General features: G+C 43.0%; 3 protein-coding genes across 4 annotated transcripts in view; 1 reads left to right on the plus strand and 2 right to left on the minus strand.

Moving 5' to 3' along the window:
• LOC310856589 (lipid scramblase CLPTM1L-like) overlaps nucleotides 1–1,044 on the minus strand; it is a gene marked incomplete at both ends in the record, with an annotated part of 17,662 nt that extends 16,618 nt beyond the window's left edge. The window contains 2 exons of the mRNA XM_083762060.1: nucleotides 388–479; nucleotides 832–1,044. Of these exons, the coding sequence (XP_083618186.1) occupies nucleotides 388–479; nucleotides 832–1,044 (305 nt within the window). The remainder of the gene's footprint in view (nucleotides 1–387; nucleotides 480–831) is intronic.
• A 7,167-nt stretch (nucleotides 1,045–8,211) lies between these two features.
• Nucleotides 8,212–10,398, minus strand: LOC310855883 (E3 ubiquitin-protein ligase TRIM47-like). Its single transcript, XM_083761051.1, has 2 exons — nucleotides 10,375–10,398; nucleotides 8,212–9,675 (listed from the first exon to the last, which is right to left on the minus strand). The coding sequence occupies exon 2, from the start codon at nucleotides 9,663–9,665 to the stop codon at nucleotides 8,586–8,588; it is 1,080 nt and encodes a 359-aa protein (XP_083617177.1). The 5' UTR covers nucleotides 9,666–9,675; nucleotides 10,375–10,398; the 3' UTR covers nucleotides 8,212–8,585.
• A 1,849-nt stretch (nucleotides 10,399–12,247) lies between these two features.
• mrs2 (magnesium transporter MRS2) lies at nucleotides 12,248–55,502 on the plus strand. 2 transcript variants are annotated; one of them, XR_014569028.1, is made up of 13 exons: nucleotides 12,248–13,037; nucleotides 13,821–13,885; nucleotides 15,313–15,349; nucleotides 15,672–15,784; nucleotides 37,098–37,262; nucleotides 37,549–37,679; nucleotides 46,077–46,193; nucleotides 47,029–47,098; nucleotides 49,738–49,820; nucleotides 50,985–51,102; nucleotides 52,445–52,558; nucleotides 52,711–52,856; nucleotides 52,887–55,502. XR_014569028.1 is itself a non-coding variant. In XM_083760981.1 (12 exons), the coding sequence occupies exons 1-12, from the start codon at nucleotides 12,647–12,649 to the stop codon at nucleotides 52,768–52,770; spliced, it is 1,464 nt and encodes a 487-aa protein (XP_083617107.1). In that variant the 5' UTR covers nucleotides 12,248–12,646; the 3' UTR covers nucleotides 52,771–55,502. The 2 variants fall into 2 exon arrangements, 1 of the variants encoding a protein (XP_083617107.1); XM_083760981.1 differs by having other exon boundaries at nucleotides 52,711–55,502.
• Nucleotides 55,503–57,060: the final 1,558 nt, after the last annotated feature.

The raw sequence follows: 57,060 nt of genomic DNA on the forward strand, positions 1-57,060 counted from the left end.
ACAGAGGACCCAGGGGTTTAGATGGGTTCCAGGGACATTTTATGAGTCTTACTTCAATGACGTTATAGAGTAGGCTACAGTACTGAATCCCAGGACCCCCGGAGGGTGACATGATTGTGTCCTTTTTAGTGAGTCTAAGGATGCAGGCTGCACTGCACTGTGTGCATCACTGCACACAGTCACACACACGCACACGCGCTCGCACAGCCACGCACGCACGCACGTGCACAGCCACGCGCGCACAGCCACGCGCACACAGCCACGCACGCATGCACGCACACAGACACACACAAATAAACATAATTGTTTTTGCTTATCTTTTGCTAATGATGATGATCAGCTACTTCGTTGATATGCAGGGGGAAAACAATGATATAATCAAGTTACCGTTCAAATGAAGAGTGAATGTCAAACGGGTCCAGTTTCACGATGAGGTTTAGCTGGCTCTCATCTGGCTCCAAGCACGTGAAAACAGACAGACAGACAGACAGACAGACAGACAGACAGACAGACAGACAGACAGACAGACAGACAGACAGACAGACAGACAGACAGACAGACAGACAGACAGACAGACAGACAGACAGACAGGCTATGTGTTTTTTCTGTTTTTATATAGTGTATATTTGTACGACTCTAAATGCTCTGATGAATTGAAAAAGGTACGTGGCCCCTGTTGTAAACAAGAAGTGTAATGCTTTATCAGTGTGTCGTCTACAGTAACAGTCTTTGTATTGAGTTGTGTGAAATGTGCCCATTCTGCAGGCTGTTAATAAAGACAGACAGACAGACAGACAGACAGACAGACAGACATCATCAATTCAAACCAACCTGCAGCCTGGGTCTCTGCGCCAGGTAGGAGGTGACACAGGTCTCTCCTCTGGTCCTGTCGCAGGGCTTGTTGTTCAGGAAGCCGTGCACCACCCACGCGGTGTGCACCATGTACACAACGAACACACCCAAGAACACCCGGGCCGTGGTGCTGTTCTTCTCTCCTCCTGCTGCTCCTCCTGCGGGCTTGGAATAACAACACGACGGAAACATGGTAGACTATAACACAGACAGCAACTAAAGAACAGCTATAACCGCTCCACTATTTTTCATTAAATTAAATTAAAATAAACATAGAAATAACACAAAGACCACTTAATGAAATGCTGCTTCCTCTAGCAGCTATAGTCTAGCTTGTATAGCATCCTTCAGGACCGTGAGATGCAGGGATTACACCGAAATTGGTGACCTATCGAGATTACGTTGATGGCTCAGCAGCGACATCTGGTGGTCATTCATGGGAATACGGTATATTTATGAGTGTGCGACGTTAATAGTTAATGCCGTGTCAAATCCGATTTAAAAAATGTAATAATTTGCATCAGAATATCAAATCACGCTGTGTAGCTACAGTAAACAATTTCTCGAACATCGCAGCCAGTTAAATCTTTCTTTCACACAGGCACAGCTAGCCAACAACACTGTGGCCACAATGTTCGATGGGGTGACCAATTATGGTGTGACAGCTGTGCTGTGCCTGTGCTGCATCCATCCGGGGACCGGTCCTCCGGGAGGGACGGTGCTGATGCTGAACAACATGGCATTGAAGATAAATACATGGACGGCTGCGTTTACACCAGTGGTTCCCAAAGTGGGGTCCTTGAGGGAGTTCCAGGGTGACCCCCTAACTAACGGGTCCATTTGGTTCCATAAATTAACATTTATTTTACAAAATAATTGGGGGTGTCGTTAAATGGGGTCTGTAGACTAATATGCATGTCAAACTGAGGGGGTCCTGAACGGGTTGAGAATCACTGCTAGAGCTGGGGGTCCTTGATGCGTTCGGAAATGCGCCCTGAACGCACTGGTATGCTCTCTTGTCGTTCGTTTATTCAGTGCACTCCACTCAGTGCGTTGCCGTTCGAAAATCCAGTGCGCTGCGCACCGGGTGTGCCGAGTGCACGCAATTCAATTCAATTCAAAGGGCTTTATTGGCATGAGAAAACATACGTTTACATTGCCAAAGCAGAAAGAACAGTACAACAATACTGTTGTACTGTACAGCACGCACTGAGCAACCCTACCCTCAGGGTAGGGTTGCTCAGTGTGAATGGTGTGTTGTAACTGGTCGTTCGTAAATAAGGCACACTGAACGCACTCTGTGACGTCACCGCCCACCACACTCAACAAACTGACCACATTCCCGGTGCGCATAGCCGAACGCGCCCCAAAAGGTTTGGGAACCACATGGTTTACACTGACTGAATGATGATGTTGCAGTTGTTTTTTTCTTTCCCCAATCTCACAATGCAATTAAGTCGTCTTTGTGTTATTTCTTTGTGTTTATTTTTATTTTATTTTATAAAAAATAGTGGAGCGGTTATAGCTGTTCTTTAACCATACATTTAGTCGCTGTCTGTATAGTGACCACCACCACCGCCACAGAAGATTAAGGTTCATTTTAACAGGGTTACATTTTAGCATTTTAGTTTAGGCTTCTGTTTGGCCACTCCTATAAAACTAGGACCAGCAGGACCCCAGCCGAGAGGCGTTATTTTTAAAGTCATGCCAGTACAGTTCACAGTTTCACACACAGACAATCACATTCACAACCTAGTACATTCAGCCAGAATGTGATCTATCCTGACAAAGTGAGTTGAATACTAAATAAGATTAATAATATATGTAATACCTATAATCAAGCAAGCCCAAAATGTACAGGTATTAAACCGTCCGTAACAACTTTACCTTCCTCGATCCTTTGCCTTGCAGGCTTGCACACACAGTCAAATCGGGTTTAACTATACTCTATGGGTTAACTTCATTATGTTAGCTTTGTTGTTTTGTTTTTTAGAGGAATACAGATTAATCTGTATGTGTGTCAATGTGTGTTTACTTTGTTGTGGTAATTAACGGATACAAGCCAGTGGATCCTGCCTGGCAAATTACTTGGGGGGCCCTTTTTGTGGGCGTGGCCGAAAGTGGGCGTTACCAAAAGGTGGGCGTGGCCATGGCCGCCAGAAGTATGTCAGATTTTGACAGCTTCAAATTAGTGTTAAACATAATATAACCCAATTGACTCCAGTCCTCTCTGTTTAATATATTTATATAATGAAACTATATAAACTATGCATATACCATGTGCTATGACTACTAGCTCTGGTCCATAGCTCTAATGCGTTTAATTTAGAGCTATGTTACTCTAAACTTCCCCGCTCGCATGAATGCAGACCAGCCTCTACTCTTTTGCGTAAATAAAAAGAACGTTTTTGCTACACATCAAAACAAAGGTGAGTTGTGTCATTAGAAAGCCTACTTTGGTAATTGGTTCTAGTTCTAGTGAACAGAAATAATAAATAAATAGACTTGGTAACCTAACTGTAGGGAGTGCAAACACATTAAAGAACCTAGGGGTTATCATCTATGAAAAGGCAACACAATGAGCAGAAAATAAAAATGAACCATGTAAATACAACAAATTGAGCAGAGCACTGCAGGGAGTCGAACCCCATTCCGGTAAACCAGAAGTACCACAACCAGTGCCTTGGTTTTTGTTTGTTTTATGAGGTCCATTCGTTGAAATGTAAATTTTGCATTTTAACGGTAAAGTTATTTCACAATTGACATTGTAGGCAATAATTAATAACGGTATGGCACCAGGCCAAAGCCATGGGGAGAGAGTATGTTTTGCACTCTGAGTCTGTGTGTGTGTGTGTGTGTGTTAACAGTTTGTTAACAGCTAATCTCCAGCACCATTAACCCGGTCGATGCCAAATTTTGCACACACACTCCCTGGATGCCAACGATGAACCTCTGTCCCGAATTTTCCAGAACGGCCTGTATAGCACCACACATTTTTGTATGCCCTCCGAGACTATGGACTATAGTCTTTAGCTTTTCCGTGATTTTCACCTTTTTTTCAAATCCTCCGAAATCGTGAAAAACAACATACTATAGTATGGGCCCTCCGTGACCATGGACTTCACTATAGCCTTTCGCTTTTCCGCGATTTCACCTTTTTTCAATTCCTAAACAATGATGAAGAATCGCGCACTATAGCATGCCACTTAATGACCTTGACCAATATCAATGACCTTGAGCAGTATAAATGACCTTCAATAAGACTAGTAAATGACCTTGACCAGTATAAATGACCTTGACAAGTACAAATGACCTTGACCAGTATAAATGACCTTCACCAGTATAAATGACCGTGACCAGTATATGACTGACCAGTATAAATTACCTTCATGACTAGTAAATGACCTTGACCAGTATAAATGACCTTCAATAAGACTAGTAAATGACCTTGACCAGTATAAATGACCTTGACAAGTACAAATGACCTTGACCAGTATAAATGACCGTCACCAGTATAAATGACCGTGACCAGTATATGACTGACCAGTATAAATTACCTTCATGACTAGTAAATGACCTTGACCAGTATAAATGACCTTCATAAGACTAGTAAATGATCTTCACCAGTATAAATGACCTTGACCAGTATGCGGTCCGTGACCATGGGCTATAGCCTTTCGCTTTTCCTTGATTTTCACCTTTTTTTTTAATCCTCAACAATGATGAAGAATCGCGCACTATAGCGCGCTGCTCAATGACCTGAGACCATGGACCAATGAACCATGTAAATACAACACATTGAGCAGGGCACTGCAGGGAGTTGAACCCCGTTCCGGTAAACCAGAAGTCAGACACCAGTGCCTTAGTTTTTGTGTTGTTGTTCATTTAAAGGTCCAGGTGTGCATACGCATGTGTGCCTGTGCGTGTGTAGGTGCATGTGTGTGCACGCTTCAATGACCACTGTTGGACCCCATGGGGAACAAGGACCTCAGGGAGCCACCCATAATTCACAACGGTCACAGCGAACTCTGTTGCATCACAACTGGTGGCCAACAGTCGTAACCAACACCGCCGCCGACCCACATAGAATACCATAGCACAGTGGTGGTAACAGACCAACCACAATCAGCCAGCCCTCAAACGAAACCCTTCGACCTAGAAGAATTCGAAACTGCAATGGGAAAGTTGAAACCCGGAAAAGCAGCTGCAGATTGATGACATACTGGCAGAAATTATACAGCACCTGGGACCTAACGCAAAGACCTGGCTCGTGGGGATGCATGGCACAGAAAACCATCCCTTCTGTCTGGAGAACGGCCAAAGTGGTTGCAATCCCCAAACCTGGCAAAGACCCATCATCCCCAAAGAGCTACCGACCCATTTCCCTCCTCTGCATCACCTACAAGAGAGGCTGCTACTCCAACGCCTCATGCCACTCATAGACACCAAGCTGATTAAAGACCAAGCTGATTTCCGTCCCGGCCGCTCCTGTGCTGGACAGAGCTCAACCTCACCCAACACATTGAGGATGGGTTTGAGGGAAAACAAATAACTGGAGCAGCAACTGGAGGGCGAAGCAAGCACGCAGACAGCTTGTGCCTGCCTGCCTGCGTGCGTGCCTGCCTCATGTGGAAGCTGCATAGTTGAGTTTGTGTGTGTCTTTCTTTTTCTGTCTTTCTTTCTTAGGATGAAGATCAAGGTAGACGCCGTTGGAAGGCTCAACACAAGCCGATGCCCCTAGAGATCCATCCCAAAGCTTCCCTCAGGGAGCCCAGCAAGCCAGCTAGCCAGCACGCCCGCCCAGTCAGCCAACGCAGCCAGCCAGCTCCGCCAGTCAGCCAGTGTAGAAAGTCAGGCTGCCCAGCCAGCGCACATCAGCCCTTGCAGTCAACCATTGTAGCCATACCAGCCTTGCTCAGACAGCTCAGCCAGGCCTCTCTCGAGGCCTGGCTCTCTGTCTGCCTGGCCCGGTCTGCCCCGCCCTGCCTTGCAGCAACAGAACCAGCCTTGCTGGCAAGCCATCAGTAGGGGTCCTTGAGGGAGTTCCAGGGTGACCTGGCCTAATGGGTCCATTTGTACACTCTCAAAGTTAAATTAACATTTATTTTACAATATAAATTGGGGGTGTCATTAAATGGGGTCTGTAGACTAATATGCATGTCAAACTGAGGGGGTCCTTGAAATTAAACGGGTTGAGAATCACTGCTAGAGCTGGGGGTCCTTGACATATAAAAAGTTTGGGAACCACATGGTTTACACTGACTGAATGATGATGTTGCACTCGTTTTTCTTTCCCAATCTCACAATGCAATTAATGTTTGACTGATTTCGGGAAATATGTTTCTTACATACTTTCCAAAATTCTTGTGCAAAGTTCTGCTATATGAGCGTTTTAGACACTCAAACACACGTACAATAATCAGACAAACTTATTTACTGCACAGTAGCAAAACTAATGCTGAAAATAACAAAATATTTAAATGTACCCGAGGGGGCTTTGGAATAGTGGCACTGCTTGGAACGTTGAACCAGTTTTTTTCTCTCGCTTTATGTTATTGAAGTAACCGTGTGTGGATGATGGCGAAGATGAACTGGAGGACCTTTTGTCATGTCATGTTAAAATATGTCTGACTGCTACTTGTTTGTACACAACGACATTTAGGTGCTTATACAATGATTGTCACCAGACAGTCATCACTCTGACCTAATCAGAAAATACTGCCATTGTCTGTGTGTGTGTGTGTGTGTGTGTGTGTACGGGCTTGTGGAAAAACTGTCAGGACTTACATGAACCACATGATGGCGCCATTGTCAAAGGTACAGGTCAAGAAGGTGCGTGTGTGCGTGGAAATAAAGGCCTAGTGAACCATATTTCAAACCAATTTTTAAAGAGTTGACAATCACAAAACCATTTCAGTTGTGCAGTAGTCCAGATGGACACATCAGTACTTGGTGGACCCTGGCTATAACCAAGTGTGTTAGTGCCAAGTTATCATGGTTCGTCCACAAAGTAACAGATTTTGAAATAACTTGTGCTTTTATTTGATATTTACCCATTCTACATACTGTGAAAAAAAGAAGAATCAATCAATGTTTCGATGCTCTAATCTGTTCTTGAGAGATTAACGAACCTCAAACTAGACCATGACATGGTGTCATGTTCTCAGCTGTTTAGCCAGGTGTAAAAAATGTTTTACAAGATGATAAAATTATTTTGTATAAATCTGTGCCACCATGCCATTTTTTTGGGCAAGCTCTTAAAGTATTCAATTAATCTAACACAAGTGTCCAACTAAAAGGATGGAAATGAGGATATTCTTGCTAAATCCTACAGTATTTTAAACGTATAAATGAAAGAAAATCGAATCAAAACATACAACCTAGATTTAAAAAAACAATTGACTTGCATTTATTAGTCTTCATTTCATTTATTTAGTCAAAATGGCATTTGCACACACTTACAATTGGTGATTTCTATTAAAATAATCACATTTTCATCTTGTATAATTGGCATGTATAAAAGAACCAGTCATTAACATCAGAATCATTGCATTTTCCATTAAGTTAAGTACAATAAATGCTGTCGTTATTCCTATTAATCATTATTCCTGCTCATTCATTTAAATGTTTAGTTAAATTAAAACGTGAATGGAAATAAAACAAATATGCAATCGAGTTATTGTATCAAGAAATACATGTAGACTAGATTCCAACAGTCTCTCAGTCAGGAAATACATTTTAACTGGTGTTGCTCTTTTGGTTTGGAATGCGTTGCAATGTGTTGTGCAATTGCTATTTTTGGAATAGGTGAATTTAAAAGAAATAGGGATTACGTGAATAATCTACTGTAATAATGTACTATATTAGTATCTGGTTGTACTTTCAATAGAAAAATACAGTTACATGTTTTATTTGAGTTATCCCATTCAGGACGGGCACCCCTTTTGGTGTTTTAAGCATTATGCTATACTTTAGCTATTGAAAAATAGCAGATCTACAAACTCATAGCGTGACACCGAGTGCCACGCTACGAGCTTGTAGATCTGCTATTTTTTTTTTAATCATGAAAATGTGGTGCGAATCTTTCGATATTCTTTCAGAGCGAACATTTTTAACTCAAATCTTTGCTTCTGGGGGCATCCCTGGAACAACATATTTTCAGATGGCATCTGAACATATTTTGGGGGTCCTTGACATGAAGACGTTTGAGAACCACGAAACATAGGTTTTTCAGAAAACTGTCGGGATTTAGAAGGCATTTGCAAAATCTTCGATTGGGCTGATGGTCAGTTTGTTTTTACGACTACAACGACCACAACCACTACAACCGTAAACCACCACCTTCCTCCTTGTAGCTATGACCATGGGGACTAAAGAATGGATAGAGCTCGTCGGTGAAGAGGCAGTGAGTGAAAGAGTACAGATGAACTTTGTGCCGCACATCGTAGAAGGAGACCAGACCCTCCTCATAATCTACAAACACTCCCACTGTGAAGAGCGTTTCTCTTACAGGGATGTGAAAATAGTCAATCTCACAATTAGGCTGGTATCCATGAACATTCAACATAATGACAATATTTTCCAGTAGTCATTGTTGGGACACCATAGGAATGATTTCTTCCTGTGTCTTGCCGGCCACTCCAATAGTCCAGTCAGTCCCAAAAACCTCAACCTCATAGTAAAACCTTCCTGAGGAGAAGCTTCGATTTCCTATGACTGTGCTCGGATCCTCCTCAGTGTAACACTACATCGCTCAAACATCGCTCAAACATCGCTAATGTCTTCTCCAGCTGAGCCTCAGCTCTCCTCACAGTCCCCACATATGAAGACTGACGGATATTGACCGTTGTCCAGTCCTTGGTGGGTGGAGGGCTGTTGATGGATGTGAAGTTCTGGAGTAGGTGGAGGTGGTCTTCAGTCTGCGAGAGCTGCTTCAGCTCAGAGCTTCTCTTCTTTAACTCCTTGATTTCTTGTTTCAACTCTTTAATAAAGCCTTCAGCCCGTTCCTCTGTTGTTTTCTGCTTTTGTTCAATCGTATCAATGAGCTCAGCCCTGCTTCTTTCAATACAGCTGATCAGAGAATTGAAGACCTGCACACATGTGTCTGCTATCTCTCTGTCTGCAACTTTCTTGCTGAGCTCTACCTCCCGAATCTTCTCTTGTCTCTCCTGGATCATCTGCTGAACTTCGGCAACTGTCTTTCCCAGCTCAGCCTTCTTTCCATCACATTCCTCTTTCAGTGATACAACTTCATGGGACTTGTGGTCTGACTCAGTGCAGAACTGACAAACACACGTGCGGTCAGTCTTACAGAACAGCACCAGAGGTTTGTCATGTTTCGTACACATGTAGTCTTCCAGGTTCTTTACCGGGGCGATGAGTTTGTGTCGTTTTAACGCCTTGCGACTCCGATGAGGCTTCAGGTGAGTCACGCAGTAGGAGGTCTGACACACCAGGCAGGACTTAAGGGCCTTGCTTTTGGTCTCGGTACAGACGTCACAGGAGACTTCACATCGTTTAGCAGCTGGTCCTTGGTTTGAGCTGGAAGTTTGATTCAGCTGCTTTGACTTCCTGAACTGTTCAGCCATCTCTGAGAGAACTTTATTAACAGAAAATTCTGGTCTCCTGTGGTAGTTTTTGTTACATAGTGGACACTTACACACTACTGTCCCATCAGTGCGGTCCCAGTGATTTTTGATACAGGCCTCGCAGAAGTTGTGTCCACATGGAGTGGTGATTGGATCCGTGAAAACATCCAGACAGATAGAGCACATGAACTCCTCTTCAGACAGGGCAATGCTGGCGGACGCCATATCTAAAACACTGGGAATAAAATGGATAAAGTTTTAAACATCAAAATGCCGTTCTTTTCTTGAATGATTACATTTAAACCTACAACCTTAAAAGTATTACATATTGCATGTACAGTACTTAGGCCTACTGAGATTAGTGAGAAACTTGTAAAGTGTAAATTTGTTGTTGTATTTTAAAAGTTCTACTTCTAACTTCTGTGGGGAGGGGTAAAACAAATACACACAAGAATATTAGGAAAATTAATAGATGAGATTAAAAACACTATACAGCCGTTTTATAGGCTGCTATTGGGATATAATTTGACTTGGGCAATAGACCAGTTTAGGTTTACCACGGTATCTTAAAAATAATACCAGTGACATACTGCCTGAGTCATTCATTATAATAAACGCCTAAATTACTTTCTTTTGTAAAGCACTACTGGAAACGCATATTTAAACTTTAGCTCTGATATGAGTTAAAGCGTAGATATCGAGGTTCCAAACGGTTAGCCCTATTTATTAATAGAATTGCAGTACATTTCAAGCACAACTGATTAACAAACTGTTAACTGTGGACCAGGACGACACATTACACTTGTTTACAATAAGGTCCACCATTTTCAATTAATCAGAACATTTAGAGACGTACAAATATACACTTCTATATAACCAAAAACAGGAATGTGTGACTATGTGGTAAATTCTACGACTTTATTTCAGTTTTTACCTCTTAAAACTCCTCCGATTGGTAATGTATCCTTTGTCTTGTTGTCGTCGCACCGTTCAGGGTTGCCACCCGTCCCTTAAAATACAGAATCGTCCCTTATTTGAGAATTAAATGATGCGTCCCTTATTGAACCAATAAGGAACGCAGTTTGTTCCTTATTTTCCTAAATAGCCCCTACACGTCAACACTGAATTTAACAATAATGAACAAAACAAAACACAGGAAATATTAAAGTCAGCACAATTGTTCTAGCGGGAGGCACACACTACCTAAAGTAGCCTAAACCAGTGGTTCCCAAAGTGAGGTCCGGGGACCCCCAGGGGTCCTTGAGGGAGTTCCAGGGGGTCCCCAGCTAAATTATAGTTTGTAACCAAATGGACCCTTATGGGTCTGTAACTCTGAGAGTGTACAAATGGAACCAAATGGACCATCAGAGTTAAATTAACATTGATTTTACAAGATGAATTGGGGGTCCCAGAGATAGAAATGCCATTAAATGGGGTTCTGTAATATCTGTATACTAATGCATGTCAAACTGGTACTTGAAATTAAATGGGTTGAGAATCACTGTGTAAAAATCTTCTCTTATGGGGGTCGCTGGCATATATTTTATAATGGAATGCTGATGTTATGCTCATTTGGAAAATAAAATTCTACTTCAAAAGTTGTGGATAGCATACCATAAACAATAAGTTGAAGGGAAACTTCAACTTATTGCTTCGACTTATTGCTTCAACGTATTGCTTCAACTTATTGCTTCAACGTATTGCTTCAATTTATTGCTTCAACGTATTGCTTCAACTTATTGCCGCACACGCCAAGGCCGCGGCAGGCGTAAAGAGTGTACCTTATTTCAAGATCTCAAAGGTGGCAACCCTACCGTTCACGTGTCCCGCGGTTCCTGTGGAAAGTGAAACTTCTTGTTTACTTTCTGTGTGGAAAGGCTGGTGATGTGAGCTTGCCATTTATTCACTGCTCTGTGTTCAGAATCCCGGTTTAAAGCCCGCCTCTGTATCCGGGTAATTACCACAACAAAGTAAACACACATTCACACACACAGACAGATTAATCTGTATTCCTCTCAAAAACAACAAAGCTAACCTATGAAGTTAGTTAACCCCGATTTGACTGTGTGTGCAAGGCAAAGGATCGAGGAAGGTAAAGTTGTTACGGACGGTTTAATACCTGTACATTTTGGCCTTTGATTGATTGATTGAAATATTTATTAACAGTTTGTAGAATTTACAGTACATTTTAAGCACAAACTCAATACAAAGACTGTTAACTGTGAGTGGACGACCCAATTAAGCATTACACTTGTTTACAACAGGGTCCACATTGTTCAATTCATCAAAACATTTAGAGACATACAAACATTTAGAGACATACAAATAGACATTTCTATGTAGCTAAAGAACAGAAACAGGAATTCATCATATAGGAAGCAAAAATGGAAAAGATACATCGCTTGATTATAGGTATTATATTATTCATCTTATTTAGTATTATTAAAAACTCACTTTGTCAGGATAGATCACATTCTGGCTGAATGTACTAGGTTGTGAATGTGATTGTCTCTGTGTGTGTGAACTGTACTGGCATGACTTTAAAAATAACGCCTCTCGGCTGGGGTCCTGCTGGTCCTAGTTTTATAGGAGTGGCCAAACAGAAGCCTAAACTAAAATGCTAAAATGTAACCCTGTTAAAATTAAGCGTAATCTTTTGTGGCCATATGCAATTTGTCCTGGGGGTCTCGGGTAGGACTATAATAATAGTAAAGAATTTGCCGTAAGATGTAGTGCAAGGACATACACACACACACGCACACACACACACACACACACACACACGGACACGGAGTCACGGACACACACACACGGATGGAAAACAACGCAAACAAAGTAACGACACATATAGCCGACATGACACTGACAGCGGGTGTCACAACAACACAAGGAATATGCCTGGAGAACAGCTTCAACATTTAGCTTCCTGATGCTAACAACAAGTTGCACTGCAAGGAAGTTCATCTTGGATAATCTACTGTCAAGGGTGATGTTGACACACACAGCGTTTCTATATTGCTGACCTGTGTGAACATTAGCTATAGTACTGTTACTGTACATGGGTACACAATTCATGGGTACACAGTTGCAATTTGCTTGCCAATATGGAGCATGCAAGCTCGTACCAAATTATGTCTCCCAGCTTGTTGGGGTCATTTTCGTGACATTTGTTGTGTATTAGTAGTGCTGTACACTCCAGACCAAGCATGGCAGCCTGCAGCAGCAGTGTGAACTCTCTGCGTTGTGCCAGGGTGCTGCTGCCCATGGCGAAGATGAGCAGGGCACTGCCAGCAGGCTGGATGAACTGCAAGAGAATAATGTATCAGCTGTCATGTTGTGGGACACAGACACACCTCTGCTCACAGCGCCATGCAAGTAGCAACACCACATACATTTCATCAAGTTTGGGGGGTCAGAAAGTGTCCCCTGGCCCCTTCTACGCGTTCGGCTACTACATAAAACCAGACAGCTGTTTTGGGGAGGTTGGAAGGAGCAGCTATTCAATGTTGGGCTCCTGCACCAGTCAGACACCTCTGTTTAGATGTCAACAAGCAAGTCCACAGACGCTGCTGCAAGGAGGAGGAACCAGCTGGAATGGTGAGAAGAATTCACACTGTTGTTGGTGGATATGTTCTGGTCTGTTCTCATACTGTTGTGCAGTACAGATGGATGTTTTTGAAGTTATTGTGATACCTGTATTTGCCTTCAATGCATTCATGATATAATGTAAATTTTATGGCAACTGCCTGAGCTAGCAACGGGCAAAAAATATAACGTGCACCTTATATTTGAGGACAAGATGATCTGAGGCATTCACTTCAATTTAATAGAGATCTCTAGAGGCTGAGCACAACCACCTTCCAGCATGTCCGATGATTGAACTCCAGATCAATATACATTTGTGCCAGTTTTATACAGTTTTACTCAGAGGAGGAGGAGTAAAAGTCTGTCACATGACCAGTTAGCCTCCACACCAGACAAGGGGACAGTCTAATTAGAATGACAACAAAATGTTGAATTCTAAAATAGTTGAGTGGGTGAAACTGTGATGGGTAAACATGACCATACAAAACACAAGGCTGGGCTGGTGTTGCTTCTCAGCTGGAGAGGTAGTACAGTCCCGCCGACACCCTGGTCATAACAAATGCCTATTGACGTGCAAAATGGTTGATTAATAATAAGTCAAGACAGGCCTATTACTCAGTTAAAACCACACCCAGTTAGACCCCAGACATCAGGATAAACAATATGCAGTTTAAACAGAAAATGATGTAAATGTACAATTTCATATTTCCCATTACATAACATTTAAAGGTGGGGTGTGTGTGTGTGTGTGTGTGTGTTTGTGTGTAAACATGTTAACACTTCTTTTTTTTACAGAGGCCTTCATCCGCCAGCAAGTGACAGAGACCTCCCCCTCCAGCGTGGCTCCTGTGTTTGTCGTGGTAAGGAACCAAAGTCCACCATGTCAAAAAGTATCTGGGGATAGAGTGCGCTCAGTGTCAGTCTCACAAACACAGAGTGGCTAGAAAAAAGCGCTTTGTGGGTTCTTTATGTAGAAAAAATGCAGACAGGTGCTCTTTGGAGAGGGTTTCAAATAATACAGCACACAAGTTCTTTAAAAGTTCTATACCTTGTATGAGTCAAATTCAATGTGGAAGGAGGTAAGGAGGTGGCGAACTTTAAAGAGGGTCCAAGGCAGCTCTGTGCAGTTGAAGTAGAAAATCCTTTATTTCATGAAGTTTAAAACAAGAGTAGTTAGAGTTCTCAACGGCCTTGAAAACTAGCCCAGCCCTAACTGGGCCATACCATACTTTTAGGCCCGGAAACCCGAAAAGGTGTCATTATGCAATTTATTGTCCTCAAAGTCACTCATCCAACAAGCTTTGAGCTGAGCAGATTGGACCTTCGGCGACAAACGAGATAACGTAAAGTTATGAAGAGTAAAGTTCACTTTGCCTTACTGCTATAGGGGCAGTTGAAATTTATTTTTAGGGGGTAGTAGTTTTTTTCCCCTTTTTTACAGAACCCGAGGATCGGCCCAGAATTTGTGCAGAATTTGAGAACTCTTAACAGTGGTGGCAGCATCAAAGTTTTATAATATAATATAATAATAATATCGCTGCTGGTGTGAAATGTTCAGACAGCAGCAAATCACATTTCCTTTCTCAAGTGCAATCTTTAAGATTAAACAAATTGTCGCTGTCGGGCAGAAACCTCGTATCTTTGTATTGTAATTTGTAATATATATATATATACTGTATATATATATATTTTTTTTTTAATTATTATTAAACCCTACTTCTTCACGTTGCACAAAAGTAGCTTGCGAGATTGTAGATTCCGCTACTTTCGAAATAATTTGAAAGTAAAAGTGACTTTGGGTTTTATAATTTATTTAACCAATGAAAAGCATTAACAAGAGCTTGTGACTATTAACTACATTGGAACACATCTATCCACACACCTTTTTATTCGCTTCCTGAAATGCTTTGGACATAAATTGTTAAATGGTGCATTTATATAGCGCCTTGGACTAGCGCTTTACATAGATTGTGCATTACATTCACACACACACATTCACACACCAATGGCGGAGGAAGCCATGCAAGGCACCAACCTGCACATCGGGGGCAATTAGGGGTTCAGAGTCTTGCTCAAGGACATTAACTCTGTAGGATCGAACTGGGAAGTGGGACACTCACAGTTCCCATACAGCTGTTGCCACTGCCGCCCCGGGTTCCATTTGACAGCAACGAAATGTTGACTAATGTGCATATGGTTTACAGTATATATTGTGGGACAGCAGAACTGTCACCAGCATCACTGATTGTTTTTCAACCACCACTTTATTGTTTTTCTCGTTTTACAGATGAAGTTTGACAAAGAAGGGAACGTGACATCATTTGGTAAGTGTTCCATTGGACTGGTTGCTGAAGAATGTATATTTCTTTTTTGTAAAAAAAAGAAAGAATCACATGAACCCTAGTGTCTTTATTCTGGTTCAAAAATGGAATTGTGGATGCAATTTAACGATGACACAATTATTTAGTTTTGGGTCACCAAGGCTACATCTCATCATAATGGTGGCCCGGGGCTCAAAATGCTGAAAAAAAAGAATCGGCCTTGATATGAAAAGGGTTGAAAACCACTGCACTACAGTAGCTTGTTTTGTGTCCCTTCTTTGGTGTGATATGTTGCTTATACTGTGTGGTATGTGACCTCTTGTAGAAAAGAAGAAAACAGAGCTGTGCCAGGAGCTAAGTCTTCAGGCCAGAGACCTTCGCTTCCAACACAGCACCAGTCTCACTACCAGGAACAACTGCATCATCATACGGATGGAGGTACACGTCCTCTCTCTCTCTCTCTCTCTCTGTCTCTCTCTCTCTCTCTCTCTCTCTCTCAGTAATAGTATGGCAGCAGGCCCAATATTATTATTGTGGTGTGTGTGTGTGTGTGTGTGTGTGTGTGTGTGTGTGTGTGTGTGTGTGTGTGTGTGTGTGTGTGTGTGTGTGTGTGTGTGTGTGTGTGTGTGTGTGTGTGTGTGTGTGTGTGTCCGTCCTCCAGTTAAAATGAACATTAATTAATTGAGTGAAATAAACTCGTCCGGTGTTTAAAGTCTTTAAAGGACAACTTTCACCTGGCCACAAAAGAGACATATTGAGCCTATGACACACAGTGTGGCCTCCACCCAGTAGTTTACCTTCACATTCAGTAGATCCTGTGATGTTTTTGTGGCCAGATGTAATTTCCTGGGGTTTATTACTATAGTAAGTCCTAATAAAAAACAGCTAAAATCCCTAAAAAGAAAGAAAGCAGCAAATGGGGAGAAAAAAATAACACTCATCTTTTACTTTCTCTAATAACAACCTAAAACATGAACCTCGGTTGAAAAAACTAAAGTTGTCCTTTAAAAGAGTCAAGTGGTGTAATTATTTGCCCGAGCCGGATGGACTCGCGGGGCATTCCTTGTCCTTGGTCACCCAGGCTTGCTCTCCGGAGGGTGTGAAGGCGTAGTAGTAGACTCAATAAAGTGCTCCACTGTAAGTAAAGGGACGAGAACGACTGCTGGTACTACTCAGCAGTCGTTCTCGTCCCTTTACTTACAGTGGAGCACTTTATTGACTTCAGGCGGTTCCAGATCATCTCTGCTGTCCACCTTTGTCAGGTTGAAGTAGCTGCACTCCTCACAGCTGATTGAGGAGGAACGGGAGAATCGGTTAAAAGAGCATGAAATTCCAATTAAATGTCTGTCTTCTTATAATATGACAGGAGAGTGAAGAGAGACAATGAGGGTAGAGGGGCAGAGATGACATGCATAAGATGGGACAAGTCAGAGCACGTACATTCAGGAAGAAAATAGTTTCCATTGCCCCATTTCTAAGATAGTGAAAATAGTGGATCTACATGCTCTCACGTTGAGAGCTTAATGTAGATCAACTATATCAGGGTTCTCCAATTAATTTTCCTCAAGGGTCATATTTTTATAACTTTTATTTATTTATTCAATCAATGTCAACTTAACTCAGAGAGTACAAATGGAACCAAATGGACCTGGTCCATTTGGTTCCCTTTGTACACTCCATTTGTACACCCTCTTATCGCTCACACCATACCTGCAACTTTCATTAGCCCTAATTATTATTATTATTATTATTATTTAATTCTTCCAGGGGAAAGGAAAGGAAAGGTACTATGTTTACCCAGGGTAACTAGACTAAGCTCAAGAACTTGTTTACAGCCAGGCCCTGCTCATAGAACATTTCATGGTAGAGGTTCAATGCCTTTGGTAGAGGTTCAATGCCTTAAAAGGCCACAAGGGGGCACCTCGTGGGCAGCCTATTGCCGACCCCTGAACTATTATTCACTGTTTGTTTGGGGGCAAAAAGAGGAAATGTTTGCCTGTATAATCTTACTTACTTTGGCCATTCCCATCCTCCCGGGCCCCACATGGGACAAGTGGAACTTGGACAAGGAAGACTGGGACAAGTATAAGTACACCACCGTTGCATTGTATTATACAGGGTTAAGAGAAAAAGGAAGAAGAAAAAAGGATTAGCTTAAATGAGCATACGATTAAAGGATAATTCCATGCTAGAAGGCTTTCTTATACCTTTATTTGTAGTCGTTACGTCCCCACCTTAGAGGTCCAGGTGCTGTTTTGTGCATTATAAGCCCTCAATGGGGGTTGGGTTTTTGTGCTAATTCGCTTATTTACATCAAAATAAGTAGTAAAGTGTGCCGCTTGGGATACTATTTACATTATGAAGAGAAGATATATAAAAAATATATATATTTTTGAGCGATGGAAATAAGCGAATTAGCACAACACCCCAATGCCCCATTCAATTAAATGCAATTCAATTCAATTCATTGAGGGCTTATATTAGGGGAAATAGCCAATAATGTGCTTTTGCACAAAATAACACCTGGACCTCTTTGGTGGGGACGTAACGACTGCAAATAAAGGTAAGAAAGCCTTATAGCATGGAATTCTCCTTTAGGTCTGTTATTTGTTTCTAAATGTCGTTTTCAATATATTTTCGGTTGACTGGCCGGCACTATATCCTCTACTTATATGCCGTGAACCAGCATTTACCTGCTTGTCGTGCTCCTTGGTCCGTACGCCCAACACTCCACACAGTGCCTGCGCTTCTCACACATTCCCGGACCGGGAGGACTGTTCTCGCAGGTCGGTCTTTGGAAGCTACTGTACGAACATCTGCACCGACCACACACACAATACCCGTTCCCAGAGCACACCTGCGTATTGGATGCCATACAGCCAGACGTGTCCATGGAGCATGAGCAATCCTTGCCGGGCCAGTTGCGGTGGCAATGGCACTCCCCACAGACGCAGGCGCCGTGGCCCCCGCATAAACTAGGCAAAAATAATAGGGAATTAAATTAAATGTGTTAATGCCTTATATTATGCCTGTATAAACAGTTCACAGGCATCAAGCGACCATGCTGTGGCTTGCTTGGTCCAGTGTTGATTTCGTCCACTAAAACCATGTTGAGAAAGTTTCGTAGACTACCTTATTTCACTGACAAACGAAGTAAAAAAACGTTACCCAGGTATGATGCGTAAATTACGTCGGACTTGAACAGACAGGAAGAAAACAGCTGAAGGACACTTAGAAACGTGGAACAGTCCTACTACAACTATACTGAACAATACATCAATAACGGCCTTTCTCTGCCCCACCCTTCTCCCATTGTTTATATTGTGTTTAGTTTCCAAGATGGCCGCAGCACCATGAGGGTGTGGGGCGGGGGTGAGTGTGTCGACATAATGCCCTTACAGGGCTGCATTCAAGACACTTGACTTGTGTCTGATACTTGACTTGTGTCTGAAGTTTGAACACAGCTTTGATGGATGCGTTCTGCCCCCCCCCCCCCCCCCCCCCCCCATCAAACAAAATGTTTGGTCAAACCATATGGGCTTCCATTGGAAATGCATTGGAGCAGCCATTAAACAAACACAGACAAAAGACAAACGCAAGACATGAATTTGTGAATGCAGCCCAGTAAGGGCCCCACCCACTCACCTCCGCCCCACCCCCTCCTAGTGCTGCGGCCATCTTGGGAACTAAACACAATATAAACAATGGGAGGAGGGTGGGCAGTGCACAAGCCTTTTTATTCTTCTGTTAATGTTGTTTCTGCGATGTTGTCAGAAGTTGACTGAACCCACTATACCCAGATCCATTAACTATGGCCGCTTCAGGACTTCCCTGTATTCACATATCTATATATATATATATATATATATATATATATATATAATATATACACAGTATATACACCTTTGCGTACCTGTTGTTGCCGCGCGGACAGCCAAAGTTGCTGCACTCGCAGTACCGTCCAGTGTACCGCTCCTGTGGGTTTTCTCGTCTGGTACATTCACAGGTTCCGTCCACACAGTCGCCCCTCCCGCTGCACACGGCGCCGCCTGGGCCGCGTCGGCATCCGCCCTCTTCACTCCGGGAGGACCACTCGAAGTCGCTTGGCTGACTCTCGCAGCGACTTCCGGAGTACGACCAGTCGCATTCGCAACCCCCGCACACCAGAGCCCCGTATCCGACACGCGGGACTGTGCTCCACGCGCTCGCCCGCGCACTCGCACGAACCTGTGATTGCGTCGGAAAAACAATAGCACAATAAAGTATTGAAATGGCGATATTAACAGCAGTTGAAGGCGACGGACCTGAAAGTTGAACCTATATTAAAAAAAATGTACCATTCCCAATTTGGTTCCTCCCATGGTCGCTTCTCCTCGATGTTGGTTCCATCGGAGGCATTATTTTAGTTCCCCCAAAAAAGGCACATTGTTCAATGTTGGTTATAATGTTCCGTGGTTCCTCTAGTCTAGGAAGTAGGAACCGCATTACCTGTGAGGTTCATCAATGAGCACCCACCCTGTATTCCAGTTTTTTTCTTTTTAAGGAACTTTAAAATACATCAATCAGTTCCTCTTTTATCTTTGTCCCACGTGGGGGATCTCATTAGAACCTAGTTCTAATTAGGTTCAATTTGCAACATGTGTGTATACTTTACAGTCCTATACTGACATTGCAGTGCCAGCTGTAGATCCAGAGTCAGCGAGGAGTCTCTGGGTGTCATGTGGACCGTGCTGTTCTGGTTCTTCTCACCGGAACACCGGGTCAGCTCCACGTCCACCTACAGCAATTAGCATTGCTTGATTGATTCTTTGATCAATTATACATTTGATAAATCATAGCGGTAGCAGCCGGCCCCTATACCCCCACAACACCACTACCCTGGCCTGGCCTGTTCTAAGTTCTGACCTGTACAACCAGGGGTTTTTGGGTGGAGAGGGTGGTGTATGTGATGTGGACTCCTTCCGGAATGGGGCTGAAGTCCATGGTCAGTTGTGAGGAGGTCAGCTGATCTTCAGGCCAGAAGACGTTTAGATTGAAGGACTGCGGCGCTCCAGGCATCAGAGTGATGTTTACCTCCTGGGGCTGCAGGGAGACAGGCTGGCCTTCTGTCTGGTCAGCTCTGTGCAGGTTGGACAGAGTGGATGAGATCATGTTGAATGTGATGATAGTTAGCAGTGATGTAAATAGGTTTTCAGTGTAATGAGTCCCGGGATGCAGGGATGGTCTTTTATAGGGGATTCACACTGAGACGGACTGAATCCGTTTCATTGGAACCGTTTCCAAATACGGTTGCCTGGTCCCGATGGCCATGATTCACATTGCCCGAGATTCAACAGCGCACTGGGTACACTTGCATAACACACTTTAATCCTCCAGACGGCGGTTTGTTTGATGGCTGGCGCGCACGGACACTGACCATCAACTCTGCGACATTGTCTCAAATAAATCCAGACACACTGCATTGCATTGCCTCTTTGGCTTTTTGCCGTTATACTACTTCACTGTCAGCCTGCCTGCTATTCACTGTGTCAGTCAGTTCTGTGCTCCAGTGTATTAGTTTGCTATGGATTCTACTTCAGCATTATTATTATTTTGTTTTACTTTGGAAACTGTGCCAAGCAAAGCCCAAGAGCCACGTGTAGTCCGCAGAATAAGATCAGCGCGTACTGCGGTGCTGCGCGTATATGCAGATTCAACAGGAGACGGGCGGTGTTGAGAAATGCGCTGGTGTTACGCGTCGTGCAGCGGCTGTGTTTTTTTTGTTGAGGCTTGGCTCGTCGACTAGAGATTAAGTCACGTTCTTTAAAAAAAAACAGTCCACTTCCTTCTTTAGGTACGCATGCATTCACATTGGAACGATCCGTATCTGAATACACTTCAACGGTCCAGAGACCCGCCCCCCATGCGGTCCCGGGGACGGTTGGGCGATCCGCTCCCGGGAACGGTACGCGTCATTCACACTACCACAACATCTGCCAAGTGGTCCCGAGTGCGCACCCGGGACCATAGTGTGAATCCCCTATTAGAGTCCCAGGGACATTTTATGAGTCCCACTTCAACGATGTTGGGAGTCATATTTTGCCATTTTTACAAAATGCAGCATTTAACTCCCATTTCATTTTATATGGTTATAATGTGGTTATATTCATGTAGAAAACAAGAAGAAATGATTATGATAACTAAAGCTAGCAAAAGAAACTAGAAAAGAAACAGTACAGTAGTACAGAAGTGCATCCCGTGGATGCAGAGGTGGTCGTTTTATTGTTTCCCATAACTATAAACTGCATTTTGGGATGCAAAATGCACCCAATTTTTTTTTATCACTTGCAGGTGGCTGCAATTTCAAATTGGCCCCAGTAAAATGGCATTGTGAAATCCATGATCTCGACCACGGTCGAAACATGATGATGATATCAGAAATTCAGAATTCATGTTTTTAGAATCCTCAAAAAAATTGTTGTTTAGGTTCTAAACACTTATTTGTAACACTTTTTAAAGGAGAATTCCATGCTAGAAGGCCTTTATTTGTAGTTGTTACGTCCCCACCAAAGAGGTCCAGGTGTTATTTTGTGCAAGAACTCGGCAAATTGGCTATTTCCCCTACCATAAGCCCTCAATGAATTGCATTGCATTGAATGGGAATTGAATTGGGCTAGTGTGAATTTTGAGCGATGGAAATAAGCGAATTAGCACAACACCCCATAGCCCCATTCAATTCCCATTCAATTCAATTCATTTAGGGCTTATGGTGGTGGAAATAATGCGCTTTTGCACAAACAACTACAACTACAAATAAAAGTAAGAAAGCCTTCTAGCATGGAATTCTCCTTTAAACGTGTTTGCACTGAGTCATCTGGTACTCCTTAATCCAGGCTAGTCGCTTTGGTGACAGGTTTCGACGGCAGGCTGGCATCGCTGTTGCCAGCCAGGGTGTTCTTGCTGGTGGTGGTTTCATTGTGAACAAGTAGCCTAAGCAGAGTATGGTACTGTATGCATACCATACCTGGCCGGTGAAAACAAGATTAGCATTTGAACGTCTGATCTGCATGTGTACAAGAGGACAGGCAACGTGACGCGGACAGTGAGACGAAAGAGGTGTTAAGGTGCGTTCATACTTGGATGGTTAGAGCGGCGTGATTACATACAAAGTCAATGCAAAGACGAGAATTGCGCTAACGGGCAAACTGAACAGAAGATGTACAGCCGTCAGCCATGTGTCTGCACCAGTTGAAATATTTACTCATCAAAGTTAGCCATGTGGTCCACTTTAAACCAAAGGTTACTGCATGAATACACAGTTACGTCATTTTTTTTAATAAACATTATAAACAAGAGGACTTGACCCAAAGTGCTTTCCCATCGAGGCAGATCATGAAATCACAATAAATTAGAAAAGGTGCCCTTCTGGGCACAGGTCTCCACCAGGAGGGTAGGAGTGTGTGTGATGTTTGGCAAAATGTTTAGGAGTAATATGTTTTTTTGTTTGTTTGTTTGTTTCTTGCAACAATTTTCTTCATTTTGTTGAGGAAATGCAGAGCCAGATCACTCATAGCATCTCTGAGGATATAATTCTGGATGAGCAGGACATGTGCAGTATTTTGTACAAAACGGGCTACTCCTGAAAACTTTGGAAGGCAATCTTAGCTAATCAGTGTAGAATCTGAGAAATCAAACAGGCTCGTCTTGATCACATGACTACAGAGATCATGTGTACCGATTATCGTGAGATTTGGATGACATCTGTGCGACTAACATAAACAATGTGTTTTGCAGAAATCGGCCTCATGGTGGCGCTTTAACCGGCTGATGTGGAGGGATGCAGGGAAAATGTTTTTCTTGGCCTCTAGGGAGTGCACATACATAAGTTGTCGATGCAGTTATAGATAAAAACAGGAATTGGCCTGTTATAGCGGAGCTGTTGGGGGGGGGGGGGGGGGGGCCCTTGAGGATTGATCAAACTCTTCGGCTCTGGCTCCAATGCATTTATATTATTATATTTATGTATATATATATGTATATGTATATGTATATGTATATGTATATATATATATATATATATATATATATATATATATATATATATTTATCATCATCCATCATGGCAACAAAGCCCCAAACATCTAATTTGCTTTAAAGATTGGAGACTTCACATTGGTCAAAAGTGTTCTTGGATATACAGCTCTTGCTTTGGTAAACAAAAGCTGGTTTTGGCTTGTTTGAAACGATTCTATGTCCTCAATGTCTTGACTTCAGCTTTTCATTGATCTGAGCTCTTCCCTCAAATATTTACCGATCAAAGTTAACCACAGTATGTAGCCAACATTCATTCAAATATTTCTACATGAAGTTCACAGTTTAGAATTGTGCTCATAATAATAAACATTGCTTTAAAGGACCTATTTAAACATACATTTTTACTTTTTCAATTTATTTTGTGTTTTTGGGGCTCCCATATGTTTTCTATCCCCACAAATAACCAATTTTGAACAATCAGGCTTTCATATCATATAGGTGCTTTTGTTATGCTAAGGGGATGACTGAACCCAATATGCAAGCCACAAAACAGGAAGGTTCAAAATCCAATGATTTATTTATATCCAAGGCTGTAACAAACAAACAGTAGCATCTCCAAAAACTCAAAAATACAAAATAGAACTAAGGAGTCCAAAAAGGCAAAACTCGAGTACAAGGCAGAAAAACCAAAAGTCCAAAACTCAAACCTTTCAAGAAGACAAAATCAAGAACCAGGAACTTCGGGGTAGAATGACACAGGGACAATGACGAAAGACAATGTTCTGACAGGGAGTGTTTGTAAAGAGTCCAGTTATATAGTGAGCAGGTAAATTGTCAAAGTGTTCACAGGTGGGCTGACGAGGGAGTTGGAGACAGGTGAGTGCAGGGACTGAGTGAGTGGAAGGGAAAAAATGAGAGTTGCCAGGTCTGAGGAGAGGTTGCCAGGTCTGGCAAGGTCTGTGGAGAGACAGATCCTAACAGTACCCCCCCCCCCTCAAGGGACGGATACCAGACGTCCAACAACCTTAATGAGGGACGCGCAGGGTGGGTGGAGGGGGCCTGGAGGAGGGAAACTGAGGCAGAGCTGGAGACTTCAGGGGGACGGCCGGGACGATGGCCAGAGGCGGAGCCTGTGCACTCAGGTGGGCGGCCGGGACGATGGCCAGAGGCGGAGCCTGTGCACTCAGGTGGGCGGCCGGGACGATGGCCAGATGCGGAGCTGCTGAGTTCAGGGGGACGCCCTGGAGGCCGAGACGTGGAGGCTGAGGAGGTGCAGTCAGGAGGGCGGCTTGGAGGCCGAGACGAGGCGGAGGACCGTGGAAGCTGAGCCGGGTATGCTGCAGGATCTGGACGTGATGCTGCAGGTGACGCCAGGGGTGCTGCAGGTGGAGTCACAGGCGATGCTGCAGGCTCTGGGGCTGAAGCTGCAGACTCAGGAGGGAGGGCTGCAGACTCAGGAGACGACGCTGCAGACTCAGGAGACGGGACCTCGGAGGCGAGCTGCAGCGGCGGGGCCTCAGAGGCAAGCTGCAGCGGCGGGGCCTCAGAGGCAAGCTGCAGCGGCGGGGCCACAGAGGCAGGCTGCAGCGGCGGGGCCTCAGAGGCAAGCTGCAGCGGCGGGGCCTCAGAGGCAAGCTGCAGCGGCGGGGCCTCCGAAAATGCTGCAGACGGGACCGCAGAGGATGCTGCAGGCAGAGGCGACGCCGGAGGCTCTGCAGGCGGAGGAGGCAGAGCTGCAGGTGGAACTGCAGGCGGAGGGGGCGGAGCTGCAGGTGGAACTGCAGGCGGAGGGGGCGGAGCTGCAGGTGGAACTGCAGGCGGAGGGGGCGGAGCTGCAGGTGGAACTGCAGGCGGAGGGGGCGGAGCTGCAGGTGGAACTGCAGGCGGAGGGGGCGGTGCTGCAGGTGGAACTGCAGGCGGAGGGGGCAGAGCTGCAGGTGGAACTGCAGGCGGAGGCAGAGCTGCAGGTGGAACTGCAGGCGGAGGAGGCGGAGCTGCAGGCGGGACTGCAGGCGGAGAACAGGAGGAGGATGCTGCAGACTCTGGAGACGGGACCCCAGAGGACGCTGCACACCCAGGAGACGAGGAGGATGTTGGGACCCCAGAGATCACTGCACACCCAGGAGATGAGGAGGGTGCTGCAGACTCTGGAGAAGGAGAGCCGGCAGACAGCAGCTGACGGAAGCAGCCGAACAAAAAACCCAGGGTCAGAGCTTCCATAACGTCAGGCTGACGCCGGTCACCACTGGAGTTGACTGCCAAGGGCTCTGGCAGGTCACCGGCTGAAAGGACTGTTGAGGGTGCAGAGGGCGCAGGCAGGACACCTAGGGAGATGGCCGGCAAGGGCTCTGGCAGGTCAGCAGGAGGTACAGTCGGTGAGGGTGCAGAGGGCGCAGGCAGGTCACCAATGGAGGCCGCCGGCAAGGGCTCATGGATGCCAGGCAGCACGGCACTCAGTGGAGTGCTGGGCAGGCTGGGCGGTGGCGAGCTGGGCGGCAGAAAACAGGACGGCGGAGAGCTGGGCAGGTCTTTCACAAAGACAGGAGACAAAGTCACTGGGAGCGAGGAACAGGAGTCAGGTAGCTGAAAAACACCCCCGGGGTCCCGCTGCCGTAGTGCAGGCCCGTGACGGGGCTGCACCGCTGCAGGCGGGAGTGCATCAGGACGTGAAAGGGCTGCAGGCGGGACTGCAGCTGGACATGACAGGCTGGGTGGCGGTGGTTCCTGGCGGTGTAGGCGGCCATGCCTTTTTCTAGCAGGCCCCCGGTTCCCCACACTGTCAGGACAGGCTGGTCGGGTGGGCTTGGTGACTGGGAGACCCAGTGAGACACCCCCCCGCCTGTTGACACAACGGGGACCCCCCCGAGCCAGACGGGTGCCATAATACGGATTTGTTGCATGAAGTTGCTCTGAATGAACTTCTTCACTGCCTCGAAAACGGGAAAAATAATCCATATCGTGGTTCTTCTGCTCGCTGGGAAAATAGTCCATACACTGGGTCTCCTGCCGGACAGAACCAGGACTAAGGGGATGCAGGCTCATCACTCCAACCCTAATAGAGTGAGGAGCTGGCTGGGAAGCATGTGGTAGTGAGCTGGTCTCAAAATTCTTCAGCCTCCCACAAACCACATCAAAATGGGGGACAAAATGGCTTGTCCATGGCCTCTCTTTAGGGGGAGAGGCCACAAGACGATCCACATCACTTCCAAAACCCAACACCTTCTTTGTCAAAAAGCGTAGCTCTGCTGGGTTCATATTGTTGGTCAGAACATTCTGTTATGCTAAGGGGATGACTGAACCCAATATGCAAGCCACAAAACAGGAAGGTTCAAAATCCAATGATTTATTTATATCCAAGGCTGTAACAAACAAACAGTAGCATCTCCAAAAACTCAAAAATACAAAATAGAACTAAGGAGTCCAAAAAGGCAAAACTCGAGTACAAGGCAGAAAAACCAAAAGTCCAAAACTCAAACCTTTCAAGAAGACAAAATCAAGAACCAGGAACTTCGGGGTAGAATGACACAGGGACAATGACGAAAGACAATGTTCTGACAGGGAGTGTTTGTAAAGAGTCCAGTTATATAGTGAGCAGGTAAATTGTCAAAGTGTTCACAGGTGGGCTGACGAGGGAGTTGGAGACAGGTGAGTGCAGGGACTGAGTGAGTGGAAGGGAAAAAATGAGAGTTGCCAGGTCTGAGGAGAGGTTGCCAGGTCTGGCAAGGTCTGTGGAGAGACGGATCCTAACAGCTTTAATGGAAATTGCTCTCAGGAACAGCTCAACTGATTTTGTCCTCATCGTGATGTCATCAATGTCACCCTACTTTGTATAATTCCTCCTCTTCTTCAGTCTTGAGTTCCAAATTTGTATTTCCACTTTGTTTACAATGTCCACCATTGTTTATTTTCCAAGCTGGCATGGAATGGAAACAAGCCTGGTTTTATCTAGCATCAGTATTATAATGACTAAAATATAAAATCTGCATATCAGCACCCCCACCACCTCAGGCCATTGTGGTATTGCAGCTAAAACTGCTTTCAAAGTCCAGAAAGAAATGACAAGCACTGGTTATATCAGAGTGGTGATTGAGGCTCAAACCATTAGAAATAAGTTTGAGGGACATAGAAAATATGATATTAAATATTAAAGACCGTTTTAAAATGCATGTTATTTCTGCTTTAAACTTTATGATTTAGCATGTACTAAAGTCTGTATCTCACTATCTGTCACAGTATAGGACCCACAATGCAGAACAGACTGGTCAAAGGCAGGAGAGGTCGAATGCAGAGGCATTTATTCACCCAAACTCGGGAAACATAGAATACACACACAGCAGAAGCGAAACACTACTACAGAATAGGGATGCCACCGATTAATCGATTTTCCGATTTTCCGAAATCGATTTGAATATTTCATAATCGAAAATTGAATAGCCAAAATATAGGCTAATAAGTAAGGCTGCATGATATATCGAACATGTACCTTCATCAGAGTGGAGAATATAAGTATAAATCAAGTATAACCTGATCGCTTGTTAAAAGTGCCTGCCTGCCAGACAGACAATCAGATGAAATAAAGGCAGGTGTAGAGTAGATTGTAGACTAGTGAACTGAACATGTTCTCTTTGGTGGATTTCATTTTCCATCCTGAATGGCAGTAACTAGCATACAATGAGAACTGAGAAGATCTCCACAAAGGTTTACTCATCAAAACTGATTATAAAACTGTAACCACTCAGTTTTTGCACTCAACATATAATGGTTATGTGACCATGGCATGTGCATACTATAAAATATTAGTTTTATCTGATATTGATTTATATATATATATATATATATATATATATATATATATATATATATATATATATATATATATACTATACTATTCGATTTGGCTGATGGACACTTTCTGGCATCCCTAGGGCAGAGCCAGGGAGCAAGCTTTTCTCGTCAAACCATGTGACTCCAATTGGAAAGAAAATTTGCTTGCGACACAGGACGTGTACGTGTGTGTGTGTGATGTGTTAAAACATCACACGTCATCAAGTTAAAACAGCAGTTTACATTAACGTGAATTAATTGCGTGAAATAAGCTCTTAGTCCAGTAATAATGTAATTTGACCTCAAACTGGGCCAAATTTAGCCCAGTGAGTGTTTTTATGCAAAACTAATGGAATGGATTCAGCTAAATGGCCATACTGTACAGGCCATTTTCTAAACTTTGCCCTCAGACAATTCCAGGGAACTTTTTTTCGGTCATTCAGGATATATTGAAGATACAACATCAGCTGAGTTTCCTGTACTATCTCTCGTTTGCGGGGCATTCCTTGGCCTTGGTAACCCAGGCCTGCTCTCCAGAGGGTGTGATGGTGTAGGTGTAGCGGCAGTCGTTCTCGTCCCTTTGCCTACACTGGAGCACTCTGACTCCAGGCGGTTCCAGATCATCTCTGCTGTCCACCTTTGTCAGGCTGAGGTAGCTGCACTCCTCACAGCTGATTGAGGAGGACGGGAGAATCGGTTAAAAGAGAATGAAATTCCAATTTGATTTCCGTTTTCTCATATGGACAAGAGAGTGAAGAGAGACAATGAGATTAGAGGGCATGCATGTAGATGACATGCAATTTAACTCATGCATAAGATGGGACAAGTAGAAGTACGCCACCATTGTTCAACAAAGTATAATACAGGGTTAAGAGAAACAAGGACTAAATCACCGTCTTTGGATGTGTTAAGTCCATAGACTGCGGTTAAGTCATGTATTTATTATATGATGTGCACCAGCAATCACCTGCTTTTCCTGCTCCCTGTTCCGTATGCCAGACACTCCACACACTGTCTGTGCTGCTCACACAGTCCCGGACAGGTAGGACAGATCTCACAGGTCGGTCCTTGGAACTTACTGTTGTGGCATCTACATTGACCACACTCGCAACTCCCTCTGCCATTGCACACCTGCCCGTTGGAGGCCAGACAGCCAGTCGAGTCCAGGTTGCACGAACAATCTGAACCGGTGTATTTGCGATCGCAGATACACATCCCACACTCGCAGCGGCCGTGGCCCGCGCATAACCTAGGCAAAGATAATAATTAGGCAGTTACATTAAATGTGTTAATGTCTGTAAACGGAACGGTTCACAGGCATCAATCGAACAGGCAGTGTGTTGGTCCATTGTTAATTTTGTCCACTACAACTATGATGAAATAATTTCGTAGACTGCCTTTTTTCACTAAATAAAAGCTAAGCTATGACGACTAAAACTAAGACTAAAATATATAGCCAATTTCGTCAACAAATAAAAGCTAGATTAAAATCTTAGAGAGGGACTAGTGGAACCGTTAGTCCAAAAAGAGAGTTGAGCCAGAAGGCAAAGCTCTTTGTCTACCGAGCAATCTTCGTTCCTACTCTCACCTATGGTCATGAAGTGTGGGTCATTCACGCGAATACAAGCGGCCGAAATGAGTTCTCTCTGACGGGTGGCTGGCATCTCTCTTAGAGATAGTGTGAGAAGTTCAGTCACGCAGGAGATATTCAGAGTAGAGCCGCTGCTCCTTTGCCTGGAAAAGAGCCAGCTTAGGTGGTGCGGGCATCTGGTTAGGATGCCTCTCGGGCGTCTCCCTACTAGGGAGGTCCTCGATGCACATCCCACTGGGAGGAGAACCCGGGGCAGACCAAGGCGCAGATGGAGGGATTACATCAACTCACTGGCCTTGGAATGTCTCTGGATCCCCCAGGAGGAGGTCAATAATGTTGCTCTGGAGAGGGAAGTCTGGAGCTATCTGGTGGAGCTGTTGCCCCAGCGACCTGACTACGGATAAGCAGTTGGGGGATGGATGGATGGATAGTGGAACTCATTTTATGTTTGGTTGTGCTCGGGTGATCTTGTAGCTTGTAGATCGGCTTTTTTCAGAGCTTTTTTCCCATTGTAAATCAGACATTACGATGCCATCAAGGCCTGCCAAAATACATTTCAGTTGACAAAATCAACTGTAGATTTAGTCAACTAAAATCCTATGGTATTTTGTCGACTAGAACTAGACAAAAAAATTCAGCTGACAAAAACTAAATTAAACTTTAATTTAAAAGACTATGACTAAAACTAAATCAAAATTCCCTGTCAAAATCAACACTGTGGTTGGTCAGTCAAAAAGCAGCTTATACCGATAATTATTCAGGTAATAGGAGAAAACAAAGGTGATAATACACCTTTGATGATAGTGACCCAGGTATTACGTCACACTTCGCTGCTCTTATTACCAAAAGGGCAGGTGGTGACTCTGGTGAGCCCAAGATGAACAGACTGTAGACAGGAAGAAAACTGCTGAAGGAACAGTTACAGTCATACTACAACCATGCGGTGCAATAAAAACAAAACTGGAGCCCGGCAGTGCGCAAGGTACAAGCCTCATTCTTCTTCTGTTAATGTTGTGTTCAGTTTCTGCGATGTTGTCAGAGGTTGCCATGAGCCCAGGCTTTTCGGCAATAACACCTTTGCGACTTTGCGTACCTGTTGTTGGCGCGCATACAGCCAAAGTTGCTGCACTCGCAGTACTGTCCAGTGTACCGCTCCTGTGGGTTTTCTCGTCTGGTACATTCACAGTTTCCGTCCACACAGTCGCCCCTCCCCCTGCACACGTCGCCACCTGGATAGGGTCGACATCCGTCGTCTGGGTGCGTCTCGCAGTGACGTCCGCGATACGGCCAGTCGCATTCGCAACCCCCGCACACCAGAGCCCCGTGTCCGTTACACACGGGACTGTTCTTCACGCGCGCGCACTCGCATGAACCTGCGATTGCATCGGAAGAACAATAGCACAAGAAATGATTAAAGTAGAAACGCTAACAATAGTTTGAAGGCAACGCAACTGAAAGTTAATATTCAAAAATATTCCCAATTTGGTTCCTCCCATGGTCGCTTAAAATAACCATTTCTCCTCAATTTTGGTTCCTTCGGGTGCATTATTTTAGTTCCCCCCCCAAAAAGGCACATTGTTCAATGTTAGTTATAATGGCCCATAATTCCTCCAACCCCAATTAATTGGGAACCTAGTTCTAATAAGATCAACATTTGCAACATGTGTATACTTTACAGTCCTATACTGACATTGCAGTGCCAGCTGTATATCCAGAGTCAGCGAGGAGTCTCTGGGTGTCATGTGGACCGTGCTCGTGCTGGTCTGGTTCTTCTCACCGGAACACCGGGTCAGCTCCACGTCCACCTACAGCAATTAGCATTTAGGGCTGTCACGGTTGCAAATTTAAGTAAGACGTCACACAAGTAAGACGCGTGGACGCGGGAAGCGAACGCAGCTGTTGTGGCAGTCACACACATACACACACAGAGCATTTTTTTCTTTTTTGTTAAGATTCTTTTTTTAAGTTTAATTTTTTAGTTCTTTTTTTTGTAGGTTTTTTTAAGTACTTTAAAAAAAAAAAGATTTTCTTTTGCGTGCGTGCATGTTTTTGTGTGTGATACAGCTGCGACCTCTGGTGGTGGGCGGGCGGTGTTACAGCGTGACACACAGACAGACAGACAGAAATGTTCTGCTAGGTAAAGGCTCACTGGCGTTCGCAACAAGCAATTGCGATTAACAATTTAATTGTGTTTTTTGTTTTTTTGTACATTGAAACTTTACAATTTGGGTTTCTGTTTGGCATTTTTGGCAGATATGACAAATAACATAAATGTACAAAATATATATTTTTTTAGTGATGCACCAAATATATATAAATATTCGGCAGAAAATGCATTTTCGCCTTTTCGGTTTCGGCCAAAATAGGCAGAAAATATATCACCGAATAGTGTATGCAATTAATTCATTCAAAAGAGCTGAATAAATGTTTTATGGACCCATAATAGTGATTATTATTTAAGTTAAGTTTTGCCATAACCATTTTCTTTTGCCATAAATCAGGTACCTTTATGGTACGGTCATGACGGCAACGGATATTCGCTTTTCGGCCAACTGTTTCCTATATTCGGTATTCGGTTTCGGCCAAGAATTTCCCTTTCGGTGCATCCCTAATTTCTTTTTACAATATTTTCTTTTTGAAAAATGTACAAAATAGCATATACGGTAAATTGTTGATCTACAAGCGTGATGTTTGTAGATCTGCTTGTAGATCTGCTATTTTGAAGAAAATAAATTGTGATTATCTGAAATAATCAGAAGGAGCAAGTGCATTCTCCGGCAGAGATCACTTCCGGTTTAGTAGTTTGACCCTGAGTCGCTAGCTTAGCTGTCCGGGATGCTAAGCTATCATCGTCTTTTTAAGTCAAATTAAGCTCTAATCAAGCCCAAAGTATCCCAAAATATCGCTTTTTTTTTCAACTCAGTCCGTGTCTCATAGGAGGGTTGTGGGCAGTTTAGAAACAGTATTCCAGTGACATCATCATTAGGCAGATTCTTTTTTAAACACGTTTTTTTTACAAAAATGTTTAGATTTTCATTATCGTGAGAACGCTGGCTTCCATTTTCGCATTGCAACTTTTCAGGACTAGAAAGCCTGCAGTTTCTATTAGCTTGTATTCCCCATCGATGATGTCACTGGAAGACGGTTTCTAAACTGCCCACAGCCCTCTTATGAGACACAGACTGAGTAGAATTTTTTTTTTGGCATTTTATCATGATTATTAGTGAGGACCTATTATATGACGATAGGTTGAAAAGTGGTGAAGTGGTCCTTTAATTTACTACGCTGATCTCCTTATTGATTGTATGATACATTATACATTTGATAAATCATAGCGGTAGCAGCCCACCCCTACACCCCACAACACCACTGCCCTGGCCTGGCCTGTTCTAAGCAATGACCTGTACAACCAGGGGGTTTTGGGTGGAGAGGGTGGTGTACGTGATGTTGACTCCTTCCGGAATGGGGCTGAAGTCCATGGTCAGTTGTGAGGATGTCGGCTGATCTTCAGGCCAGAAGACGTTTAGATTGAAGGACTGCGGCGCTCCAGGCATCAGAGTGATGTTTACCTCCTGGGGCTGCAAGAAGTGCAGGTCGTCCAGTGGATGCCTGATGGGATCATGTTGAGTTGAGGGTTGAACAAGTTAAAATACCTTCCAAAGTTGAAATCCAACAAACAGTTCCGATCATGTTAATTATGTCTTTTCAGCGCATACGCTTATTTTGAAGGTGAAATATCCCTGGGCCGCGAACCGGAAGTAACCAACGGCTAATGTAACGGTCCGCACAATCTTATTTTAATGCACCCAAAACATAGATTTTGTAACCGCGATCAGCAACGCTTTAGTTGTGGGCTGTGAATAAAGCTTGTTTAGAATAAAAACGCAATCTGGTAAAAGAATCTGAGATAAATGCATTTAATACTGTTTGAAATTATACAATGTGGCTTCCCAAGTTGTGGCTCAAGTTAAAAAGTTAAATTCCTCTTGATTTAGCTCTTTTAATTATTGAGATTCCTCATTGAAAGCAATGGTATACTACTGTATATGCAGTACATGTTACCTATTTTTTTTTTTTAATAGCCAAAACATAGGCTAATAAGTAAGGCTGCATGCTATATCGAACATGTACCTTCATCAGAGTGGAGAATATAAGTATAAATCAAGTTGAGCAAAGCCACTCTTCTCTGCCCATCTCTCTAACAGACACAGTTAACGATCGCTTGTTAAGTGCCTGCCAGACAGACAATCAGATGAAATGAAGGCAGTTGTAGAGTAGAGTGTAGACTAGTGAACTGAACATGTTCTCTTTATATCAAGTACTTCATAGTTCATACCAGCCCCTTATGAAACTACTTCTCCCCAAATCCAAATGGTTTTAATTTTCCATCCTGAATGGCAGTAACTATAGCATACAATGAGAACTGAGAAGATCTCCACAAATGTTTACTCATCAAAACTGATTATAAAACTGTAACCATCAAAGCATGTACTCAACATATAATGGTTATGTGACCATGGCATGTGCATAATATAAAATCTTAAAAGTTTTATCTGATATATATAACTCTTTCAGCGCCACCTGGTGGTCACCAGTTTAGGCTCTGAGTAGCCTCGGTACCAGGCTTTCATTTTTGTTGGTGCAAAAATTGAAAGCCTGGAGGAACGCATTGGCCGCTCTGGTCTAAAAGTGGGAGTCAACCCTTCCGGGTGGGCGTCGCTCCAAATGATGTGACGTAGCGCTGCACTGGGGGGAGAGGAGGGGCCGGGGGTGACGGACAGATCGATGAGATCCAATAAGGGCGTGCGCAAATCTCAGCCGCGACCCGCCCCTCTAGACCAGAAACCTAACACGTTAGCTCAGGCTAGGCTCTGAGTGCCAATTCTCCCATTATAAAGAAAGAAAGAATTTGTAATTCTATTATTCATGTCATGTGCATGTCATCACCTGTACACCAGATTAGAGGAATTTTCAAAATATGGATGAAAATTTAAATTAAAAAAAAGAATTCCCAAGGGAGAGACTTATTGACGTCCGTGGCATCCATTACTTAATAGGCAATTAGACGTCTTGACGTTTATGGCTACTAAACAAAAATAAAAAAAACTTTATATCAATTAATCGATTATTAATCGGCAGAGCTGTCGACTATTCGATTTGGCTGACTTTGGCTGATTTTCCCTAACTTGAAGTCAGTCTGCTTTACCTCAGGTGATTTTTGACCACCCTGAGACTGCTCTCAGGGCGGTAGATGTGTGCTTCAGCACAGCCAGTCTCTAGCAGCCTAGTGTCACGGCAACGGATCATGTTTTCAGGGCCAGGGCCGGTGCACCAAGCACACCGTGGTCCTTGCTGGATGCACTCTGTGCAGGACGAGATGTCGCTGCCGTGGCATGTGTCCGCTTTACCCCAGGCGGAGTGGAACGAACCCAGCAGTAGACAGAGCGACAGCAGCTTCATGGTCATCCTGCAATTACACATTTATGTTTGTCCCATTTTTAGACCCGAGGACGATTCTACAAAATGTCTTCTAAATCCTGACAGTTTTCTGGAAAAAAAAATCATGTTTCTATGTTTAGTTTAGTTTATTTAGGATCCCCAAAGCTTCTTCCTGGGGTCCTCACAGAATAATATACATACAGAAATTGAAATAAAAACAACAATTACAGATATCACAAAAGAAATACATTAAAGCATAACAACTACGGTTAGTGCATTCACTCTAGATTACATTAACTGGTATATTGACATAAACAGAATTACAATTTCGCCATATATATTTAAAAGATCTTTCAGTCTTTTCTTAATATGCCTTTTACCCTTAATTTCTGTAATGCATACTGGTAGAGAGTTCCAGAAAGTCATTGCCCTGTACATAACTGTATTCTTCATTGCATCAGTTCTTGGCTTAGGCACTGTAAATCGACCCATTGCAACATGTTATTGGTATTATGTATGTGTCTATCACTGGTATAATGAATAAGTGATACTCAAACAATTCCATGTCCCCCACGATTATATGTAATTTGCTGCCGTGTTTTTTTTCTTGACAGAAAAACAAATGAATGCTACAGTATAATGAAACACAACTAGAAAAACGTCTGTTCTGTACATACCAGAGGATGTCTGTGGTCTTGTGTTTCTGTTGCTAAAGTCCTGTCTAAACTCTGAACAGAACATGTACAGCCGTCAGCCGTGTGTCTGCACCTGTTGAAATATTTACTGGTCAAAGTTAGCTGCCTATGTGGTCCACTTTAAGCCAAAGGTTACTGCATGAATACACAGTTAAGCCATCTTTATTTAAATAGCACTTTTTGGGGGGAGTTGATTCAAAGTGCTTTCCTAGCAAGGCAGATGATGCAATGAAAACCATAATAAATCATCGGTCAAGGTGGGTCTTTAAATTTTATGTCAATTATATTATCAGTGGTAGGGCAGGGCTTATTGTAGGACTGATTATTTCAGAGTCTCTGTGGCAACAGCAAGACAAGACTTCAGCTTTTCATTGATCTGAGCTCTTCCCTCAAATATTTACTGATCAAAGTTAGCCACGGTATGTGGCCCACATTTCATTCAAAGCTTTCCACATTTCTTTTCCACAATTCACAGTTTAGAATTACAGGTCCTAATACTAAACATTGCTTTAAACCGTGTATGATTTAGCATGTACTAAAGTCTGTATGGAAGCTAGAATAATTTAGTTTATACACTCTCTAAGGAACTACAATTTATGTCTGTAATAAAGCTAGTACATGTATGATATGCAGCATGTACTCCTGTTTCTAAGGAAGCTAATACGACTTAAGAATAAGTAATAGTACTACAGTACCTGTAAATTACCTTGTACTCTTGTTGTTTGCATTTTCCACTATGTTCATAGACACATGGATATGTTGCATGATATTCCTATTTGCACCATGAGCTGGTTCTCAGCGTGGAGTCTGGGGACCCCTAGTGGTCCTCGAGGAGGTTACAGGGGATTCCCATGCTAAGTGATTGATAGTTAGGGTCCAGGACCAAATTGATCCATACGGGCCTCCTCTGTAACCCAGAGAGTGTACAAAAGATAACCAAATGGACCCTCCCCGGGAGTCCATTTGGTTTGATTTGTACACTGTCAGACTAGTTAACGTATTAGTGTAGATTGGGATCCCAGAGAAACAGAGATTGAATCAATTGGGGGGGGGGGGGGGGGTTAATGTTAAAATGGGGGTCCTTGAAACATAAAAGGTTGGATATTACTGCTTTTAATTTCACCTCCTTTCTTGTACGTTTCTCTCCACCTCTCCTCCCACCCCGTCCGTCTCCCATCTCTGCCTCCAGTCTCTGAAGGCGGTGGTGACCCCTCACAGTCTGCTGGTGTTTGATTTCCGCGGGGTGGCGGTTCTGGAGCGCTGGTTGGTCCGGGAACTGGCCCCACAGCTGGCCTCGCAGACGCACTCCCTGCCCTTTGAGTTCAAAGCCCTGGAAGCTATCCTGCAGCATAGGGTAAGCGTGCGTGTGCATGTGCGCGCGTGTGTGACTGTGTGTGTGTGTGTTTGTGTGTGTGCGGTTGTGTGGGTGTGCGAGAGGAAGCTAGGGTGAAGTATATCTGTGGTCTGAGGTGGGCAAACATGATTCTTCAATTGAGAACTGTGTGTGTGTGTGTGTGTGTGTGTGTGTGTGTGTGTGTGTGTGTGTGTGTGTGTGTGTGTGTGTGTGTGTGTGTGTGTGTGTGTGTGTGTGACTGTGTGTGTGTGTGTGTGTGTGTGTGCGTGTGCGCGTGTGTGTGTAGGTGAACACTCTTCAAGGACGTCTTAACGAGGTCCACCCAGTCATAATGGACACTCTGGAGTCACTGGTGGATCCTCAGCTTCTGTCTGCTGATAGAAGTAAACTGCATGTACTGCTGCAGAACAGTAAGAGGTAACACACACACACACACACACACACACTGTGGCCATTCATTCATGATGTAATTAAGGAGGCGTCCGTATACTTAACAACACAAAGACATTTTATTCATTGTTCTGTCATGTTTTCACCCCTGTCAATCCGTCCGTTTGTCCGTCCACTTGTTTGTCACTGAGCAGCTAATGTCCACTGTTATTACTAATTATAATAAAACTTTATTTGTATAGAACCTTTCATGACATAAAATGCAGCTCAAAGTGCTTTACAGAGCAATGGAGAAAGAAAGAAAAGCAAGGCATAAAACATTAAAAAATAATAGCAGTAATGCAATACAGTGAGGACATGACTGACAACGATTTGCACCAGCACTCACCGTGCTGGTGCAAATCATTAAAACTTTCTCGAGATTTTTCGACAGATTCGGACCGCCCTGGTAAATACAATGATGTAAGTAAAGCTAGAGCTGAACATGTAAAAAAACAAAAAATAGTTGCCCTGAAAATATAAAACAATAATTAGCATTTTCTTTTCTTTTTTAAACAAATCTTCTTTGGCACAAAACATTCTCAGATGGGGGTCCGCGTGGGCCAAATAAAAAAAACGTTTGATAACTAAATTGTTCGTCGACTACCTTTCTCCACTGACGAACTACATGGAAACTAAATGAAAACTAAGCTATGATGACTAAAACTAAGACTAAATATATTGACAATTTTGTCGACAAATAAAAACTAGACTAAAATGTTAGGAAGGGACTAGTGGACAAGAGATCCAGTATACGTCATTTTACACTTGGTTTGCATGCTGAAAATAGCCGATCTACAAGCTCGTAGATCGGCTATTATTAGCAAGTGTAAAATCAGTCATTACGACGGCATCAAGGCCCGACAAAATACATTTTAGTCGACTAAATCAACTGTAGATTCAGTCGACTAAAATCTTATGATATTTAGTGGACTAAAACTAAATTAAAACTTTTCAAGAGACTACGACTGAAACAAAAATCAAACTTTGCTGCCAAAAACAACACTGGTCAATGGTGGCATGGGTTCCCAAAAGGTAGATTGCGATCTATAAATCACAATGGCTGTGCAGGCAGAAACTGTGCGCAGCTGCTGGACATGAGACTAATTCATTAGAGCGACAGAGAGAGAGAGGAGTGTGTGTGTGTGTGTACGGGTGTGCGTGTGTGCTTCAATTTAACAAAGGTGCAGACGATCAGAAATCAGCAGAGAGTGATCGAAGTTTGCGCTACTCTATGCCGTATTGAAGTGGACTCGGACCCAGACTTTGTTTTCTCCCTGGAAATAAAAACGTCTGGGTTTCCGAGGCTAGTATACACGTGACTCTGCTACTACCAGAGAATACCGGATGACTCGCCCCGGCGAGATGTCTTCACTTTTGGCGAGATGTCTTCACTTTTGGCGAGTCTTCCGGACAACTCACCAAAAAGGGTAAAATGGGCGAGTCATCTTGTTACCCTACCAGACGGTGGAGACGGGAGAGAGGGGGAGGGGCAACTACAGAGCAGACCACCGTGGTGTAGTGGAGACACGCAAGTAGCGTTGCAGGAGGAACACGTGAAAAAAAGAAAAAGGGGGGTTTGCTGCCTCACTCATTAGCGACGTTAAGCAACCCACAGTATACAATATATATATCTTACTAACTATAGCATTACAATCTCCATATTCGGACCGGGCTGGCCTAGAGCTGAAGGTGACGACAGACACTAGTGTTTGTTGACGTCACATCAGGTCAATATAGAACTCCATGTATGGACACAGATGACTGGCATTGTCGTCCTGCAAGCCCCTATATAAACATTATCGTTATTTTACATTGAGCGCAGTTGCCAGCAGTATCTAACTACGCTCCTTGTGAGAGACAACCCAGATATTGTTGTCAGAGATTTAGACATCCTGGTAAAGTTCTCACTGGACACAACTGTGGTGGTCCTAAGTTAGACACTACCAGTCCTAATTGAAAAGTATTTTATATAGTGCAGCTGTCAAAGACTTTCGATGGTGAGTCCATGCACATGACGGCCAACGAGGACAGACGCGAAGAGTGAGATGCTGAAACGAGAGCAAAGGAGAAAAGGAAGAAAGTTGTTGTTTTGTTGTTGCTGTGAGAGTGAGGCCTAGCCAACACCAACTCGGAATTCCTGGATCGCTGCCCTCCACAAATTCCTATCCAACATCGGTTTCTTGAGCTCTGCAGTGTTGTCAGCCAAGCTGCCGCGCCGCAGCACGTCTACATTAGGTGGTACGCCTCTTTCCCCTCCTGGCTTTGCCCTGGGTTGGCTCCCATAGAGTCAATTGACTTGCCTCAAGTTCTAGGTGCCTGACGCAGTGCCCTGCCAGCCTCATCCTTCTCGGAAGAAAGAGAGGATCCATAATTTAGAGGATTTATTTGTCATACTCAACACAGTGAGATCCTTGTGTGGCAAGGTCCACAATGCTCAAAGACATCAGTACTGTGTACAGACTTTGTGTGTCTGTCTGGGCTTTGTATATGCATACTACTGGATATAATATGTTGTCTTAATGGTACCACATTATCATTATCCCAGTGTTATCTAGTATTAGCTTATGCTGGGTTTTTATGGGCCATGTATCAGGCAATCACACTAGACAGCGACCATGATTATTCATCTGTGGCGGTGGGGTTCAAAGTGTACTCGTTTGGCGGGTGTGACGCGAACGACAGCAATCGGATCGGTGTGTCCGTCTTCGACACGACGTCTCTGCGCTGGCTGGAAATGTCCCCAATGACGCCTGGAAGAGGAGAAGAAGTACCACTTGAAGTTCCCGCCGTGCGCTGCGGCCACACCGCCGTGCTGATGGAAGACGTAGCCTACCTCTGGGGCGGTGGCGGTTTTAAATCGGGGTCTTACTGCAACGTCCTTTATGCGTTTGATGTCGTCGTCCACCGATGGTTCACGCCCAAGGTTTCAGGCGCTGTCCCAGAGGGGAGGTACAACCACTCGGCCTGTGTCCTGGGGAAGGCCGTGTACATCTTTGGAGGATTAAAGTGGAGGAACTGGATGGTGACTGAATGTTGCAATGACGTCTACAAGTTGGACACCACCACAATGGTCTGGTCTTTCATTAACACCAGAGGCACCCCACCGCCTGCTTCGGAATGTCACTCTGCCACCATCATTGGGACAAATATGTTTGTGTCTGGGGGCAACTGCAACACCATCACAGTGTTTGATACGGTGACCAACCTCTGGCTGAGCATCCCCCCTGTACAGCTTCCACGAACAAGCTACAACAAGCATTCAGCGTTTGCCTACAATGGAGAGCTGTACATAGTTTATAGTGTAGACAATTTAGTATGGAATGTGTGGAAATTCAATCCAGAGACCTTTGCCTGGAATGAGATGAAACCCAAGGGGGTATACCCACCTTCGTCGATGCACTGCTGCATGGTGGGAGATCGCATCATCGTTGTTGGAGGATACGGATGCTCCAATGACCTGCACTTCTTACACTTAAGTCCTACTCTGAAGACATTATGCAAAGTAGCAGTCGTCCCGTTTGGTTTGGAGCTGTCACAATTCCCACATAACATCAGGTGGGAAATGGCAGCCATCAAAGGAACTGAGATGACGGCGATCCCACGAAATAATAGACTTAAACGTCTAATAAGGTTCTGTGTCCCATGTGGAACTGAGGAATCCTATACAGTCTTCATTGGTCTAATTCCTGGTATCCTTTTGAGCCGTTTCTCCACCGTTTGCTTTCTCAATCAGATAATGTTTTTCAATCGACATAGGGTGTTTGTTTGACCCACCAGTTTTGGAGATATGGCTTATAGAGTAATGTCTTGCAGAAAACAGCGAGTTGAGAAAATAGGCTTGAAAGGTTCACTTCTGTGGACTCTAACATTACACCTAGCTACATGTTTAAGCATTTATTTCATATTTACATGTCGATTTCAGCTCTGACACTTATTTCAGACATGCTCTAGTAACTAGAGCATGTCTGAAATAAGTGTCAGAGCTGAAATCTAAGCTGAAGTTCTAGTATGTGAAGAGTCTGTCTGTGCTATTAACTAATTTTTGATTAAAAAAAAGAAAAAGTTTTTGCTCCTGTGGTGAAAAGCTGGAGGTTGTGCGATGGCATGCTCTCAGTCAAATCTGGTCATAGTTTAGCATTGGGGGAGTGTCCATATGTTAATTATATTCGCTTTGTGCAATTTGCTATTAAGCCCCTTTACCTAAAAACACTGATTACACCTGGGTCTGACCACCTCCTAAATTAGCCTGATTATCAGACTGTAGCTTTCTCAAGAGATGCAGTCCACTCAGAGAGTGGGCGGGATCTTTGGGCTGGATCCAGGCTACTTCTAAATGCAAAAAGCAATGTTTGATTTTACACAAGAGCGATCTGTGTGCTGCTCAGACTTTGGGCTTATTTTTCTGTAAAGTTGCTTGTGGTTGCTTTTCTTGTTTCTAAAGTGCTTATTTGGGCTTTTCTCCTAATGTTGTTCAAACCAGTGATCCTCACACAGTGACATTGCCATGTCAAGGACCCCCAGATGAATGCATTTGCCCAACTAAGGGCAAATGCATTAATCTTTCAGCGCCACCTGGTGGTCACCAGTTTTGTCTTTCATTGCCAATTAGCCCATTATAAAAAAAGAAAGAAAATGTAATTATATTATGCATGTAATGTGCATGTCATCACCTGCACACCAGATTAGAGGAATTTTCAAAATATTCATTATTTAAAAAATAAAAGAATATAAAACTTATCGTCCATGGCAATCAGTGAATAATTGGATTCAACTCGTCTTAACGTCTCTGGCACTTAAACTGTTTTAAGGATAGGCATAAATAAGCTATAAGCTTCTGCCTATTCCTTTTCGATCGTGTTTAAAGAAAGATTTTTTTTTTTTGTAATTGTCTAACTGAATAGATCAAAATAAACCATTCATTCATTCAACTAAGGACCCTAATCCAAAAATATTGTGGGCCAGTGACCCCATGATAGATTTGTGTTTTTAAATGTTTAAATAAAATATTCCATAATTGTAACTTTTTTCCAAGATTTGAAAATAGCAGATCTACCAGCTCACAATGCATCACATTGTGATTATTAAAATTCCTGTATTGGCTCATGACGCAACTTCCGTCTGGCAAGATTTTAGGCCCCACTCATTTGTGCCTCACTAGAATATAGTGAGGTGTAACCAGAACAAAATATTTGCTCTCATATACACAAGATGGCTAGTTCACATCACTCACATATATATATATTTAACAAATACATTTTTAATATTAATATATTTCCTGACCTACCAATGCGAACACAAATGCTTCCATCACGTCACGCATGATCAACAACGTTTGAGTGCAAGCTGTGCAGTCAGTGCACACACAGAAAGTTAAGAACGTCTTCACTGCTAGTGTCTGTGACACGCGGAATCACACATGTTTACTTGAAAGTTACCTTTGAGAAACTTATATAATTATGATTTTACGGTATGACAACCGCGAACGTGAAACATGAACGACTGGCTACTACTGCTTCTCTCTTGTCGTCTCGTCTGCTGTAGTGCAGTTCAGTAAGCCCACCACAGCTGCTTTTGGAACACAGTGTGGGCTTGTAGGTCAGCTTAAAAGACCGACACCAGCACAAATCAGGCTCTCCACATCAACTCACACCGCGTTTTGCATCGTTCCAACTACCTGTGTGAACGCACCAGCAAGAACGCACTGAAAGCCTGGCGACGCGAGGTTAGGAACGCACAGAGGCCAGCAGTGTTTTTGTATACAGTATGTGCCAGGCGAGAAGGTGATCTCCTCATGTAAACAAAGCCAAACATTAGCATTTCTATGGCCGAGGGTCGTTAGACTGGTGGGGATGGGCAACTAGTAAAACTACAACAATGATCCCACCACAAAGTCACAAATGACATCCAAACTTTGGATGGCTGACGACCAAGGACAGCTCTCCTACGTAGATCCCCACTTATGGAGGTTTGAAAATCCTGCTTTGAACCGAGGTAAATGGACGGGAGTTGTAACGTCCCCATAGCTGGTGGTGACGGAGGCGTTGCATAGCAACCGGATCAATGTTAACAGCTGCTCTGGGGCTCAACCACTATATACACAGAGTATACGAGGTACCTGGCTGATAACGTCCCATAGCTGGGGGGGGGGGGGGGGGTACGAATATATTCGTACCTCGCAGTGATATAATTAAATATAATAACAACTAGAACTGCACTCTGTCGAGTGCATACTTGCTTGTTGCACACTAGTAGGCCAACTAGTGCGCAAGCAGAGCGCGCAAGTCCTTTCGACCGCTGTAAACTGTCAAATCTCAGTATCTCTGTGAAGGAACGTTTGAAATGTATAATTTTTAGATGTAACTATTTGCTACCTACCTACTTTATGCATATAAACACCTAGTATTATTAAGTATGATTCAAGTTTCTATCTATATAAGTTTGGGTGAAGAGCTAGTCATACATATACACACCACGTACTCTGGTCCCAGCAGATCAGGCACAACTTGCTATTTTATTTTGACTGATTATGTATATAGTATACGTATGACTAGCTCTAAATGATGACGTAAGAGATATGGTCATTTGTGGTCGTTTGGTCCCAGCAAAGCAATTATACTATATAGGCATATACTATATATAGTATATATATAGTATATAGGCATATACTATATACGTCATTACGTATACATATATACTATATAGAGTGTGTAGTTATAAGTTGATTAGCGGTATACTGTGGTTACTTTGTGCCAAAAACCGGGACAGCTGTCCCGCCATTTGATGTTTATGCAAGAAAACAGTAAATCTGTGCCTGGTTTGCTGGGACCAAACGACCACAAATTACCATATTTCTTACGTCATCATTAAGAGCTAGTCATACATATACACACCACGTACTCTGGTCCCAGCAGATCAGGCACAATTTGCTATTTTATTTTTACTGATTATGTATATAGTATACGTATGACTAGCTGTAAATGATGACGTAAGAAATATATATAGTATATAGGCATATACTATATACGTATACATATATACTATATAGAGTGTGTAGTTGTAAGTTGATTAGCGGTATACTGTGGTTACTTTGCGCCAAAAACTGTGACAGCTGTCCCGCCATTTGATGTTTATGCAAGAAAACAGCAAATCTGTGCCTGGTTTGCTGGGACCAAACGACCACAAATGACCATATTTCTTACGTCATCATTAAGAGCTAGTCATACATATACACACCACGTACTCTGGTCCCAGAAAATCAGGCACAATTTGCTATTTTATTTTGACTGATTATGTATATAGTATACGTATGACTAGCTCTAAATGATGACGTAAGAAATATATATAGTATATATATAGTATATAGGCATATACTATATACGTATTCATATATACTCTATACTGTATAAAGTGTGTAGTTGTAAGTTGATTAGCGGTATACTGTGGTTACTTTGCGCCAAGAACCGTGACAGCTGTCCCGCCATTTGATGTTTATGCAAGAAAACAGCAAATCTGTGCCTGGTTTGCTGGGACCAAATGACCACAAATGCCAATATTTCTTAGGTCATCATTAAGAGCTAGTCATACATATACACACCATGTACTCTGGTCCCAGCAGATCAGGCACAATTTGCTATTTTATTTTTACTGATTATGTATATAGTATACGTATGACTAGCTCTAAATGATGACGTAAGAAATATATATAGTATATATATAGTATATAGGCATATACTATATACGTATACATATATACTCTATACTGTATAAAGTGTGTAGTTGTAAGTTGATTAGCGGTATACTGTGGTTACTTTGCGCCAAAAACCGTGACAGCTGTCCCGCCATTTGATGTTTATGCAAGAAAACAGCAAATCTGTGCCTGGTTTGCTGGGACCAAATGGCCACAAATGACCATATTTCTTACGTCATCATTAAGAGCTAGTCATACATATACACACCACGTACTCTGGTCCCAGCAGATCAGGCACAATTTTCTATTTTATTTTTACTGATTATGTATATAGTATACGTATGACTAGCTCTAAATGATGACGTAAGAAATATGGTCGTTTGTGGTCATTTGGTCCCAGCAAAACAGGCACAGATTTGATGTTTTTCTGCATAAACATCGAATGGCGGGACAGCTGTCACGGCGGAAGAGACCGGGCGAAAACATTACTTGCGCGCTCTGCTTGCGCAAGTAATAAAAAGTGTGCAATAAGCCTCTGTCTGTACTTTTCACTATGCACTTTCATTGATTAATATTTCATGCCCTTTTCTTTTGTGTCGACAATAAAGCCTCTCTGACTTACCTACTTAGTTTTATCATGTTTTTATCTTATTTGTCTGTTTGCCTCTCTCTCTCTCTCTCTCTCTCCCCATCAGTTTATCAGAGTTGGAAACAGACATTAAGGTGTTCAAGGATTCTTTGTTGAAGATTATGGACGAAGAGGAGATAATCGAAGAGCTCTGCCTCACCAAGTGGACCGATCCCAGAGTGTTGTATGTAACACACACACACACACACACACGCACGCGCGCGCGCGCGCGCATGCATGCACAATAGTTATAATATTAACCATTTAGACCTGAGAACGATTCTACAAATGTTTTCTAAATCCTGACAGTTTTCTGAAAAACCCATGTTTCTATGTCAGTCGTTCTCAAACATTTTCATGTCAAGGACCCCCAAAATTATCTGTGTTTGGCCGCCGACCCCCGTCTGAAAATATGTTGTCCCAGGGACTCCCCCAGAAGCAAAGATTTGAGTTAAAAACATTGGCTCTGAAAGAATTTATATCCAAAGATTTGTGCTGCATTTTCACGATCTTTCAAAAATAGCAGACCTACAAGCTCGTAGCGTGGCACTCAGTGCCGCGCTATGAGCTTGTAGATCTGCAATGTTCAATATCTAAAGCATAACATAATGCTTAAAACACCAAAAGGGGTTCCCACCCACAATGTTACGGTGGTCCTTGAAACGGAAAGGTTTCAGAATCACTGATCTGCCAGATTTGACTACAGTCTACTAAGTAGTACAAAACGTAGTTTCATTACATCCTGACTGGTACATTATACATACATTATAAATGATAGGATATTCTTAGATCTTCTTATTTAGAGCAAACCACCGACATCCAGATCAGACGTTCTAAGAAATATAAGATTGTACAGTACGCATAAAACGGTAAAACTGTGTGTGCGTGTGCGTGTGTGTGTGTGTGTGTGTGTGTGTGTGTGTGTGTGTGTGTGTGTGTGTGTGTGTGTGTGTGTGTGTGTGTGTGTGTGTGTGTGTGTGTGTGTGCGTGTGCGTGTGCGTGTGCGTGTGCGTGTCTAGTGAAGAGAGCAGTCTAGGCATTGACCACGCCGAGGAGATGGATCTGCTTCTAGAGAACTACTACATGCAGGTAGGTTCGGTCTGACCAAATACGGCACTCCCCGCCACAGCAGTGCTTCTCACAAGGGTTGTATGTCTAAGTGGTGCAACCACTTCCTTAGGTGACTTTGTGTGTGGGTGGCTGGGTGTCTGGGACTGGGTATGAGCACGAAAACAGCATGGTTGTTTTTCACCATCTGTGCGCAACCTAACGCACACTCAAACACACGTATTAACTGCATATACTGTATGATGCTTCTGTCCCCCCCCCCCCCCCCCCCCCCCCACACAGAGTTGCACCACTTATTTCACACGGGTGTGATTTTTTTAATTTTTCAACAGTGTATTTCTGTCATATTTATTGACAAGCAAGAGGAAAATACCAGTCCGGATATTGCCCCCAAATATAATAACAAATTCACTAGACAAAAATGGGTTTAGGGTTGTTTATTGAGTATGGTCGTCAAGGATGCTGAGTGCAAAATTACAATTACAATTTACAATTTAGGCATTTAGCAGACGCTCTTAATCCAGAGCGATTTACAATAAGCAAAAAACAAAAAGCATGGCAATACATCACATACATAAAAAGTAGTTATCATGAAACATGCGTAAGCTAAGAGCGTAACAGTGGAATATCTATATAATGAAACTACACATATAAACTATACTATACTATACTATACTATACTATACTATACTATACTATACTATAAAGTGCTATGACTACATAAAATGCAATTCTAGTGCTGTCTACGTAACATGCTATAAGTCTGTATAAAATGCTATCTAAGTCTACATAAAGTTCTATCTAAGGGGCTAGGGTAAGTGCTACGGGCCATGATGGAGTTCTGATGCAGTTCTGATTGTAATGGGAAGTGCATTATTATATTCCATAGTTTGGTCATCTATTCTAGGGTCACCACCACTACACGCAAGCATGGAGCGTGCAGCTTAAAATTACGTTTGGGGAGACAGCGTGATCTAAAATTATACGGTCATGACTACAGTACACGCAAGCATGTATTGTGCGGCTTAGATGCAGCCATGGACAGGGGGAATGCCGTTAGAGGTGCCGGCGTGATGATCCAAGAGGTCAGACTCATTAACCGACCGCTGTTCCCGCATGTCGGACTAATGCTCCGTCGGAATTCCCATCGGATCCTGCTGGCATGATCATCTAAGGTCATCACTACACGCAGTTGTGGCAGTTGTGACTATAAAGGGGCTTCCGGGGGTCGTGGATCCATATACTTTGGCTTGGGGGGGGGGGGGTCAAGGTATGAGCCTGTGTAGAGATATGTAGAAGTTTTAATGTCAAGGACCCCCATAACACTTGTGGCACCTCAAGGGTCCCTGCATGGACCCCACTTTGAAAAGCACTGTAGTAAGATGAAGTTGTCCTGTTGAGGCCGAGCTGTATGTGTAATGTGAGCGAGTCGGAAACAAGAACTTCATTGACACACACAGTGTAAGTTTAGACCAGGTCAGTGGCCTTGTGGTGAAGTGTGTCCGCCCTGAGACTGGAAGGTCGGGGTTCGATCCCCCGGCCGGGTCATACCAAAGACTCTAACAACTGGGACCCAATGCAAAGACTTTAAAACTGTAGTCTCACGCAGCCAGACAACTATTCCACAATGTCCGAATGCTATATATAGTCTGGAACTACACCTCCCAAAATACGAACATGGAAGCGGCATCTGTTCGCCATTTCCGTTCACGAAAATATCTTTACATTTTATTTTAAAAATAATCCATTCCTGCTAAAGCAGCGAGCTATATATGCTTAGATGATTTTGATTCATACACTTCCGCTTTATTGCTTGCTCAAGATCAGAGCTTCCTTGTCCCAGATTGTACCATTTGAATTGTGGAAATTGTGGCAGGCAACAGTCTGGCCACGCGAGACTACAAAGAAATTGGACCCAATGTCTCCCAGCTGCCTGACACTCGGCATCAAGGGTTGGATGTCCCTGCGACATGCTAGCGTCATGTCCAGTGGGTTTATGTTTTTGTCTATTTATTTGATATAGACATAACAATTACATTGCTCATTGCACAGTTGTACAAATTGTAGATGCATCGTTTACAGTGTGTTAGCACAAGTGCTAGTGTTCACCACTTGTCCACAGGAGACTTTTCTAAAAAATACAGTGACACACTAGTTTAAAAAACACCCAATCAAATACAAAAAATATATATTTACTGCAAAATTACAATACCCATTACATAATCTCCAATACAAAAGTAAACATAATCACTCTGGTAACCGCAGTCAGAAGCTATACATGTAAACACAGTTGATTTGATTTCAACCAAACTTGTACAGTACGTATTTTGGAGAGAAATGAGACAGTAGAGGCCTGGAGAGGGGAGTTGTATATGTGTCTGTGACTGTGCCCAGGTGATGGTCATTATTGATGCTCATTAATACATCAAGGAAGGCAATTATCTTTGCAGTGTAGTTAAATAAAAATTGTGAAAAAAGCTTTGGGGGGAAGATAAATCATTAAAAAAAAAAGAATTTGTCATTTGTCTGGAAAATCATTGTGTTGAAAATATTGTGAAAAATCGTATCGTGAACCTCATATCGTGATACGTATCGTATCGTGAGTTGAGTGTATCGTTACATGCCTAACTGACTGTGTCATGTGAACTGGTCCAACTCAGGCTCAGGAGCTGGCTGACGAAGCCAGGGAGCTCAGAGGACTGATCGACGACTCTGAGAGTGTCATCTTCATCAATCTGGACAGGTATATATATGCGCACACATGCACGGCACACACGTCACACGCACACACAATAACTGTGTCCGTCACTAGAACTGCTGGTGTATAGGAGCCAAAGAGTGCTTAGTTATGGTTATTTTCACTTGGTTGGTGATGGGTGTGGGTGTGGGCACCCCATTGGCGCTTCATTATAGAGCGGCACAGTCCCTCCCCCTTTCAGAACAACGAACGGCCCAGGAAATGAAAACGCAATGCATTTCCCCATAGGCAGTTTTTATTTAATTTATTTAAAGACCTTTTAAGCGTCGTACGAAGCCAACTCTTGTCGTGACAAATCATGACAACACACACAATATTTTGGACCAAACAAATAATTACAAAGAAGAAAAACAACAAAAAAAGTGTTGTAACCTGCCGTTTTTTTCTACTTTCTAATTCTTTGTTTGGCCCGAAATATTGTGTGTGTTGTCATGATTTGTCACGACAAGAGTTGGCTTCGTCCAGCCCAGGCCGTAGCGTAACGGTCTGGGCACCGGACTGGTAATCCAGTCGCAGTGTGCCGCGGGTTCGACTCCCGGACCCGACACGGCCTTTACTGCATGTCATCCCCCCATCTCTCTCCCGTTTCCTGTCAGCCTACTGTCTGTCCCTTCAAAAATCAATAAAAGGCGTAAGCCGCAAAAAAATATCTTAAAAAAAAAAAAAAAGAGTTGGCTTCGTACGACTATTAAAAGGTCTTTAAATAAATTAAATAAAAACTGCCTATGGGGAAATGCATTGCGTTTTCATTTCCTGGGCCGTTCGTTGATCTGAAAGGGGGAGGGACTGCGCCGCTCTATAGGTGGGAGCGTCTCTGTGCCTGTGGGTGGCCACCAGGAGGTTACAAATGCAGGTATCCACCAGCTCGCTCTGGTTTGGTTTGCTCACTGTTTAAATTTGGATTCTTTGCACATATTTATTGCATATATATATATATTTATTGGAAATTGTATTGTAATATTTGGTGCACTGAATAACTAGTAAACATTTTAAACTCGTTTGGACATGGATCATTTTATCGTTGTCTGATGGCGTGTCATTACGGTTTGTTTTTAGCTCCCAGGTTTAGCCTGCCGGTTGAGTAATTTATCTGGAATTATTATCAGCCACTACAACTAGTGATCATATGTGTCTCTGTCCCTCTTGTAGCCATCGGAATGTGATGATGCGTCTCAATCTCCAGCTCACCATGGGAACCTTCTCCCTTTCCTTGTTCGGTCTGATCGGGGTGGCCTTCGGAATGAACCTGGAGTCGTCGTTTGAGGAGGTGAGGTCACTTCCTGTGACGGTCCAATCAGGGTTTGACCCCCCGATAGTCTGCATGTAGGGTTTAGAAGGCTGAGGGCCCTTTCATTATCCCATTTAGACCTGAGGCCGATTCTACAAATGCCTTCTAAATCATGACAGTTTTCTGAAAAAAACATGTTTCTATGTCAGTGGTGCGCAAACTTTGTCATGTCAAGAACCCCTAGAATTATATGTAATCGGCCGCCGACCCCCATCTGAAAATATGTAGTTCCAGGGACATCCCAGAAGCAAAGATTTTAGTTAAAAACGTTCACTCTGAAAGAATATATATTCAAAGATTTGCGACACATTTTCACGATTTTTCAAAAATAGCAGACCTACTTATTTGATGTAATCATGGTGATGTAAAATTAATGGTTGGTAGCAGCATCAATTAGATGTTTTTTTATGATAGATAGGGGCAGGTATTAATAAGATTTATCTTCTTCCTGCTCCTTTTCTTTTCTGTTATGGAATATGTGAAAAAAAAGTACAAAGTAAAATCATCATCATACTATAATCATCATCATCATACTATCATACTATAATTCTAACACTGTCTGAGTGTGTGTCTGTGTGTGTGTGTGTGTGTGTGTGTGTGTGTGTGTGTGTGTGTGTCTGTGTGTCAGAAACACTGCCATAGCTCCTTACTGCTTGCACCAATCACTCCCACTTTTCACACAGGCATTGACCATATGAATATGGAGGGCGTAACGAAGCCCTTTTTTCGATTTCACACATTAATGATTATTAATGAATGTATTAGTCAATTATAAACGCACCCGGGCAAATATCTCACAACGGGTAAGGGCTAGTGAATATAATCATGTAAAACCATAACTGAAATAAATAAATATGAAATGAAATGACATAATGCTTAAAACACCAAAGGGCGTTCCCGACCCAGAATGAGTTAATTGATGGATTGGATTCAGTATGGTACACATAAATGTACGTTTGTCACCGGGCTCAAAGCCTTTGACGTCTGTGACAATCACATGATACCAAGCACTGATACCCAGGCGTTGTGATAATATGAGTCCATACTACCCATATAATACTGTTGCAACCTGTGACGTACTACCTACTAGTGCTGGCCTGGGGGACACCGGTCAACAAAATATAATAGGTGGTTAAATGAATGAACGTTTCACGGCTGACCTCATTTTCAGGGTTTTAACCGTGTGTGTGTGTGTGTGTGTGTGTGTGTGTGTGTGTGTGTGTGTGTGTGTATGTGTGTCTTTGTGCGTGCATGTGCGTGTTTGTATGGTGGGGGTGTGTGTGTGTGTGTGTGTGTGTTTGTGCGTGCGTGCCTTTACTAGGACCCGCGTGTGTTCTGGTTGGTGACTGGCTTCATGTTCATGGGCAGTGGGCTCATATGGAGACGACTGCTGTCGTTCCTTGGACGAAATCTGGAACCCTCTAGACCACCTCAGGTAACGCACACACACACACACACACACACACACGCACACGCACACTGATCTGATATGGCAGCTGTCTTATCAGTGCAAGCTTTATCACCCTTTCTGTTCTTGTATCACAAGTTTGTGTTTATTTTTTGTTCTCTTCTTTGTGATGACCACAGATCCCTCCTGTCTGGAAGAGGAATTTAAAGCCACCAGAAGTCAAGACGGGGGTCAGATGATGACCGAACAGAAATCTACTCAAACTCTACTCCCATGTTTCACCCCTGGACCTCCAGACTGGCCTATACGCAGCCGTGGAACACTTGTTTTTTTTGGTTTTTTACTGCTCCAAAAGTGCAACCTATCAACTCCACTTCTCCCGTTTGTTCAAATGGATAAGTCTGGTTGCAGCGCTTTGGTTGAACTGCTGTCACTTCATCGGACGCTCGGATCTGGGGACACAACGGAACAGTGTGACGTCCACCCTAATAAGGGACGACACAAAGGTGTATTTCAGATGGTTTTTCTTCTGTGTCACAACGACGCTGATCACTTTTCTTAAGGTTCGGTACATCACTTTATTTTTTATCTCTCTTTGAGCCAGACGGCAAATGGATGGGTCGCGGAGACAGGAAGAGGACAACAGGCTCAGGTGCGATGCAGTCCTCAAAATGAACGTGTTAAACCACTACACTGTGAGGTACAGACAGACACCAATCAGAAGTACAGTAGTACTGTGAAGCACGCTGACATTTGAGCAGCTCATAATACTGTCGTTGTACAACGGGTAGCGGAAATAGCCGATCCACAAGCTCATACCCGTGTCACATTGTGACACGGTTTGAGCTTGGAGACCGGCTATTTTCTGTTTTTTGTCACCTGCAATGACATGCCCGAAATAGGGGCACCAGGGTTATTATCATGGTTAATATGCTTAAATACACCTTTAAAGCATGGGTGTCGTCATAACAATGTAACATAATATACCTCAAACATCAGACATTACAGAACCACAGTAGTATTTTTTTATTATTTAGAGATGAATGCCTCTTTAACACAGATCAGGGCTCAGTGTCTAGCATTGCTACCAGTGTTTATGTTCTCTGAGTGGCCAAGATACAGAAGGAAAACGCTGCAGTAATAATATATACTGTATTATTTGATATAGCATTTAAAAAAAATAATGCAATCTTGATATACTATATTGCACAGCTCTAGTGTGCAGGGAAGCACTGATAATATTCAGACAGTCTTACCTACAAATATGTTTGTTTAATGTGGATAAAATACTAAAAATAGTTGCTCTCAGGTCTTAAACCCAAAAGAAAATCCCAAAACTGATTTTTAATTTTTTTTGCAAATCAGCACTGATCTTATCAAATGACCCCTATGACATTTCCACGACTGAAATCCGTCCCCAGGACTTAGAACTTTAAGCCCTGTGCTCTCTTCCAAAGCCAAAAAAGTAAAAAATACACCTTAAAAAAACTCTTCAAAAACAAAATGTGTGATGGTTCACCCATTTCAATAATTGCTTGGGGCTTCCCCAAGTTCCCAGTACATGCACAGGCCTGTACCGCTGGCTACTGGGGGGGGGGGGTACATTCACTGGAGCAATTCTGGCTATAGTGCCTTACTCAAGGGCACGTGCACCTGTTTTAATCCACCCACCCAGTCCCAGACCACCTCAGCCAGTCTGGACCCTGGGGACTTGAACTTGTGGTCGTCTTTCTTGTTGTCACAAGCCTGCTTCTCTGTCCTTATACTGACAGAGAAGGATACTGCCATCCTGAAATGTGCAGTCTTCTCGTGCGTGTCTGTGGGTTCTTTTGGTTTGCTTCGCATTTAGTTTGAAAAACAACAGATGATCCGGGCACTCAGGAGTAAAAAAAAAGAAAAAAAGAAGAACCACCTCGATTTATTTCATCGTCTGTCGTCTGTTCTTTTTCAAATGTCTTGAACTCTTGATGCCGTTTGATCTGTGAACACACTTTCTACTAAAGTTACCTTTTTACCTCCTGTGAGTACTACCTGGTGGTTCTTTAGTTTTTCTGACGTTTAGTTTGAGATTGTCGACTTACAGCATCTTCTAATTGCAGCGTCGTCCGTGCTTTTTAACCGTGCATATAGGTGAGAACATTGTGTTGTCATTCATCATGACTGTGAGATGAGTTAAAGTGTGTTGTGTGAATTACAGTACCAAAGTGATCTGATGAAGTCCAACAAATCTGTTGCCTTTTTTTCCACCACGCTCCTCTTATCCATGTCAGATATGTCATTTTTCATTATGCAGGCTATAGAGCGCCAAAGTCCTGACGTCACTCGCTCATCCCCTGGTTCTGCCCGGTTCACGGAAGTATATATCTCTCTATGGAGAACAACATGGGGTCATCTTAAAATTGTTTCACATAAGCAATGTGGTCCAAAAATAAACATGCTGTCTCAGAGTTATTCTCTCTGTCTCTGCGAAAATGCAACTAACTCAGCAGCAGTAACAATAGCGTTTTCTCGTCAGTTGATTCTTCATATCCATAATGAGTGAAGCGGCCGGGATGACATGTTTATTTTTCAAACACAGTACTTATATGAGGCGATCTACAATGCAAATAAAAAGTACACAAACCTGTGGATTTGCGCCCTATACCGCCCTTTCAGACTTAGGCGCTCTATAGTATATTGACAGCAAATACATATTTGCATTCTGTGTATATACTGTATTATGGAGAGTCCTGATTCCCAACCTGTGTGCAGGGAGGAATTTGTGCAGGGAGGATTTTGCGAGTGGGCCCCAAATAATTGGCAAAACACATGTTATTTATAATATAGCATTAATGTAAAATAAATAAATATACAGGATGTATATAATATAAAAACCTTTAACATTTTGTTTTCATTGTGTTACTTAAACATTAATATTTAGCACCACTCAAAAAAAAAAATCTTCCAATTCCTGGTGTAACTATTATATTAACCAGTGCCGTTCCCTAAAAATGTGGCCTGTGACATGTGTACGCCACTCATATCAATGAGTCTGTCCATTGTAAATCCATTATAATATTAAAATTATATTTTTAATTATTTTAGGTTTGAAGTCTTTCATTGTATCCTGTGCTTCCAAAGCAGACTTGGTTCTAAATAATGATGCTCAATGATCAAATGCATGACTTGACAAATATGTTTTGAATATTATATGTGCTATAGGCCTACCTTGGAATATATAGGGTATAATAGTACCCTTGTTGGTACACAAGTATATTTATGAATGATACAGTATATCCGCGGTTCTCAAGCATTGTCATGTCAAGAACCTCCAGCTGTATTTAACGATAAAATAAAGCTTGTAGATGTGAGATTTTATTCTATAAATCATTTTGCTGGGGACAATGCTGTAACCCCCTGAATTATCCCTTGGGGTCCCCGAACCCCACTTTGAGAGTATACCACATAGTAGAGTTGTGAAAATGGACATACAGTTTGGTGGTCCATGATAATCGGAACAATATAAATCTACTCTTGTGTAATTATGTTTCTCTCCACTAGGTGGAGGCAACACACAATTTCACATGTAGAATCTGAAAAACTGGTCTGTCCAATATTACATAACTGACAGGACTACCTATTCTGCAACCGAACATTAAAATAATAATAATAGAATATAGAGATAAGCAAGTGTCTGGATTGGAACACTATATATAGCTGATGATAAATGGGTTCTCTCGCCTCACCTGATTGCATTAAATTGAAAAATGTAATATGTTTTTATTTATAATACTTACGAGCTGGAGTCTGGGAGAGATGAGAGACCCCATATCTGTTTTAAGTAATACATATCACAGCACCTTTAATATTCAGTTTTTACTTTAGTACTGTACAATTTGGAGGTATTTGCACTTTACTTGAGTGTATTTCCAATTTCCATTACTTTTACTACTACTACCATTACTTACTACTAGCAAATATTGTACCAGTACTCTTCTTACTCCACAGTCTTCACTACAATTATTTGAAGACTTAAGTTAGTTAGATTTTGATTATTATGATCTACAAAATAGTTAATAGGCCTAGGCTATAGAGTAACCAATAATGAATCTATTTTTTATTTCATGCGTTTACTTTTAAAATGGGACATTCTGCATAATGAGTACTTTCTACTTTTGGTAACTTTGAGTACATTTTGATACCAATTCTTTCGTACTTTTACTCGAGTACATTTTGAATTCCGGACATTTACTTAACGGAGTAGTTCTACTTTGCAGTATTGCTACTTTTACTTAAGTTACAAATGTGAGAAGCCTAGGCTAATTAATTTTTCCACCACTGTCCAGGGACCCCCAGGGGTCCTTGAGGGAGTTACAGGGGGTCCCCAGCAAAATGATAGTTTGGAACCAAATGGACCCTTATGGGCCTGTAAAGTGTACAAATGGAATTTTGGTTCCATTTGTACACTCTCAGAGGTAAATTAACATTGATTTTACAATATAAATTGGGGGTCCCAGAGATAGAAATACAATTAAATTGGGGGTCCGTAG

The sequence above is a fragment of the Protomyctophum parallelum genome (assembly GCF_964188405.1).
Source record: "Protomyctophum parallelum genome assembly, chromosome: 3".
NCBI lineage: Eukaryota > Metazoa > Chordata > Actinopteri > Myctophiformes > Myctophidae > Protomyctophum > Protomyctophum parallelum.

Bases quoted from the DNA above. Each gene is read 5' to 3' on its own strand.
- LOC310855883 (XM_083761051.1), bottom strand. From the start codon at position 9,665: ATGGCGTCCGCCAGCATTGCCCTGTCTGAAGAGGAGTTCATGTGCTCT.
- mrs2 (XM_083760981.1), top strand. From the start codon at position 12,647: ATGGCAGCCTGCAGCAGCAGTGTGAACTCTCTGCGTTGTGCCAGGGTG. The intron at 15,350-15,671 runs GTAAGTGTTCCA...GACCTCTTGTAG, and splicing joins AGGGAACGTGACATCATTTG to AAAAGAAGAAAACAGAGCTG. The intron at 37,263-37,548 runs GTAAGCGTGCGT...GTGTGTGTGTAG, and splicing joins AAGCTATCCTGCAGCATAGG to GTGAACACTCTTCAAGGACG.